This window comes from Aquarana catesbeiana, linkage group LG11, assembly GCF_042186555.1.
Source record: "Aquarana catesbeiana isolate 2022-GZ linkage group LG11, ASM4218655v1, whole genome shotgun sequence".
NCBI classification, from domain to species: Eukaryota; Metazoa; Chordata; class Amphibia; order Anura; family Ranidae; genus Aquarana; species Aquarana catesbeiana.
This window is the reverse complement of record NC_133334.1, coordinates 9,154,221-9,226,309: the sequence shown is the minus strand read 5'-3', so window position 1 is coordinate 9,226,309 and position 72,089 is coordinate 9,154,221. Positions and strand designations below refer to the sequence as shown.

General features: G+C 44.3%; 1 protein-coding gene across 1 annotated transcript; it reads right to left on the bottom strand.

Annotated features, from left to right (window-relative positions):
• Window positions 1-26,991: 26,991 nt before the first annotated feature.
• Window positions 26,992-57,338, bottom strand: LOC141112899 (vomeronasal type-2 receptor 26-like). The gene is made up of 4 exons (XM_073606002.1): window positions 56,673-57,338; window positions 44,603-44,830; window positions 38,580-38,703; window positions 26,992-27,896 (listed from the first exon to the last, which is right to left on the bottom strand). Exons 1-4 carry the CDS (start codon window positions 57,336-57,338, stop codon window positions 26,992-26,994), a joined length of 1,923 nt encoding a protein of 640 aa, XP_073462103.1.
• Window positions 57,339-72,089: the final 14,751 nt, after the last annotated feature.

Below are 72,089 nucleotides of genomic sequence, written 5' to 3'. Positions count from 1 at the left end.
ATTTAGTGCAGTGCGTCCTGCTCACAGTGTTCAGCTAGATCCGTTCCTGCTATTTACATTTAGTGCAGTGCGTCCTGCTCACAGTGTTCAGCTAGATCCGTTCCTGCTATTTACATTTAGTGCAGTGCGTCCTGCTCACAGTGTTCAGCTAGATCCGTTCCTGCTATTTACATTTAGTGCAGTGCGTCCTGCTCACAGTGTTCAGCTAGATCCGTTCCTGTTATCTTCTAGACTATTTACATTTAGTGCAGTGCGTCCTGCTCACAGTGTTCAGCTAGATCCGTTCCTGTTATTTACATTTAGTGCAGTGCGTCCTGCTCACAGTGTTTAGCTAGATCCGTTCCTGCTATTTACATTTAGTGCAGTGCGTCCTGCTCACAGTGTTCAGCTAGAGCCGTTCCTGCTATTTACATTTAGTGCAGTGCGTCCTGCTCACAGTGTTCAGCTAGATCCGTTCCTGTTATCTTCTAGACTATTTACATTTAGTGCAGTGCGTCCTGCTCACAGTGTTCAGCTAGATCCGTTCCTGCTATTTACATTTAGTGCAGTGCGTCCTGCTCACAGTGTTCAGCTAGATCCGTTCCTGTTATCTTCTAGACTATTTACATTTAGTGCAGTGCGTCCTGCTCACAGTGTTCAGCTAGATCCGTTCCTGTTATCTTCTAGACTATTTACATTTAGTGCAGTGCGTCCTGCTCACAGTGTTCAGCTAGATCCGTTCCTGTTATCTTCTAGACTATTTACATTTAGTGCAGTGCGTCCTGCTCACAGTGTTCAGCTAGATCCGTTCCTGTTATCTTCTAGACTATTTACATTTAGTGCAGTGCGTCCTGCTCACAGTGTTCAGCTAGATCCGTTCCTGTTATCTTCCTACTGACAGGCAGGCTTGTCTGGTTACAGTATATAAAGCTACCTGAAGAAAATTACAGGTGTTCTATTTGATCCTATTAGTACCACGGTCAGGCAGCTAGACTATTTACATTTAGTACAGTGCGTCCTGCTCACAGTGTTCAGCTAGATCCGTTCCTGTTATCTTCCTACTGACAGGCAGGCTTGTCTGGTTACAGTATATAAAGCTACCTGAAGAAAATTACAGGTGTTATATCCCAGCTTAGTGCAGCTACAGACCATTAGTATGTCTGGAAGGCCAAGAAGGAGAGGCAGACAGTCACAAGCCAATAAGAGAGGGCAAGCAGGCTCTGTGTCTAGTGCTGGTCGTGGAGACGGTGCATCCTCATCAGCACGTGGCCATGGGACACGCTTGGCCTTTTTTTCGGCAGCTGGCCGTGTTGAGCCGCAACATGCGGAAGACTTGGTCGAGTGGATGACCAAGCCGTCCTCATCCTCCTCATCCTCTCTCACCCATGCCCAGGGTGCTTTGTCTGGCAAAGCAGCGGCCTCTTCCCTCAGCTCAATGTCATCAGTGACTCCTCAGCTCCACCATGTCCTCATGAGGATTCCCTCGAACTGTTTGAGCACAGTGTTGGGTACATGCTCCAGGAGGATGCCCAGCGTTTGGAAGGCTCTGATGACGATACTGAGCTCGATGAAGGCAGTAACGTGAGCACGGACAGAGGGGGTGCCCAAGAAGGACAGCAATCTGGCAGTCATGCTCCCCCCGCTCCAGTGATGAGGAGGGAGGGGATGATGAGGTCACTGACTCAACGTGGGTGCCTGATAGGAGAGAGGAGGAGGAGGAGGAGGAGGAGGAGGAGGCGGCGGCACATCACCAACGAGGCAGGATGCCCTCCAGGGGCCAGCCTAAGGGCAGCACATTGACTGCATCACACCCCAAAGCTCCACATGTGCAGGGCGCTGCAGTCTCTGCGCGTTATTCAAAAAGTTCTTTGGTGTGGGCCTTTTTTGAGACGAGTGCATCAGATTGCACCGCTGCTATTTGCAACATATGTCTCAAGCGTATCTCGCGTGGCCAAAACATCTCCCGCTTGGGTACCACATGCTTGACCAGACATATGTTGACCTGCCATGCAGTTCGTTGGCAAGCGTATCTAAAAGACCCACACCAAAGAACAAAGAGGATCTCTCCTTGCTCCTCATCAGCTGAGATTTCCAACCCCACTAGACCTTCAGTCCTCTCTGAGACCTGCAGTGAGAGGAATGAAGGTGTAGAATTAGGTGTGTCACAGCCAAGTACTTGTGGGCAATCTGCTTTTGGTACACCGACGTCAGATTGTACCAGGCAAATTTCCCTGCCCCAGCTGCTGCACCGCCGAAAGAAGTTTGCTCCCAGCCATCCACATGCCCAGCGGTTGAATGCTAGCTTGGCAAAATTGCTAGCACTTCAACTGCTGCCTTTTCAGTTGGTAGACTCTGCCCCCTTCCGTGAGTTTGTGGAATGTGCGGTTCCTCAGTGGCAGGTACCCAAACGCCACTTTTTCTCACGGAAGGCGATTCCGGCTCTCTACCGGCATGTGGAAGGCAATGTCCATGCCTCGCTGGACAGGGCGGTCAGCGGTAAGGTGCATATTACCGCTGACTCATGGTCCAGCAGGCATGGACAGGGACGTTACCTAAGTTTCACGGCGCATTGGGTGACTCTGCTGGCAGCTGGGAAGGATGCAGGACAAGGTGCAGTAGTGTTGGAGGTTGTTCCGCCACCACGCCTCCAAAATGCTGATTGTGACACACCTCTCTCCTCCACCCCCTCCTCTTCTTCTTCCTCCATGGCCTCTTCCTCGGAACCAGCGGTGCTCCGTAGGCGTTCAAGGGGCTACGCAAGTACGCAGGCCAAAAGATGCCATGCGGTGCTTGAGCTGGTGTGCTTGGGGGACAGGAGCCACACTGGGGCAGAGGTTCTGTCAGCTCTGCAGGGGCAGGTTCAGAGGTGGTTGACGCCACGCCAACTTAAGGCAGGAATGGTGGTTTGCGACAATGGCACCAACCTCCTCTCTGCCCTCCGACAGGGACAAATGACCCATGTGCCCTGTTTGGCTCACGTCCTTAACTTGGTGGTGCAGCGGTTCTTGGGCAGGTACCCGGGCTTACAGGATGTCCTGAGGCAGGCCAGGAAAGTCTGTGTGCATTTCCGCCGGTCATATAATGCCAGTGCTCGGCTGACGGACCTCCAAAAGGAGTTTAACCTGCCCAAGAACCGCCTAATCTGTGACATGCCCACCAGGTGGAACTCAACGTTGGTCATGCTGCAGCGGCTGCACACGCAGCAGAGGGCCATCAACGAGTACCTGTGCGACTATGGCACCAGGACAGGGTCAGGGGAGCTTGGTTTTTTTTCCCCACGCCAGTGGGCCATGATCAGGGATGCATGCACTGTCCTGTCACCATTCGAGGAGGCCACGAGGATGGTGAGCAGTGACAGTGCATGCATCAGTGACACTGTCCCCCTTGTCCACCTGTTGGAGCACACGCTGCGTGGAATAATGGACAGGGCACTTGAGGCAGAACAGAGGCAGGAAGAGGAGGACTTCCTTAGCTCTCAAGGCCCCCTTTATCCAGACAGTGTTCCTGCGTGCCCGCCGATCACACAGGAAGAGGACGAGGAGGAAGAGGAGGAGGAGGAGGAAGATTGTGTCAGTATGGAGGTGGAGCCTGGCACTCAGCATCAGCAGCAGTCTTTAAGGGATCAGTCCCAAGAAACACATGGACTTGTACGTGGCTGGGAGGAGGTGGCTGCGGACCATGTCGTTCTTAGTGACCCAGAGGACTCCGGACCGAATGCCTCAGCAAACCTACGCTGCATGGCCTCCCTGATCCTGCAAAGCCTGCGTAAGGATCCTCGTATTCGTGGTATCAAGGAGAAGGACCAATACTGGCTGGCAACCCTCCTTGATCCACGTTACAAGGGTAAGGTTGCGGACCTTATCTTGCCATCGCAGAGGGAGCAGAGGATGAAACATCTTCGGGAGGCCTTGCAGAAAGGTCTGTGCAACGCGTTCCCAGAGACTGGGAGGTTACAAACTCCTGTTTCTGGACAACGTGTTGCTGAGGCTTCGGTCAGTCAAAGAAGGAGTGGTGGAGAAGGTGGCCGTCTGACCGATGCGTTCAGACAATTTTTTGGTCCGCAGCCCCAAGGTATGATCGGTTCCAGCAACCATCGCCAGCGTCTGTTTTACATGGTGCAGGAATACCTAGGGGCAAGATCAGACTTGGACACCTTTCCCACCGAAAATCCTCTGGGTTACTGGGTCTTGAGGATGGATCACTGGCCAGAGCTTGCACAGTATGCAATTGAGCTACTGGACTGTCCTGCATCCAGCGTTCTTTCGGAACGCACATTCAGTGCTGCTGGAGGCGTGGTAACCGATCACAGGGTGCGTCTGTCCACCGACTCGGTCGATCGGCTGACCTTCATAAAAATGAATGAGTCTTGGATCACCACCAGCTACCAAGCACCTGATGCTGATGTAACCGAATAATTTTTTTTGAAATCTCAGATCCCTTCAAAGACTGCCTATGCTGATGCTGAGTGACTATCCCTGAGTAATTATCCTCTTCCTCCTCAATCATCACGCTGATAGCTTGTAAGAACATTTTTGGTTCTGGGCGCCACCACCAGTGCCTAAGGCACAATTTTTCAGCCCCTGTTTAACAGGGGCGTGTAATTACAATTTTTGATGTAATACTTTGCAGCAGGGCTCGTTCCTGCATTCCAACTAGAGTGTCTGTGAGGGGTTGCAGTGTTGTGGCACCAGCACCAGTGCCTAAGGCCCAATTTTTCTGCCCCTGTCTAACAGGGGCGTGTAATTACAATTTTTGATGCAATACTTTGCAGCAGGGCTCGTTCCTGCGTTCCAACTAGAGTGTCTGTGAGGGGTTGCAGTGTTGTGGCACCAGCACCAGTGCCTAAGGCCCAATTTTTCTGCCCCTGTCTAACAGGGGCGTGTAATTACAATTTTTGATGCAATACTTTGCAGCAGGGCTCGTTCCTGCGTTCCAACTAGAGTGTCTGTGAGGGGTTGCAGTGTTGTGGCACCAGCACCAGTGCCTAAGGCCTAATTTTTCAGCTCCTGTTTAACAGGGGCATGTAATTACAATTCTTGATCTAATATTTCACAGCAGGGCCCTGTGAGGGCTTACAGTGTTGTGGCCACAGCAACACCTAAGGCCCAAATTTCTGCTGAGTATATAGGGCAGGACCCTACTTTCAAACATCTAACTTACAAACGACTCCTACTTGCAAACGGAAGGAGACAACAGGAAGTGAGATGAAATCTACCCCTAGGAAGGGAAATTCTCTCCTGTAAGAGTTAATATGGGAAAACAATTTCTCCTTTCCACTGATGCTTTCCAATCCTTGTTCCACAAAAAAACCCAAATTTTCAAAAAACATTTTTCATTGGGACAAAAAAGTGAGGTGAAATCTTCTGAAGAGGAGGAAAGACAGCAAAACAAATGTCACAGGGGTGATAACCCTTCCCTATGTTTTCCAAAAAGCTTAGAAAAGATTTTTTGGCTGGAGCTAAACACGTTAAAAATGTTCAAAATTACAAACAGATTCTACTTAACAACAAACCTACAGTCCCTGTCTTGTTTGCACCGCCTGTATACTGCTGTTCAGAGTATATAGGGCCTGGTGGCCCCACACCTTTCCTTATTTTAATTTGGGTGCGGGGTTCCCCTTAATATCCATACAAGACCCAAAGGGCCCGGTAATGGACTGGGGGGTACCCATGCCGTTTGTCTCACTGATTTTCATCCATATTGCCATGACCCGACATGACATTAAACCCGCAAGCAGTTTTAAATGAGATTTTTTCCTTTAAAAATGACATTTGGTGCAGGGACTGTTCTAAACATGGGAAACACGCGTCACTTTACAGGCATACTATAGACACCCCCCAGGTACGATATTTAAAGGAATATTTCACTTTTTTTTTTTACTTTAAGCATCATTAAAATCACTGCTCCCGAAAAAACGGCCGTTTTTAAAAGTTTTTTTTGCATTGATACATGTCCCCTGGGGTAGGACCCGGGTCCCCAAACCCTTTTTAGGACAATACCATGCAAATTAGCCTTTAAAATGAGCACTTTTGATTTCGAACGTTCGAGTCCCATAGACGTCAATGGGGTTCTAACGTTCGTGCGAACTTTCGGTCCGTTCGCGGGTTCTGGTGCGAACCGAACCGGGGGGTGTTCGGCTCATCCCTAGCTGACACAGCAGATAAAGATCTGATGATTGCTGCACAGTGGCAGATACTGTGTGGGGTGAGTGGTTCGGGTGATTGCAATACCTATAAGGGGATCTATAAAGGAGCACAGATTTGAAGAGCACCTGTCACTTTTTTCATTCTTATATATTTTACAACTTTTTTTATTTTTTTTTTTTTGCATGAAAATAATGTTTTGATATATATGAGTCTCACTAGGGCACGGTTTTGAAGAGCATCTGTCACTTTAGTTTTTTTGTATTACAACACACTCATTTACTCTTGCATACGTGCATTGATAGCACTTGCACACACTAGTATTTACATTAAGCATTTGACACTTTAAACTCAGATTTTTATTATTTTTAGTGGGAGTATAATATAGGGATACACAGAGTGTCACACAGGGGACATGCAATTATTGTACACAGAGTGTCACACAGGGGCATGCAATTATTGTACCCTAGAACAGCGCCACAACTACATTTTCTTATTTTTTTGTTATTAATATTTTATTGGGTTTTCACACATTACAAATCACAATACAGTGGTAAACCACGACAGCGAGGAGTAGTTTACAGTTAATATAAAGATGCATATGAAGAATAAACTAAACAGAATCGAGTAAAAGATGAGTTCAGCCAGAATTACAGAGTCCTATAATATTAATGTGTTAATGAGTTCATTCCATGTTTCAAGGTAGAAGGAAAACAACAAGAACATTTCCTCTGTTTTACACGGAATTGTCTGATCAAATACAGTGAGCGGATCCTGAGTGGGGTTGAAGTGTGATAAAGGGTATTCGTAATGTGTATGGTCGTGACCGACGGTAGTAGAATTACCCAGAACCCTGGGCACCCCAATAGGGTGCTAACTGTGCCCAGAGTGGGTATATCAATTTGCACATAAGTAGGGTATGTCGGTAATGTGCCTCATGTAAGGCGGGAGTCAATTGGCAGGGCTTTATATACGACAGGAAGGAGGGGATGGGGGAACAGGAAGACGGAGGGATAGGATAACATGTGTATTTAGTGGATCGCATGGGGATGAGCAAACCGGTCAGTGTCGGCTCCAGCGGTATGGGATTGGAGAGTGGTCTGCGTGTGTGTCATGTGCGTTTGTTTAAAATGGGTCCAGCATGTCCAGGTATCTTTATATTTGGATGGAGAATCGGAGGTTTGATGTATGAGGTTTTCTATGTCAGCTATCCTGTCTACTCTCTGGATCCACTCAGCGATCGAGGGAGGGGACGTGCTTCTCCAGTGCACTGGGATGCATAGGTTAGCTGCGTTAATGAGATGGAGGGTAAGAGACTTCTTGTATATACGTTGGGAAATCGACGTGTGGTGGAGTAAGTATTGTGCCGGATTATAGTCTGGTGTGTAGGTGGTGATCTGAGTAATTAAACTGTGGACAGCAGTCCAGTATGGTTGAATGAGAGGGCATTCCCACCAGACGTGTATAAGGGAACCTTTGGCAGCGTTACATCTCCAGCAATTAGGGGATACAGTGGGTAAGAATTTGTTAAGTTTGTCGGGAGTCTTGTACCATCGTGAGTAGATTTTGAATCTGCACTCCTGTGTTGCTACGTTGCAGGAACCTTTGTGTATGTGGGAGAGTGCATTTTTCCAATCGTCGGCGGTCAGGGTAGTGTGCAGATCGGTTTCCCATTGTTTTATCAATGTATCTGTATCAATGTGAAGATGTGAGGAGAAAAGTGCGTGGATGGTTGAAATTAGGTGTCTTTGAGGTTCAGCGCGGGAGCATAAAAGTTCAAGGGGTGTGATTTCCCTGTGTATGTTGTCTTTGTGTGGTAAATTCTGTAAATAATGGCGGATCTGCAGATACTTATAGAAGGGGATATGATAATCTGGAAATTTGCTTGTCAGAGCTGCGTGCGTAAGTACAGTTCCTTGATGGAAAAGTTGCCGGGCTAGGAGCCTTGGTCTGTAGAGATCTCTGGCCGGAAGGAGTAGGGAGATACCCGGCGCAAACTCCGGGTTGTCTTCAATAGGTGTTAGTGGTCCCGATATGGGTTGGATCTTAAGGATTTTGCACGATTTTGCAAAGTTTACTAGGGTGGCATTAATCAGAGGATTCAAAGTGGCTGTGTTCTGAATTATTTTTGGGTTGATCCAGGGGAGGAGATGTAACGGGGTTTCGGTAAAGGCATTTTCTATATTTACCCATTCTTTTTCCTTGCCATGTATGTGCCAGTCCACAATTCTGACTAACTGGCAGACCCGATAATAAGTTTGTAGGTCTGGAACCTGCAGACCTCCTTGTAGTTTGTGAGTTGCCAGTCTGTGCCAGTTCAATCTAGGCTGTTTGGATAGCCAGATGAACTTCCTGCAAATTATTTTGTATTTGGCAAAGAAGGAGTGTGGGAGCATTATAGGGATGGTTTGGAGAAGATAAAGTAGCCTAGGTAGAACATTCATTTTCAAAATAGCTATTCTTCCAAACCATGAAAATGGTCCAGTCTGCCATTTTTGAAGATCATCTTCGATGGTTCGTAGGATTGGTAAAAAGTTTAGTTTGAATAGTTCGGAGAGTTTGGTGGGTATGTTGATGCCAAGGTACTTTATGGCTTGGGTTTCCCATCCGAAAGGAAAATTATGTTTGCATTGTGCGACTGTTTCTTGGGGGAGTGAGACATTAAGTGCCCTGGATTTGGAGAAATTTATTTGTAAGTTCGATAGGAACTTAAAAAGAGCAAAGTCTTGTAGTAGGTTCGGGATGGTAATGATCGGTTCTGTGAGGAATAGTAGGACATCATCCGCGTAGGCGGCTACTTTGTATTGTGTGTGGTTAATGTGAATGCCTTTGATGTCTGAGTTTTCCCTAAGTCTGCGTAGCATGGGTTCCATTGTCAGTATGAATATCAAGGGGGATAAGGGGCAACCCTGTCTGGTACCATTGGACACGGAGAAGGCGTTCGACAGTCCACCGTTCACTCGGACTTTGGCTGTGGGGGAAGAGTAGAGAAGTAGAATCATGTTGACAAGTCTCGGCGGGAGGCCTATAGTTTGTAGGGTGGTTTCCATGAAGTCCCATGCCAACCTGTCAAACGCCTTCTCCGCGTCCAAGGATAGGAAGGAGCCTTTGGAGTTAGTGGAGGTTAACCAATGGTGTATGTTTAGGGCTTTGGTCGTATTGTCTTTGGCTTCCCTACCGGGGACAAAACCAACTTGGTCTGTGGAGATTAAAGATGGGATCAAGGGTAGGAGGCGATTGGCTATTGCTTTGGCGTACAGTTTAACATCTACATTAAGTAGAGAGATAGGACGGTAATTAGAAACCAATTTGTCATCTTTCCCTTGTTTGGGGATAAGGGTGATATGAGCTTCCAATATATCTTTGGAAGCTGTGGTGGCAGGGCATAGATTATTAAAAGCTTGAACAAGGTGGGGTAAGAGCAGGTCGGGAAAGGATTTATAGTAACCGACCGTCAACCCATCCGGTCCGGGGCTTTTGCCTGATTTCATCTGTTTAAGTGCTAAGGTGATCTCTTCTGTCGTTAAGGGAACGTCTAACGACATGGAGTCTTCGATCCGAATGGGTGCGGGTGCGTATTTAGAAAGGAAGTTGTGTATTGCCTCTTTCCTGTCGGTCAGGGTGGGAGAGGATTGTGGTGCACGTATATTGTAAAGATCTGTGAAGTATTTCACGAATTGCTCCGCTATGTCTGCAGACTTTACCAGGGTTTTACCCGAGGGGTCTACAACGGAGTGTATAGTGTGGGCCGCCTTTTTTGCCTGTATTGCTCTAGCCAACATCTTCCCGGATTTGTTGCCAAATTCATAAAAATATTTTTTTGAGAGCATGTATTTCCGTTTAACGTTTTTATGTAATTCTTCTAAGAGTTCGGTGCGTAGTTGAGTCAGTTCAGTCAACGTATCTAGGGCTAAAGAAGCCTTGTGTTTCCGTTCTAAGACAGAAATGCGTGTGGTCAGTTCCTCGATTTTTGCTTTTCGGAGTTTGTTTCTACGTGAGGCCTGTGATAAGAACGTGCCTCTAATAACACATTTGTGTGCGGCCCACACTATGTCTGGAGCAAAGTCGCCCTGACAGTTGTCCGTGAAATAGTTACGAAGGTGTTCGGAAACCTTTTGTGAGATTTCGGTGTCTGTGAGTAGGGAGTTGTCCAAGCGCCATATGTGGACACAGTTCGTTTTATGCGGAATATGTAGGGTCATGGAAATCGGGTTATGATCTGCAAGTATCATCGGGTCGATTGAGGACTTATGAAGTATTGAGAGTTCGTTTTGGGAGATAAAGAAGTAATCTATTCTGGAATATTTGGAGTGCGGTGGGGAGAAAAAGGTGAAGTCTTTACATGTGGGATGCAGTGTGCGCCAGGCATCGTGTAGTAGCAATTCCCTGAATTGAGTTTTTATTGCGCGTAAAGCCCGATAGGTAGAGGAAGATGTACCGTTGGATGTGTCCAAGGAGGGATTGAGCGGGACATTAAAGTCGCCTCCTATTATAAGGCAACCGGTGCTAAAAGTCGTGAGGAGCTGTAGTGCATTGCGGAAGAACGGTACTTGTCTTGAGTTTGGAGCGTACAGGTTGGCAATGGTGAAAGTCTTGTTATGTATAGAGCCCTTGAGGAAGAGGAATCTCCCCGCAGGGTCTCGGTGTACATCACTAACTAGAAAAGGGCAATTTCTGGAAATAAGAATGCAGACTCCTTTGGATTTGGCTTCATCATTGGTCGCGTGGTAAACAGTGGGAAAGTGTTTGTTCTGCAGCTTAGGGATGGCATCAGATCTAAAGTGTGTTTCTTGTATGAGCGCGATTTGGGTGTTGGATTTTTGTAAGTGGGTGAGAAGGAGAGACCTTTTTTCAGGTGTATTTAGGCCTCGTATATTCATAGAGCGCAATGTGAGTGGAGTGTAAGGAGGGGACCTCACTATGGTGGGATCAATGGGGTCCATGACCTCCGTCGGGGTAGAGAGGGGGGGGGGAGTAGTCGTACGGGCAGAGTGTTGGGGAGGCGCGGTATTCAAAGTATCAGCAGAAGCTTGAGTCGTGTGGAGCACAACACAGGGGAAAGACCGGTAGGGCGGTAAAATTGTCAAGACAATTCACCGTCTCTTTATTTGACTATATTTGGTCTGGTACAGAGCACCGAGGATTCCCAATCCGATGAGTCCGGATTGTTGAACCTCACTGCGACTGTGTGGGGGTTGGTAAAGGCCTGGCACGAGCAAGGTATCGGAGTAGGTAGGTACGAAGTCGGTTGTAGCCTGCTATCCTAGGACTTTAGACAGCTAAGCTTAGTGGTGTGTGAAATAGGTTAGTTGCTCGGTGTAGAGATTGTAGATCTCATAGGCTGGTGTGGTGTGAACAGGGCAGGGGTTTACAACAGACAGGTGTCTATATATATGCATTGTAACCCGCCCAGTAATTATAAGGGCCATGACCGTTAAAATGGGAGTAACATCGATATAATTATATAACTGCAACCAAAACGATAACTACGACTAGAATCATAGGAGACTGCAATTCTGTGTTCAAATTCGGCATCCTATAAAGAAAGTCATGTAATACAGGGCCGTCTCCTACAATCCCAGGAGAATGCGAGTGGTGAGTCAGAGGGTGTAACTAGAAAAGAGAACCTGCTAGGGTGCACATTGAGGAAGGGGTCTATCAGATCCGGCTCATTGTATTCGTCTTCACATATCTAGTAGTGATGAAGGCTGGATATTAAAACTTTCTAAACCGTGTAACAAATACTGAGGTATTAACTTATTCAAAAGCAAAATACAAAGCAACGAGTTTCTAAAACAGTAACATTGCAGAAAAATATAAGACACCAAGAGGATGTCGTATCGGAGGTGTAAGGATCAGTGTAATAATATTGTGCAGGGTTGTTGGTGGCGTCATATAGGGGGGGCAATGGGTCGTAGAGTAAAGTACCTGCATGGTTCGGGAAAGCAAGATCCCTAAGCGACCCCGAGGTGTATGGAGACTTGGATGTCGGGTGAAGCTGGTTGCGTAAGCAGATGGTGGTATGAGGAGGGAGTCCACTACCCACCTGGAGTGAGTGTTGGTGGTAGAGATCCAGGCGCGATGTGGTGTGACTGTGTGCCTGAGAAGAGGGAAGTCGTCTGGGTCCTGTATCAGAGGGCGTGTAGTATGCATGCGCATACCGCCACTATCAATCCGCAGGATGTTGTCGAGCCGTGAGGATGTAGAGTGCGGCTCGTCCGTTCGAGATGACAGGAGTCCGGGGTTGAGAGGTGATCATATGCTTGTCTCGGGTCGAGCCAGGGTAAGGTTCCGACGTCATCTGGTGAGTAGTAGTTCTTGTTCCATGGAGAGGACGAGCAGTCATCCATCTTCTGTGTCTGTCGCATCGGTGATGACGTGAGTGTGTGTTGTCGGAAGCTGGTGTGTTGCTAGGGAGGTCGTGCATGGTTTCCGGGTATCCAGCGCTATGCATTCTGGTAATTGTAGTATGCATGGTTCGTCTCAGACTTCTGTGGTTAGAATAGGGAGGCTGTGAGGCAACATTTCAGGAACAAGGAGGTTGGAAGTCCACGTATATTTACCGGAAATAGATCCCTTGTGAAGGCAATACAGCTGATAGGCGGTGATAATAAAATATAAAAAGGGAAAGTGTAAACCGTCTAATCTAAGTATAACCGCAATAAAACTGGTGTTGAGAAGAGCTGTGTCTGTGTCAGTAAATGCCGTGAGCCACTAATCAGAGGAGCATGTACAGGGGCCCAGGTGTCTACGACCGACCGACAAGGGTATCAACGTCCCCTCCTGGCTCTCCTGTAGGCGGGAGAGTGGGGGCTTTGGTTGCGTCGGTCAGAGCGGTGTGTGCCGTGCGGCGGGGTGGCAGAGGGGGATCTTCTTCTCCGTTGGACTGGATCGGAGGCCTCCATAGGTTCTGCAGGCGGGGGATCTCTGTGGAGTGCGGAACGCCGAAAATCTGCATACCAGTTGGGCACCTCCACTCTCGGGATGTGTAGAGTATCGCAGAAGGAGGAGAGATCTTCAGGCACTTTAAAGGTATGCTGTTCGGCCGTGTGAGGTGGCAGCCAGGCAGAAAGGGAACTTCCATTTGTATATGATGCTGTTTGCTCGAAGAGTGTCCAGAAGCGGCTTCAAATCACGGCGGTGTTGGAGGGTGATGCTTGATAGATCTTGATAGATTTGGACATTTTTTCCTTCGTGTATAATCTGCGGAACGCCTCTGGCTTGTTTAAGTATCTCTTCTTTAAGTTTGAAGTCCGTCAGACAGCAGATGATGTCCCGTGGGGGGTCGGTGTCTTTCCCCTTAGGCCTCAGTGCTCTATGGATCCTCTCTAGTTCAATAGGTGTCTGTAGTGGCCTGCGTAGAAGGCCGTTGAACAGGCTGATGGTAGAGTGGGTGATCTGTTCTCCTTCAATCGATTCGGGCACTCCTCTGACCCGCAAATTGTGGCGTCTGCCGCGGTTGTCGAGGTCCTCAAGGTGCCTCTGCATTTCTCTCATTTGCAGTGTATGTGTATCAACATGCCTGGTTGTCTTGCGGAGCTGCAGGTCCTGGCGATCCGCCATTTGTTCCGCCGCCTGTACTCTGTCTGACAGGGCTCGTATGTCTATGCGTAGTTCCGAGATTGCTGCCGAGAGAGTATCTTTAATGTCTGCGGCAATCATCCGTAGGTCCTGTATGTTCAGTTGAGGTAGGGACCGTTCGTCAGATGTGTTATCTGTCGTCTGGCTATACGGTTGGCTGCGGGGTATGTGATCCGTCTGTGAGGAGATTGTGGCCTCTGGGGTACTGTGGTGGGGAGCCGCCATATTGCCCCGTCCAGACCGGAACATTTCAGGGATAGTGTTGGGGCCTGAGGATCCCGATTGTTCTCTGGGAGAGCGTGATCGGGATGTGGAAGCGTTCCGGGAGGCTGTCCCCATGTTTTGGTCGAGCAAGGGTTGTTTGGATCACCGTGAGGCGGATTATAAGTCGTCGGATAGCAGGAGCTACTGGATTAGGCAGCCATCTTCATGCCAGGTCAGGCCACGCCCCCTCTACATTTTCTTATTTAACACTTGCATTTACATTCCACTTAGGTGGTTGTAACTGTAACACTCTGCGTATCCCTATATTATATTCCCACTAAAAATAATAAAAATCAGATTTTAAAGTGTTAATTGCCTAGTGTAAATACTAGTGTGTGCAAGTGCTATCAATTCATGTTAAAGAAAAATGTTCCTTAACAAAAGGTTTTTCTAGCAGGGGTTTCAACAACACGAGGAATGGGGAACAAAACATAGCCTACTGTCTATTAAGTTTTGGTTAGACCCTCTCTCTGTTTCAGCAAAGACACCAACTCTTTTACAAGCAATGTCCTAGTCAATACCCAGACACATACTCCTCGTATGTCTGTACACAGTGTGAGGGGGTTAGCTCGGCAGCGGGTGTGTGTGACCCCCTGGATGGGTTCACCACACAAAATCAGGCACAGCAGACAGCGTTATAGGTGAAAAAAAAACAAAGGTGCGGTTTATTTAGACTATATGCATTGAAAAATAACAGCAAACCAAAAAGAAACATGAAAAGAAATCCTGGTCAGCTTGACCGCTTACTGCACACGTAGATTCCCTAACAACCAGGTGCAGTCTTATGCTGCCTCAGTCCCTATTTCAGAAGTTTGACACACAGGCGTTGACTTACTGCACAGGACAGATTCCATACTACCCAGTCTACACAAACACAGAACTGGTTCTAGGATGGAGCATCTCCCTAAGAATGCTGGGGTGTTTTCTATAGGTCTTAATGAGCCCACTTACTTCAGCTGGGCTCATTAACGCTTCCCCTGCAGGACTCCCAGCACTCCCCCTAGTGGTATAAGTCAGCATAAAGCCTGAATCTAGGGCATACATATTTTCCCATCCTGGACACAACCAGGTGATTTTACCTGCCTGCTGTCACATACCCCCCCTCTTGTTTCAACCTTGGGGTTGGAACACATGCAGTTAGGCACGCATGTACCCAAGACAAAGCATCCACATTCCCCATTTTAACGCCAGGGCGATGCTTTACTGTAAAGTTGAATTCCTGTAGGGCCAGGAACCACCTATTTACCCTTCTTTTGGTCTCCTTGTTTTGAGCCATCCACTTTAAAGGAGCGTGATCAGTAACCAGGTCAAAGTGCCTACCTAGCAGATAGTACCAAAGGGAATCTAGAGCCCACTTCACCGCTAAACACTCCTTCTCAATCGTGGTGTAATTTACCTCATGGGACTTCAATTTCCTGCTGAGGTAAATGACCGGGTACTCTTCCCCATTCCAGACCTGGGACAACACTGCTCCTAACCCAACGTCTGATGGATCAGTTTGTACAACAAAATCCTTAGAAAAGTCTGGTGAGTATAACACTGGCTGGCTACATAAGGCTGTTTTTAAGGACTGGAATGCTGCTTCAGCCTCTGGGGACCATTTAACCATAACAGACTCTTTCCCTTTTGTCAGGTTGGTGAGGGGCACGAATCACCGATAATAGCCAGCGATTCCCAGAAAGGCTCGTACCTGATTCTTGCTGTTGGGACGTGGCCAGCTCTGTATGGCCTCGACTTTATTGACTTGGGGTTTTATCACTCCCCTCCCAATAGTGTACCCAAGATATTTGGCCTCCTCTTGTCCAATGGTACACTTTTTTGGATTGGCCGTAAACCCAGCTTCCCGGATAGAGTCTAAGACTGCTTGCACTTTTGGCAGATGTGAGACCCAATCTGTGCTATGGATAATCACATCATCCAGGTAAGCTGCAGCATACTTCTGATGGGGCCTCAGAATCTTGTCCATTTTCCGCTGAAATGTTGCCGGTGCATTCTGTAACCCAAATGGCATTCTCTTATATTGGAACGCCCCATTTGGGGTTACAAATGCAGTTTTCTCCTTGGCAGACTTGGCCAGGGGAATTTGCCAATACCCTTTGGTGAGATGAAGAGTTGTCATGTATCGGGCTGTTTCCAGCCGGTCGATCAACTCATCTATACGAGGCATGGGGTAGGTGTCAAATTTTGTAACTTTATTCAATTGTAGAAAATCGTTACAAAACCGCCAGCTCCCATCAGGTTTGGGCACTAGTACAATAGGACTGGACCAGTCATTCTGGGACTCATCTATCACACCCAATTCCAGCATCTTTTGAACCTCCCCACATATTGCTTCCCATTGGGCCTCTGGTATTCTATAAGGTTTTAGTTTTACCCTTTCTCCTGGCGGGGTGATAATATCATGCTCTACGCCAGATGTATGTTCCGGCAGCTCAGAGAAAATCTCTTTGTTGCGAAGTACAAACTCTTTAACCTCCTGTTGTTGGGGTTTCGATAAGGTGACTACAACCTCAGGAACTAAGCAATCAGACTGGACCGGTGACAATGTCTCTCCAGGCTTTCGGCAGATTGATGGGATACATCTGTTCTGGCTTTCACCTTCCTGGCTGTCTGACCCTGTAGCTTACCTCACCCACTTTTTCAATTATTTCGTATGGACCTTGCCATTTGGCCAGGAATTTGCTTTCAACCGTAGGGACTAGCACCAATACCCTATCCCCCGGGGAAAAAGTACGGGTCTTTGCCCCATGGTTGTACACTCTCTGCTGTGCTATCTGCGCTTGGGCCAAATGTTCCTTTATGATTGGCATTACCTGTGCAATTCTATCTTGCATCAGGGAGACATGCTCAATCACACTCCTGTGGGGAGAACTCTCATTTTCCCAAGTTTCCTTGGCGATATCCAACAGCCCTCTTGGGTGTCTCCCATAGAGTAACTAAAGGGTGAGAAACCTGTAGAGGATTGGGGTACCTCTCTAATGGCAAACATCAAATATGGTATTAGACAGTCCCAATTCTTTCCATCTTTATCCACCACCTTCTTTAACATTTGTTTTAGGGTTTTGTTGAATCTTTCAACCAACCCATCTGTTTGGGGATGATACACAGATGTACGTAATTCTGTCACTTTGAACAACTTGCATAGTTCTTTCATAACCCGGGACATAAAGGGTGTACCTTGGTCCATAAGCAGTTCCTTACAAATACCCACGCGGCTAAAAACTAGAGATAGCTCTTTGGCTATGGTTTTGGCCGAGGTATTTCGAAGAGGAATCTCTTCCGGATAACGGGTGGCATAGTCCAATATAACTAAAATGTACTGATGCCCCCTAGTGGACTTCATTATCGGACCTACTAAATCCATTGCGATGCTCTCAAAGGGGACCTCAATGATAGGAAGAGGTACCAGCGGCTTACGGAAATGTGGCATAGGTGCCGACTTCTGACACACAGGGCAGGAGGAACAGTAATTTTCTGTTTCCTTCATGACCCCAGGCCAATAGAATCTCTACTCTCTCTCTGGTTTTCTCTGTCCCCAGATGATCTCCAAGAATGTGCCCATGGGCCAATTCTAACACCAACTTCCTGTAAGGTTTGGGCACCACAAGTTGCTCAATGGTTTCTTCTGCCCTTTGAGCCACTCGATACAACAGATCCCTTTCCACAGTGAAGTACGGGTAAGTGCAAGTCTGGGTTCACTAACTCACCATATTTTCCTGAGCCTTTATTAGGGTGGGGTCTTTTAACTGTTCAGTGGCAAAATTTTCCCTGTAAACCTCGAGATCCAAAAACTCCACAGACGGCATGTTTTCATCTGAGGATGTTGGCTCCTCCCCAGTTTCTCCCGCCAATACTGACAAGGGAAATTCTGGAGAGTCCTCACCACTCTCAGAGGAATTCTGGTCACCATCTTCCTGGTCTATAGGGGCACCAGTGGGGAGCTCAGGACAATCCCAGAGTTCCCAGAACTTTGGAAAATCCCTTTCCACAATGGCATCATGTGGTAAGTGAGACACCAATCCCATCTGATGAGAGAGGTTACCTTTGTGGGTCTCAAAAACCACTGTAGTCACAGGATACTCTCGGGTGTCCCAATGCACACAAATAACAGCCACCTTGTTATTTCCAGAGACCTCTGTAGTAACTAATTCAGCTTTTATCAATGTCACCAGGCTACCTGATTCCAGCAACACAACCACATTTCTACCATTAATACACATTTTACATAAATGTTTCTGAGGTCCCCAAATGGCAGTGCATGCAACTGTCGCAAACAGCGACTGACGTCTGTCCCTTATAAAGTCACATTGCATAGGTTCATCACAACTGGGCAATTGGCTGCAATATGTCCCTCTTGCCGGCAGCAAATAATCCTTTTTGCTGCCTCTTGCGGCCTTGGCTTCCCCCGGCTGCTCCCGCCAGACATTAGGTAGAACTCCCACCCTCTCACTCTCTCTACCCTCACCCCTTGGAGTCATCTTACCCACCACTGGGCATGGTGTGGTCTTAGGGTGGAAAGTCTGAGTCCCTGGAAGAGGCGGTCAGGTTCTCTGTAGCCAAGTACCACTCAACCAGATCCACAAGCTTATCTGCAGTTTCTGGGTCTCCATGGTTTACCCACTTTTCAATGGCAGTAGGAAGAGCTCTCAGGAAACGATCCATGACAACACATTCCACAATGTTTGGTGCGGTCAAAGTCTCTGGCTGCACCCACTTACTGCTCAGGTGAATAAGATCATACATTTGAGACCTGGGGGGTTTTCCAAGCCAGAAAGTCCAGTTATATACACGCTGAGCCCGGACGGCCAGGGTGACACCCAGCCGTGCCAATATTTCCGTTTTTAGCACCACATAGTCTTTTGCTTGGTCAGGCTCTAGGTCATAATAGGCTTTCTGTGATTCCCCCATTAACAGAGGGGCCACCAGTCCAGCCCACTGCTCCTTAGGCCATTTTTCCCTTTCAGCAGTCCTTTCATATGTGGTCAAAAACACCTCCGGATCATCCTCTCCAGTCATTTTTGTCAGTAAACGGCTCACACCAAGGGATCCGGTATTAGTGGAACCACTTGCCTCACTGGTCTGTGGACATTGCTGCATTAATGTCTCTATTTGTTGTTGGAGTCTCTGCTCTTGCTTCTGCAACAGTTCTATGAAGCGGGTCTCAGATTGCTGCTGGGCTTGTTGCTGAGCTTCCAGACTCTTCTGGTGAGCTTGCTGCTGAGCCTCCAGACTCTGCTGGTGAGCTTGCTGCTGAGCTGTGAGGTTCTGTTGCAAAGTTGCATTTGTCTGCTGTTGAGCTGCAAGGCTCTTTTGCAAACCCGCATTTGTCTGCTGCTGATTTGCATTTGCTAGAGCCAGCTGTCTCAGTATTTCCTCCATGCTGGCCTTAAAAAAAAACTGCACCTGCTTCTCCACCAACTGCGAGGGGGGTTAGCTCTGCAGCGGGTGTGTGTGACCCCCCTGGATGGGTTCACCACACAAAATCGGGCACAGCAGACAGCGTTATAGGTGAAAAAAACAAAGGTGCGGTTTATTTAGACTATATGTATTGAAAAATAACAGCAAACCAAAAAGAAACATGAAAAGAAATCCTGGTCATCTTGACTGCTTACTACACACATAGATTCCCTATCTAACAACCAGGTGCAGCCTTATGCTGCCCCAGTCCCTATTTCAGAAGTTTGCCACACAGGTGTTGACTCACCACACAGGACAGATACCACACTCCCCAGTCTACACAAACACAGAACTGGTTCCAGGATGGAGCATCTCCCTAAGAATGCTGGGGTGTTTTCTATAGGTCTTAATGAGCCCACTTACTTCAGCTGTGCTCATTAACGCTTCCCCTGCAGGACTCTCAGCACTCCCCCCTAGTGGTATAAGTCAGCATAAAGCCTGAATCTAGGGCATACATATTTTCCATCCTGGATACAACCAGGTGATTTTACCTGCCTGCTGTCACAACAGCTTTCCTGCAAGTTATCTTGTTTCTCAGATAGCTCGCACACAAAAGAACTTGAAGACTCTATCTCACTCAAAACTCCTCTGGTTCCAGAAACCAGAGGAGAACCTACTATCTTTTGAGAAAACCAAAAAGCTTATTCTCTTTGTTAGAGGTATTGTCAGGGCCTAGGCCTGAACCTGTGACCTCTGCTTGATCTGGCAATGTCTATTCTTGCTGAGCCACCTGAGATGCTGGACAGCTCCCTGTCTGATCCATTGGACAACCCTGCCTTGTGCCTTTTTTCAGCTCAAGCCCAAATTCTTTGCTTCTCCCATGAACTTCATGATTTAAGCCATGTGACAGACCTAACCAGGAAAGGGGCTTTTGGAGAGGACTAGGGGCAAGCCTCTTACCCACTGACTATGGTCCCTGGCTTTTAAGGGAACACTACTCTTTGGGAGGTGTATGCCTGGGGACCCTTGGAATGGTATTGTTTCTGAATCAATTCATGTCTCCCCAAAACACACAGACTCTGGAAATCTAGGCCCAGGATCCATGTTTTGGGCCTAGTTGCCCCATTACCAACACTGACTGCTTCACACTGTAAGACTCATAACAGATGTTAATATCATCAGGAAGCCACCTGGTGCTAGTGGTCTCCTGCTATAGTCTGTTTATTAAGATGTTATGTGTTATTCTGCTAAGTATGTCTCTCCCATTGTTATTTGTGCTAATTAACTCATCTATTGTTTCTGTCCATCTGCTAGCAAACTATTGTGGGATGTTACGTGTTTATACTTATGAGTAGTGATGAGCTTTATATTAGAGTCAAACGTAAGTTCAACTCAAACATCAGGTGTTCGTGTATTTGCTGAACACATGAACAAACGGAATGCTCGGCGGGAAGTTCGCCCAGTGCAGAGCGCCCCACAATGCACTGTGATCTCGCAGTGCATTGATTGCTGATGATTGGCCAAAGCATGCACTTGACCTGTATGCTTTGGCCAATCACAGAACAATGTACTGTGAGAGCCATGATTGGCCAAAGGCATGGTGCCTTTGGCCAATCATGGCTCAGGGGCTAAATCCAGGGCCCACACTATATAAGGCTGCTTACACGGAAACCTTGTGTGGCATGTTAGTGGAGATTAAGCAGGTAGTTAGTGGATAATGCATTCACGCAGTTTAGTGAAGTCAGTGTAGTGTAGTGTGAATAACATAGGTGTGTGCAGCCTATTGCATTAGGATGTGCACCCCAAAGCTCAAACACACATGTGTGCATATATATACAGTATCTCACATAAGTGAGTACACCCCTCACATTTTTTTAAAATATTTTCTTCTATCTTTTCATGTGACAACACTGAAGAAATGACACTTTGCTACAATGTGAAGTAGTGAGTGTACAGCTTGTATAACAGTGTAAATTTGCTGTCCCCTCAAAATAACTCAACACACAGCCATTAATGTCTAAACCACTGGCAACAAAAGTGAGTACAACCCTAAGTGAAAATGTCCAAATTGGACCCAAAGTGTCAATATTTTGTGTGGCCACCATTATTTTAGAGCTGCCTTAACCCTCTTGGGCATGGAGTTCCCCAGAGCTTCACAGGTTGCCACTGGAGTCCTCTTCCACTCCTCCATGATGGAGCTGGTGGATGTTAGAGACCTTGCGCTCCTCCACCTTCCGTTTGAGTATGCCCCACAGATACTCAATAGAGTTTAGGTCTGGAGACATGCTTGGCCAGTCCATGCCCTTTACCCTCAGCTTCTTTAGCAAGGCAGGGGTCATCTTGGAGTGTGTTTGTGGTCGTTATCATGTTGGAATACTGCCCTGCGGCCCAGTCTCCAAAGGGAGGGTATCATGCTCTGCTTCAGTATGTCACAGTACATGTTGCTATTCATGGTTCCCTCAATGAACTGTAGCTCCCCAGTGCCGGCAGCACTCATGCAGCCCCAGACCATGACACTCCCACCACCATGCTTGACTGTAGGCAAAACACACTTGTTTTTGTACTCCTCACCTGGTTGTCGCCACACACGCTTGACACCATTGAACCAAATAAGTTTATCTTGGTCTCATCAGACCACAGGACATGGTTCCAGTAATCCATGTCCTTAGTCTGCTTGTCTTCAGCAAATTGTTTGCAGGCTTTCTTGTGCATCATCTTTAGAAGAGGCTTCCTTCTGGGATGACAGCCATGCAGACCAATTTGATGCAGTGTGTGGTCTATTGTCTGAGCACTGACAGGCTGACCCTCCACACCTTCAACCTCTGCAGCAATGCTGGCAGCACTTATATGTCTATTTCCCAAAGACAACCTCTGAATTAAGCATGGCCAGAACACCAGCCGCTTGGGCACATGCTTTACAAGACATATGATGACCTGCCATGCAGTCCATTGGCAACAGCACCTGAAAGACCCACATCATAAAAAAATGCAGACTTCTCCTTGCTCCTCATCTGGGATCTCTACCTCTACTATACCTCTGGTCTTCTCAAAAACCTCCACTGAGAGGAATGATGGTATAGCAATGGGTGCCACAGGTGCTTGCACCCAAGCATCAATGACACTATCCCTCTAGTCTTCCTGCTGGAGCACACGCTTTGTGAAATTATGGACAGGGCACTTGAGGCAAAACAGCGGGAGAAAGAGAAGGACTTCCTTTCCTCTCAAGGCCCCCTTTATGCAGATTCCATTCCTGCAGGGCCACCAAACACACAGGAGGAAGAGGAGGAGGTTTGTGTCAGCATTGATGTAGAGGATAACATACAGCAGTCTTCAAGGAATGGTTTTCAGTCCCCAGAAACCCCAGGAGTTGTACGTGGCTGAGAGGAGGTAGTTCCTGACAATGTCATCCTTAGTGACCCAGAGGACTCAGAATCTCATGCCTCCTAAAACTTACGCTGCATGGGCTCCTTGATTCTGCAAAGCCTGCGACAGGAACTGAGGATTCGTGGTATCAAGGAGAGGGATCACTGCTGGCTGGCAACCCTTCTTGATCCACGTTACAAGGTTAAGTTTCAGAGCTCATCGTGCCTTCAAAGAAGGAGCAAAGGATGAAACATCTTCAGGACGCCTTGATGAAAAATTTGTGTAACACCTTTCCAGACACTGGAAGGTTACCATTTCCTGGACAACATCTTACTGAGGCTTTGCTCAGTAAGAGGAAGAGTGGTGGAGAAGGTGGCTGGCTGACCAATGCCTTTAAACAGTACTTTAGTCCTCAGCGCCCAGGGCTGTTAGGTTTAAGCAACCATCGGCAGAGTCTGCATCATATGGTGCAGGATTATTTAGGGGCAAGAGCAGACATGGAGACCTTTCCAACTGAGCATCCACTGGGTGGCTCAATATGATTAATATGCAATTGAGCTACTGGCCTGTCCTGCATCCAGTGTGCTTTCTGAATGAACATTCAATGCTGCTGGAGGTTTTGTGATGGATAAAACAGTGCATCTGTCCACAGACTCCATTGACCGTCTGACATTTATCAAAATAAATCAGTCCTGGATCAACAGCAGCTATCAAGCCCTTGATGCTGATGTAACTGATTGAATTTGCTAGGGATCGATCTATGATCCATTAAAGACTGCCTATGCTGCCTATCCTATTCCCAGCAAGAGTAACTGTCAGGGATTACAGTTTTAAGGCACCACCAACACCCAAGGCCCAATCAAATTTTTTTGTCACATTTTTAACAGCAAGGCCCATTCCTGTGCCCAGCAAGAGTAACCGTGAGGGGTTACAGTGTTCAGGCACCACCAACACCCAAGGCCCAATTTTTCTGCACCTGTTCGATAGGTGCATGTAATTTCAAATTTATTTTTAAATTTTTAACAGCAGGGTCAGTTCCTGTGCCCAGCAAGAGTAACTGTGAGGGGTTACAGTGTTGAGGCACCACCAACACCCAAGGCCCAATTTTTCTGCACCTGTTTGACTGGTGCACGTAATTTAAAATGTTTTCTAGTTTTTAACAAAAGGCCTGTTCCTGTGCCCAGCAAGAGTAACTGTGAGGGATTACAGTGTTCAGGCACCACTTGGGATGGGCAAACAGTTTTGGCCGAGCATAAGTTTGGCCTGAACATTGCCCATTCAGGTACTCGCCTAAAACCAAAACTTTCTGGGCACTTAGCGGGATGTTCGCCCACTGAGCACACAGTACTTGGGTACTCTGGTGGGCTGCAGGAAGTGGTTAAAATTCATACCAGACTCAAAGGGTTCCCCCACACCATTTTTTCCTCATTTTTTTTAAATTTACATTTTTTTTACAATTTTTTTTTAAATTCAGCTTTCAGTGGGTACCCACAGCTGAATTAAAAAAAATTGTAAAAAAAAAATATAGATTTTTAAAAAATGTGGAAAAATTGGTGTGGGGGGTCCTCACTGCCGGATTACCTATCTGCAGCCCATCAGAGTACCCAAGTACCTGTCTCAAATCCATCAGAGTACCCGAGAACCTATCTGCAGCCCATCAGAGTACCCAAGTACCTATCTGCAGCCCATCAGAATATCCGAGTACCTATCTGTAGCCCATCAGAGTACCCAAGTAACTATCTGCAGCCCATGCCTCATATGTTGGGGTGTTGTCTTTCCAAAATGGGGTCATTTTGTGGGTAATTCCACTGATCTGGTGCTCCAGGACCTTCAAAAGTGTGATAGGTAGGAATTTAATTAGATGTGTAATTTATGCTCCTAGAAGTCCTGATGGTGTTCCCTGCCTCTGGCTCTAATCACGTGCTTCAAACCCCCCCTGGAATCCATGCGTCCGGCGTCCTGCATGTAGATAAGGGGGCCGGACGTATGTATGGGGGGGCAGAGCCCATGCGCCCCCAGGACATACGGACTTTTAGAGTATATGGACTTTCCCTTCTCCCCCTACCCTGTATCTGGATTAATCTGTCTGATTGTGGGCAAAGCGATGTGCTGACGTCACCATCTCTCTTCTCGTGTCCCAACAATCGGGTTTGTTTAGATGTGTGCTGGCCGACACACTAAACATAAGGCTTTTAAATGTCAGCTTATTGTGTATTGCTGTGAGTGAGATCCCTAATAAACCTAAAGGATAATTTACACTATGTGGAGCCATTTTGGTTTCTTTTTCGTTAGCAACCCTCTATACATTTCCATTTGATACCATCCAGAGTGTGGAGTGATCCTAAAGTGTGGAGAGAGGTCCTGGCTGGGTTTAGGCTGCAGGTGTTCACTGACCCCCTGTGACAAGGGGTTCCCATGCAGCTGGTAAGCCTTTCCATAGTTGGTGGTGGATTCACTGGGCTATTTGGTGATGGAAACGGATATGGAACTATTCACTTTTGTCACGTTAATCTGGACTATTTTTAACATGTATCATTTGTTTGGTACACATATGAACATTAATTTCATTTAATTTGTATAGCGCAATTTTTTACCTATTTCTATTGTGATATACATGCCATACCCCCCCAATAGAGGTGTCCTCTCATCAGCCATAGCGCTCCAACTACCATTGCTTTTTTTGACTGAATCTATCTACTACTTCTTTACTCTTCTTTGTATTTCTTGCCTCCCTCCCATCTCCTGGTTTTTCATGGTTCTACTGCTAACTCTGGGCCTTTCCAGGGAAGGCATCTTGTTTCACCCGCATGATTCTGCTGATGCATTGCATAGAACATGGGAATAATGTTTTGATTCAAATTATTTCTAAAATGTTTTCTCTATTTTAATAGTCAATGTACCAATATCTGTTATAAGCTGTAATTCTTGCCTACTGGTCATCCGTGCATGGTGGCAAGAATTATTTTTCCTCCATGTTACATATTTACCAACTTTGTATGCAAATACTTCAATACAAATACTGAACAAGAAAATCAGTGAAGATATCTGTTTTACATCTTTTAACTGTGAACAAGTTTATTAACTTAAAAAGTTAAAACAAGCACTACAAATGGTATGCATGCTTGTGGTGCAACATTGCAAAAGCAAATTATTCTACTTGGCGCATCATTCATTGTGTTCAAGCCTTAAAGTCAAACTTCATGAAAAAAAAAAGGTCACCTTTACTGACAGACCCCAAACTTATTTGCTAGAAAAATGTAATTTGTTTTTGACAAGTGATCAGTCGCGGCCTGCACATTAGGGGTGCACGGGTGCCACCCCCCATCCATGCGCCCGGCCCCTAATCTACATGCAGGGTGCCGGACACATGGATTCCAATGGGAAGGGGGGTTTTGAAGCACGTGATTAGAGCCAGGGCCTCTAATAGGCTCCAAAAAAAGGGTGGGCTTGGGGCGTAGAGCACTGTGCCCGAGCCCACCTAGTTGTGTGATGATAGCAAATAATTATTCACTATTGTCACACTGATCCTCCTCTCGGCCAATCGGGAAGCGAGACCTGAGAGCCGTCACTTTATTGGCTGAAAGGACAGGTGATCCTATTGGACGCCTAGAAGGAGGAGGGAGGAGATGCACGGCTGAAGCCGCCATGATGCAGAGGAGGAGGGGACACGATAGAAGCCGCCACCTACCGCCCGCTGCCCAATGCCCATAGGAGCGCAGCCCGTCCGCAACCTAGGTGGGGTAAGTGTGGGGCTGGATGACCGCCTGACCGCAACCTAGGTGGGGTAAGTGTGGGGCTGGATGACCGCCTGACCGCAAGATCCCCCCGGGGGTGCAGGTGATCTGACCGACAGTGGTTGTCTGCCGCCTCCCCGAAAAAGAAAACCCAGCTGCCAAGGCAAGTGATTTTAGCTAAAATGTGATTAGGGTTTGGAGGACCATCAGTAAAGCAGACATTCGATTCTTCTGGAAGCCCCACATTAAGTTTAATATGAAGGTACAACTCTTTAATATCACTGTAAAGCTGGGCTCAAACTGCCGCACAGGGTGGCTCACAGCAGGGGTTTGATGCGTCCCTGTTCACCACTTCAGATGCGATTTTTGGTTGAATTCGGACCTGAAACGGACCAGAAGACACACAGAACTCCTGAGCAATTCACACCCGAGCAGCTCCCTAGAGAGCCGGTCACAATCTCTTGACATGCGAATTGGATGCAGGGAAGCCTGAAACCAATTCGTAATAGTGTGAACCCAGCCTAAAAAAGTTATTTGCATCTGTTATCAAGCAAATGCTTCCTTGAATTTAAGTTGGGCTGACAAAGAATTTTGTAACATTTTGGAAAAAAGATACAAACTAGAAGTCCAGCATTTGAGGTCAGGATGGCAAAAATCTCCACAGCCACCATATATTTCCCTTTGGTGCTCAGATAGGCCGGGATCATAGCAATCCAGACACTGCAGAACACCAGCATGCTGAAGGTGATGTATTTGGCTTCATTAAAACTGTCCGGTAATGTCCTTGCTATAAACGCTGTAATAAAACTGAAAGCAGACAGGATCCCCATATAACCCAGGACAGAGTAGAACCCGATAACTGACCCTTCATTACACTGAACGATGATCTTTGTTTGATATGATCTTTTGTCCAACTCCTGGAACGGGGGAGAGATCGACAACCATGCAATGCAGATTAAAACTTGCAATGATGAGCAGATGAAGACAACAGAATTGGGCAGCTTTACTCCAACCCATTTTTTCCACACACTGCCCGGTTTGGTGGCTTTGAAAGCAAGCCAAACCATCACAGTCTTGCCCAACACAGAGGAGACCGCTATGGTAAAAAGAAATCCAAAAGATGTTTGGCGTAGCCAGCAGGTTGTATCCATGGGATGACCCAGGAACAAGAACACACAGAGGAAACCCAACATGATGGAGACCAGGAGGACAAAGCTGAGGCTCTTGTTATTGGCTCTGACAATGGGGGTATCTCCATATGAAATAAATACAGTCATTGTCAAAAAAGTTAAAATGCAAAGGAATAAAGAGATAACCATGAAAAATAAAGATAGATTATCAGTATAAGACAAAAACTCTATCAGCTTGGGATCACATTCAGTTTTGTTCTCATTTGGCCATTCGTGGTCCAGACACCTCATGCAGTTGTCACTTCCTTAAAAATAAAATAATTGTGGAATTTTAGAACATGTTTGATTTTAGTTTTTAATTTACACAGAATAAAAAGTATTTTGGACATAAACTATAGAAGTCCACATAATGTTTTCATATGGAAAAAGCCAACGTAATATATATTAACCAATTGGCCTCTGTAAGATTTACCACCCTTCATGACCAGGCCATTTTTTGCAATACAGCACTGTTTTATTTTAACTGACAGTTGCGCGGTCATGCAACGCTGTATCCAAATGAAATTTATGTCCTTTGTTTCCCACAAATAGATCTTTCTTTTGGTGGTATTTGATCACCTCTGCATTTTTATTTTTTTCGCTATAAACAAAAAATACTGACAATTTTGACTAAAAAAAGAAAACAATATTTTTTACTTTCTGCTTTAAAACATATCCAGTTAAAAAAAATGTAAAAATATAATTTCTTCGTAAATTTAGGCCAATACGTATTCTGCTACATGTTTTTGGTAAAAAAAAAAAACAATTCCCAATAAGCGTATATTGATTGGTTTACGAAAACTTTGTATCATCTACAAACTACGGTATATATTTAGGGAATTTTTATTTATTTATTCTTTTTTATACTAGTAATGATCAGCGACATATATCTGGACTGTGATATTGTGGTGAGCAATCGGACACTAACTGATACTTTTGACACTTTGCGGGAACCAGTAACACCAATACAGTGATCAGTGCTAAAAAAATATGCATGGTCAGTGTACTAATGACACTGGCTGGGAAGAGGTTAAATATCTAGGACAATCATGGGGCTAGCTGTGTACCTAGCCACTGTTTTTGTTTACTGTACTGGATCTCACAAAAGTGAGTACACCTCTCACACTTTTGTAAATATTTTATTCTATCTTTTCATGTGACAACACTGAAGAAATGACATTTTGCTACAATGTAAATTAGTGAGTGTACAGCTTGTATAACAGTGTAAATTTGCTGTCCCCTCAAAATACTGCAACATAGCCATTAATGTCTAAACCACTGGCAACAAAAGTGAGTACACCCCTAAGTGAAAATGTCCAAACTGGGCCCAAAGTGTCACTATTTTGTGTGGCCACCATTATTTTCCAGCACTGCCCTAACCCTCTTGGGCATGGAGGTCACCAGAGCTTCACAGGTTGCCACTGGAGTCCTCTTCCACTCCTCCATGATGACATCACGGAGCTGGTGGATGTTATGCCCCGTACACACGGTCGGATTTTCCAATGGAAAATGTCCGATCGGAGCGTGTTGTCGGAAATTCCGACCGTGTGTGGGCTCCATCGGACATTTTCCATCAGATTTTCTGACACACAAAGTTGGAGAGCAGGAGATAAAATTTTCCGACAACAAAATCCGTTGTCGGAAATTCCGATCAGGTGTACACAAATCCGACGGACAAAGTGCCAGGCATGCTCAGAATAAATAAAGAGATGAAAGCTATTGGCCACTGCCCCGTTTATAGTCCCGACGTACGTGTTTTACATCACCGCGTTCAGAACGATCGGATTTTCTGACAACTTTGTGTGACCGTGTGTATGCAAGACAAGTTTGGGCCAACATCCGTCGGAAAAAAATCCTAGGATTTTGTTGTCGGAATGTCTGAACAAAGTCCGACCGTGTGTATGGGGCATTAGAGACCTTGCGCTCCTCCACCTTGCATTTGAGGATGTCCCACAGATGATCAATAGGGTTTAGGTCTGGAGACATGCTTGACCAGTCCATCACCTTTACCCTCAGCTTCTTTAGGAAGGTAGTGGTCATCTTGGAGGTGTGTTTTGGGTCGTTATGTTGGAATACTGCCCTGCGGCCCAGTCTCTGAACGGAGGAGATCATGCTCTGCTTCAGTAGGTCACAGTACATCTTGGCATTCATGGTTCCCTCAATGAACTGTAGCTCCTCAGTGCCGGCAGCACTCATGCAGCCCCAGACCATGACACTCCCACCACCATGCTTAACTGTAGTCAAGACACACTTTCTTTGTACTCCTCACCTGGTTACCGCTAGGGATGAGCCGAACACCCCCCGGTTCGGTTCGCACCAGAACCCGCGAACGGACCGAAAGTTCGCACGAACGTTAGAACCCCATTGACGTCTATGGGACTCGAACGTTCGAAATCAAAAGTGCTCATTTTAAAGGCTAATTTGCATGGTATTGTCCTAAAAAGGGTTTGGGGACCCGGGTCCTACCCCAGGGGACATGTATCAATGCAAAAAAAACTTTTAAAAACGGCCGTTTTTTCGGGAGCAGTGATTTTAATGATGCTTAAAGTAAAAAAAAAAAAGTGAAATATTCCTTTAAATATCGTACCTGGGGGGTGTCTATAGTATGCCTGTAAAGTGACGCGTGTTTCCCATGTTTAGAACAGTCCCTGCACCAAATGTCATTTTTAAAGGAAAAAATCTCATTTAAAACTGCTTGCGGGTTTAATGTCATGTCGGGTCATGGCAATATGGATGAAAATCAGTGAGACAAACGGCATGGGTACCCCCCAGTCCATTACCAGGCCCTTTGGGTCTTGTATGGATATTAAGGGGAACCCCGCACCCAAATTAAAATAAGGAAAGGTGTGGGGCCACCAGGCCCTATATACTCTGAACAGCAGTATACAGGCGGTGCAAACAAGACAGGGACTGTAGGTTTGTTGTTAAGTAGAATCTGTTTGTAATTTTGAACATTTTTAACGTGTTTAGCTCCAGCCAAAAAATCTTTTCTAAGCTTTTTGGAAAACATAGGGAAGGGTTATCACCCCTGTGACATTTGTTTTGCTGTCTTTCCTCCTCTTCAGAAGATTTCACCTCACTTTTTTGTCCCAATGAAAAATGTTTTTTGAAAATTTGGTTTTTTTTGTGGAACAAGGATTGGAAAGCATCAGTGGAAAGGAGAAATTGTTTTCCCATATTAACGCTTACAGGAGAGAATTTCCCTTCCTAGGGGTAGATTTCATCTCACTTCCTGTTGTCTCCTTCCGTTTGCAAGTAGGAGTCGTTTGTAAGTTAGATGTTTGAAAGTAGGGTCCTGCCCTATATACTCAGCAGAAATTTGGGCCTTAGGTGTTGCTGTGGCCACAACACTGTAAGCCCTCACAGGGCCCTGCTGTGAAATATTAGATCAAGAATTGTAATTACATGCCCCTGTTGAACAGGAGCTGAAAAATTAGGCCTTAGGCACTGGTGCTGGTGCCACAACACTGCAACCCCTCACAGACACTCTAGTTGGAACGCAGGAACGAGCCCTGCTGCAAATTATTGCTTCAAAAATTGTAATTACACGCCCCTGTTAGACAGGGGCAGAAAAATTGGGCCTTAGGCACTGGTGCTGGTGCCACAACACTGCAACCCCTCACAGACACTCTAGTTGGAACGCAGGAACGAGCCCTGCTGCAAAGTATTGCATCAAAAATTGTAATTACACGCCCCTGTTAGACAGGGGCAGAAAAATTGGGCCTTAGGCACTGGTGCTGGTGCCACAACACTGCAACCCCTCACAGACACTCTAGTTGGAACGCAGGAACGAGCCCTGCTGCAAAGTATTGCATCAAAAATTGTAATTACACGCCCCTGTTAGACAGGGGCAGAAAAATTGGGCCCTAGGCACTGGTGCTGGTGCCACAACACTGCAACCCCTCACAGACACTCTAGTTGGAATGCAGGAACGAGCCCTGCTGCAAAGTATTACATCAAAAATTGTAATTACACGCCCCTGTTAAACAGGGGCTGAAAAATTGTGCCTTAGGCACTGGTGGTGGCGCCCAGAACCAAAAATGTTCTTACAAGCTATCAGCGTGATGATTGAGGAGGAAGAGGATAATTACTCAGGGATAGTCACTCAGCATCAGCATAGGCAGTCTTTGAAGGGATCTGAGATTTCAAAAAAAATTATTCGGTTACATCAGCATCAGGTGCTTGGTAGCTGGTGGTGATCCAAGACTCATTCATTTTTATGAAGGTCAGCCGATCGACCGAGTCGGTGGACAGACGCACCCTGTGATCGGTTACCACGCCTCCAGCAGCACTGAATGTGCGTTCCGAAAGAACGCTGGATGCAGGACAGGCCAGTAGCTCAATTGCATACTGTGCAAGCTCTGGCCAGTGATCCATCCTCAAGACCCAGTAACCCAGAGGATTTTCGGTGGGAAAGGTGTCCAAGTCTGATCTTGCCCCTAGGTATTCCTGCACCATGTAAAACAGACGCTGGCGATGGTTGCTGGAACCGATCATACCTTGGGGCTGCGGACTAAAAAATTGTCTGAACGCATCGGTCAGACGGCCACCTTCTCCACCGCTCCTTCTTTGACTGACCGAAGCCTCAGCAACACGTTGTCCAGAAACAGGAGTTTGTAACCTCCCAGTCTCTGGGAACGCGTTGCACAGACCTTTCTGCAAGGCCTCCCGAAGATGTTTCATCCTCTGCTCCCTCTGCGATGGCAAGATAAGGTCCGCAACCTTACCCTTGTAACGTGGATCAAGGAGGGTTGCCAGCCAGTATTGGTCCTTCTCCTTGATACCACGAATACGAGGATCCTTACGCAGGCTTTGCAGGATCAGGGAGGCCATGCAGCGTAGGTTTGCTGAGGCATTCGGTCCGGAGTCCTCTGGGTCACTAAGAACGACATGGTCCGCAGCCACCTCCTCCCAGCCACGTACAAGTCCATGTGTTTCTTGGGACTGATCCCTTAAAGACTGCTGCTGATGCTGAGTGCCAGGCTCCACCTCCATACTGACACAATCTTCCTCCTCCTCCTCTTCCTCCTCGTCCTCTTCCTGTGTGATCGGCGGGCACGCAGGAACACTGTCTGGATAAAGGGGGCCTTGAGAGCTAAGGAAGTCCTCCTCTTCCTGCCTCTGTTCTGCCTCAAGTGCCCTGTCCATTATTCCACGCAGCGTGTGCTCCAACAGGTGGACAAGGGGGACAGTGTCACTGATGCATGCACTGTCACTGCTCACCATCCTCGTGGCCTCCTCGAATGGTGACAGGACAGTGCATGCATCCCTGATCATGGCCCACTGGCGTGGGGAAAAAAAACCAAGCTCCCCTGACCCTGTCCTGGTGCCATAGTCGCACAGGTACTCATTGATGGCCCTCTGCTGCATGTGCAGCCGCTGCAGCATGGCCAACGTTGAGTTCCACCTGGTGGGCATGTCACAGATTAGGCGGTTCTTGGGCAGGTTAAACTCCTTTTGGAGGTCCGTCAGCCGAGCACTGGCATTATATGACCGGCGGAAATGCACACAGACTTTCCTGGCCTGCCTCAGGACATCCTGTAAGCCCGGGTACCTGCCCAAGAACCGCTGCACCACCAAGTTAAGGACGTGAGCCAAACAGGGCACATGGGTCATTTGTCCCTGTCGGAGGGCAGAGAGGAGGTTGGTGCCATTGTCGCAAACCACCATTCCTGCCTTAAGTTGGCGTGGCGTCAACCACCTCTGAACCTGCCCCTGCAGAGCTGACAGAACCTCTGCCCCAGTGTGGCTCCTGTCCCCCAAGCACACCAGCTCAAGCACCGCATGGCATCTTTTGGCCTGCGTACTTGCGTAGCCCCTTGAACGCCTACGGAGCACCGCTGGTTCCGAGGAAGAGGCCATGGAGGAAGAAGAAGAGGAGGGGGTGGAGGAGAGAGGTGTGTCACAATCAGCATTTTGGAGGCGTGGTGGCGGAACAACCTCCAACACTACTGCACCTTGTCCTGCATCCTTCCCAGCTGCCAGCAGAGTCACCCAATGCGCCGTGAAACTTAGGTAACGTCCCTGTCCATGCCTGCTGGACCATGAGTCAGCGGTAATATGCACCTTACCGCTGACCGCCCTGTCCAGCGAGGCATGGACATTGCCTTCCACATGCCGGTAGAGAGCCGGAATCGCCTTCCGTGAGAAAAAGTGGCGTTTGGGTACCTGCCACTGAGGAACCGCACATTCCACAAACTCACGGAAGGGGGCAGAGTCTACCAACTGAAAAGGCAGCAGTTGAAGTGCTAGCAATTTTGCCAAGCTAGCATTCAACCGCTGGGCATGTGGATGGCTGGGAGCAAACTTCTTTCGGCGGTGCAGCAGCTGGGGCAAGGAAATTTGCCTGGTACAATCTGACGTCGGTGTACCAAAAGCAGATTGCCCACAAGTACTTGGCTGTGACACACCTAATTCTACACCTTCATTCCTCTCACTGCAGGTCTCAGAGAGGACTGAAGGTCTAGTGGGGTTGGAAATCTCAGCTGATGAGGAGCAAGGAGAGATCCTCTTTGTTCTTTGGTGTGGGTCTTTTAGATACGCTTGCCAACGAACTGCATGGCAGGTCAACATATGTCTGGTCAAGCATGTGGTACCCAAGCGGGAGATATTTTGGCCACGCGAGATACGCTTGAGACATATGTTGCAAATAGCAGCGGTGCGATCTGATGCACTCGTCTCAAAAAAGGCCCACACCAAAGAACTTTTTGAATAACGCGCAGAGACTGCAGCGCCCTGCACATGTGGAGCTTTGGGGTGTGATGCAGTCAATGTGCTGCCCTTAGGCTGGCCCCTGGAGGGCATCCTGCCTCGTTGGTGATGTGCTGCCGCCTCCTCTTCCTCCTCCTCCTCCTCCTCCTCTCTCCTATCAGGCACCCACGTTGAGTCAGTGACCTCATCATCCCCTCCCTTCTCATCACTGGAGCAAACCTGGCAGTATGCTGCAGCAGGGGGAGCATGACTGCCAGATTGCTGTCCTTCTTGGGCACCCCCTCTGTCCGCGCTCATGTTACTGCCTTCATCGAGCTCAGTATCGTCATCAGAGCCTTCCAAACGCCGGGCATCCTCCTGGAGCATGTACCCAACACTGTGGTCAAACAGTTCGAGGGAATCCTCATGAGGACATGGTGGAGCTAGGGAAGGAGTCACTGATGACATTGAGCTGAGGGAAGAGGCCGCTGCTTTGCCAGACAAAGCACCCTGGGCATGGGTGAGAGAGGATGAGGAGGATGAGGACGGCTTGGTCATCCACTCGACCAAGTCTTCCGCATGTTGCGGCTCAACATGGCCAGCTGCCGAAAAAAAGGCCAAGCGTGTCCCATGGCCACGTGCTGATGAGGATGCACCGTCTCCACGACCAGCACTAGACACAGAGCCTGCTTGCCCTCTCTTATTGGCTTGTGACTGTCTGCCTCTCCTTCTTGGCCTTCCAGACATACTAATGGCCTGTAGCTGCACTAAGCTGGGATAGAACACCTGTAATTTTCTTCAAGTAGCTTTATATACTGTAACCAGACAAGCCTGCCTGTCAGTAGGAAGATAACAGGAACGGATCTAGCTGAACACTGTGAGCAGGACGCACTGTACTAAATGTAAATAGTCTAGCTGCCTGACCGTGGTACTAATAGGATCAAATAGAACACCTGTAATTTTCTTCAGGTAGCTTTATATACTGTAACCAGACAAGCCTGCCGGTCAGTAGGAATTTAACAGGAACGGATCTAGCTGAACACTGTGAGCAGGACGCACTGCACTAAATGTAAATAGCAGGAACGGATCTAGCTGAACACTGTGAGCAGGACGCACTGCACTATATGTAAATAGTCTAGAAGATAACAGGAACGGATCTAGCTGAACACTGTGAGCAGGACGCACTGCACTAAATGTAAATAGTCTAGAAGATAACAGGAACGGATCTAGCTGAACACTGTGAGCAGGACGCACTGCACTAAATGTAAATAGCAGGAACGGATCTAGCTGAACACTGTGAGCAGGACGCACTGCACTAAATGTAAATAGTCTAGAAGATAACAGGAACGGATCTAGCTGAACACTGTGAGCAGGACGCACTGCACTAAATGTAAATAGTCTAGAAGATAACAGGAACGGATCTAGCTGAACACTGTGAGCAGGACGCACTGCACTAAATGTAAATAGCAGGAACGGATCTAGCTGAACACTGTGAGCAGGACGCACTGCACTAAATGTAAATAGTCTAGAAGATAACAGGAACGGATCTAGCTGAACACTGTGAGCAGGACGCACTGCACTAAATGTAAATAGCAGGAACGGCTCTAGCTGAACACTGTGCGCAGGACGCACTGCACTAAATGTAAATAGCAGGAACGGATCTAGCTGAACACTGTGAGCAGGACGCACTGCACTAAATGTAAATAGCAGGAACGGATCTAGCTGAACACTGTGAGCAGGACGCACTGCACTAAATGTAAATAGCAGGAACGGATCTAGCTGAACACTGTGAGCAGGACGCACTGCACTAAATGTAAATAGCAGGAACGGATCTAGCTGAACACTGTGAGCAGGACGCACTGCACTAAATGTAAATTGCAGGAACGGATCTAGCTGAACACTGTGAGCAGGACGCACTGCACTAAATGTAAATAGTCTAGAAGATAACAGGAACGGATCTAGCTGAACACTGTGAGCAGGACGCACTGCACTAAATGTAAATAGCAGGAACGGATCTAGCTGAACACTGTGAGCAGGACGCACTGCTCTAAATGTAAATAGCAGGAACGGATCTAGCTGAACACTGTGAGCAGGACGCACTGCACTAAATGTAAATAGCAGGAACGGATCTAGCTGAACACTGTGAGCAGGACGCACTGCACTAAATGTAAATTGCAGGAACGGATCTAGCTGAACACTGTGAGCAGGACGCACTGCACTAAATGTAAATAGTCTAGAAGATAACAGGAACGGATCTAGCTGAACACTGTGAGCAGGACGCACTGCACTAAATGTAAATAGCAGGAACGGATCTGGCTGAACACTGTGAGCAGGACGCACTGCATTAAATGTAAATAGTCTAGATAGAAGATAACAGGAACGGATCTAGCTAAACTGAATACAGTGTATATATATATATGCAACACCTGGGATGCATATATATACACAATACACTGTAAGTGCAGCTAACTGACTGACTGTTCTGCCTAATCTATCTAACTCAAATCAAATGACACTCTCTCTCTCTCTCTCTATCTCTCAGCACACCGGAACACACACTACACAGGGCCGCCGTGCAGGCGGCCTTATATAGTGTGGGGTGTGTACTAAATCCCCTGAGCCATAATTGGCCAAAGCCACCCTGGCTTTGGCCAATTACAGCTCTCTCTACTGACGGCGCTGTGATTGGCCAAGCATGCGGGTCATAGTGCATGCTTGGCCAATCATCAGCCAGCAATGCACTGCGATGCCGCAGTGAATTATGGGCCGTGACGCGCCACACGAATTTAGCGCGAACGGCCCATAACGTTCGCAATTCGGCGAACGATCGAACAGCCGATGTTCGAGTCGAACATGGGTTCGACTCGAACACGAAGCTCATCCCTAGTTACCGCCACACACACATTTGACACCTTCTGAACCAAATAATTTTATCTTGGTCTCATCAGACCATAGGACATGGTTCCAGTAATCCATGTACTTAGTCTGCTTGTCTTCAGCAAACTGTTTGCGGGCTTTCTAGTGCAGCATCTTTAGAAGAGGCTTCCTTCTGGGACGACAGCCATGCAGACCAATTTGATGCAGTGTGCGGCGTATGGTCTGAGCACTGACTGGCTGATCCCCCACCCCTTCAACCACTGCAGCAATGCTGGCAGCACTCATACATCTATTTCCCAAAGACAACCTCTGAAAAAGACGCAGAGCAGGTGCACTCAACTACTTAGGTCGACCACGGTGAGACCTGTTCTGAGAGGAACCTGTCCTGTTAAACCGCTGTAAGGTCTTGGCCACCATGCTACAGCTCAGTTTGAGGGTCTTGGCAATCTTCTTATAGTCTAGGCCATCTTTATGTAGAGCAACAAGTCTTTTTTTCAGATCCGCAGAGAGTTCTTGAGGTGCCATTTTGAACTTACAGTGACCAGTATGAGAGAGTGAGAGCAATAACACCAAATTTAAAGTGGAGGGCCACCCTAAAATAAAAAATAGCATGAAAAATCTTTAAAAAAATTAAAAAAAACATTTGAAAAATAAAACTTTTTTAAACTTACCTGAACCCTTGTTGCTATGCAGTCTTCCTAATCTGCCTCTTCCTATTCCGCATCGTCTCCTGCTCCTCGGTGAGCAGCCCTGTTGCCTTCTGGGAACTGTGTGTGTTCCCAGAAAACCACATGGCCATTCACAGAGCGACGCAACGCTAGTGCGCGTGCAGTAGGAAACTGGCAGTGAAGCCGCAAGGCTCCACTGCCTGTTTCCCTTAGTTAGGATAGCGGTGCCAGGACCCGAGAGCTGAGGGACAGGTCTGCCTCGGGCGACCAACATCGCAGGCACCCAGGAAAGGTTAGTGTACCTGTTGAAAGTCAGCAGCTACAGTGTTTGTAGCTGCTGATTTTTAAAAAAAAAAATTCCTGACTGGAATCCAGCTTTAACACACCTGCTCCTCATTCACACCTGGTGGGACCTTGTAACACTAACGAGTCACAGGACAATGGGGAGGGAAAATGGCTAATTGGGCCCAATTTGGACATTTTCACATAGGGGTGTACTCACTTTTGTTGCCATTAATGGCTGTGTGTTGAGTTGAGTTATTTTGAGGGGACAGCAAATTTACACTGTTATACAAGCTGTACACTCACTACTTTACATTGTACCAAAGTGTCATTTCTTCAGTGTTGTCACATGAAAAGATAGAATAAAATATTTACAAAAATGTGAGGGTGCTATGGGTTTCCTTGCATTGCTTAGAAAGTAGTAAAATCCACCTGTTTTATTGGACATCTCTCCTTCTGAGCATGGGACACAACCATGACAACATTCATGTACATCTGAGCTCGGCACTTCTCTGTTTCCAGCTAAACAGTCCTCAGAACACTGCGATCTCGGGATCTAGACAAAGAGAATTTTTTGTTAAACAACTTTCAGGAAATACTTTTAGCCACTTAAGGACCAAGGCTATTTTTCACACTTGTTGTTGACAAGTTAAAATCTTTTTTTTTGCTAGAACCCCCAAACATTATATATTTTTTTCAGACACGCTAGAGAACAAAATGGAGATTGTTGCAATACTTTATGTCACACCGTATTTGCGCAGCGGTCTTACAAACGTAATTGTTTTGGAAAAAATACAAATTTTTGAATAAAAAAGAAAGACAACAGTAAAGTTAGCCCAATTTTTTTCTATATTGTGAAAGATAATGTTATGCCGAGTAGATTGATACCCAACATGTCAAGCTTCAAAATTGCGTCCAGAATGGCGACAAACTTTGGCACATAAAAATCTCCATAGGCGACGTTTAAAAATTTCTACAGGTTACCAGTTTTGACTTACAGAGTAGGTCTAGGGCTAGAATTATTGCACTCGCTGTAATGATCGTGGCGATTTTTCAGATGTGTAGTGTGACGAACCCCTGACCTCAACAGGACTATGTCCATTGTAAATGCTTCCTTTGCCCAAAACCAGCACTATCCAAGACCCTTTAGCCCACCCAGTCACCAGCTGCAACACAGTGTAGGGTGAAAAACATCAGACTCTTTATTCAAACACATTTAACAACAGTTATACAACTCAGGGACACTCCCCCCTCCCTTGGATTGAGGGCGGGGTAAACTGTCCAATAACAATAGACACACAGGTCACATATAGTCATACTTCTCAGGAATTCCCCCCACATAGACATCCATGCCTTAATATACTTTTCTCCCAAGGCAGACAGACAACAGAACCATGGGATACAACCACACCCAAAGTGACTCCCGTCACATGTGGTTTGAACACCGTTTACATATGTGAATACGACTTACGCATGCGTTTGCTTCTGCGTGTGAGCACGGAGAGACAGCGGCATTTTTTCTAATTTATTTTACACTTTCCTTTTAAAAAAAAAATTTGATCACTTCTATTCCTATTACAAGGAATGTAAACATCCCTTGTAATAGAACCTCAGATCTCACACTTAAAAGCAATAAAAAAAAAAAAGAATTTTTTTTCAATTTAAAAAAATTGTCCCTTCAAAGCCGTTGGGTGGAAGTGTGTTAGGGCTGGGCTCAGCCCTTCCTTCTCTGAGCTGGCCGCTCAGCTGTCGGCTAATTGCCAACTCCCATCTCTCGCCACAGTTACCCAGCTGTTGTTGATTCTGCTCGTCAGTCCTGCCTACTTAAAGTCGTCCAGCTCACTTGATCTCTGCCTTCGCCTTTGTCAACATCAGCTCACTTGATCACTGCCTTCACCTTTGTCAACATCACAGAGATTTTCTCCTGCGTTCCTGTTGAAGACTTGCTCGGCTGACGTCCCTTCTGGCTACTGATCCTGCTGGCTGTACTACTAAGTTTATCTCTGGCTCTCTGGCATTTGCTTGGCTGACTACCTGATCCAGTTACTGAACTCTGGCTTTTTTTGACCACGCTTACTCTGTTTACCTTTTTATTATTATTATTAAAAAAGTGTGATTTAACTATACTTCTGTCTCAGTCTGATTCATGGTTCCTGATAAAGTGATGTTTGATGTCGCTCCGGTCCTCCAAGTATATAGAGTTGAGTGGTGGCCATCATGCCCTCACTCGACTTCCTGCCCATCAGGCAAAAGCATCGGATCATCTCTGCCTCTTCCAATGGCTCTGGAAAGCTGCGGGGATGCCCAGGACGCAGCAGGAGTGGGGGGCACCTTTCCCGCCGCCCATAAAAGTAATCTCCTGGTGAATCCGCTGGAGAGACCACTTTTATCTTATAGCAGACCGCCTACCGTGAATAACAAGGTATATAATGTCAAAGTAGCGACGTATAGTGACTGTGGGTGGTCCAGAAGTGGTTTAACCACTTGCCGACTGCCCGCCATCGTAATACATCGGCTGTTTGAAGAGGGATATCATTGTTATGGCAGCAGATAGCTACCATAACCCCGGTATCCTCTTCTTAGGTGAGCGGTCATCTTTAAGATAAAAGTGGTCTCTGTGGTGGATTTGATGCAAAATCACTTTTATCGGTGGCGGGAGAGGCCCCCCTCACGCCACGCTTTGGTGCCCTCTGCCATTTACTGTGCCCTCCGCCGCTTACCGGAGCCGTCAGTAGCGGTGGTGGCGATTGGATCCTTCTCGGTCTGTGGTATGTAGCTGACTGAGGGGAAGATGAACCCTGTTCGGCTTCATACCATTGCAGGGCGGAAGCGACGTCCAAACATCGCTTCCGCCCATAGCTCCTAAAGAACATTTTTTTTTCAAACAACATTTTTATTTATTTATTTTTTTAAATTGTATTTTAGTGTAAATAGATCTGATAACTTTTTGACCCCAGAGCTCACATTTAAGAGGTCCTGTCATGCTTTTTTCTTTTAAAAGGAATGTTTACATTCCTTGCAATAGGAATAAAAGTGATACAATTTTTTTTAAGTTTAAAAATAAAAAGTAAAATAAATAAGGAAAAAAAATATATTTTTAACGCGCCCCATCCCGCCGAGCTCACGCTCAGAAGCGAACGCATACGTGAGCAGCGCCCGCATATGAAAACGGTGTTCAAACCACATATGTGAGGTATCATCGCGATTGTTAGAGCAAGAGCAATAATTATCACCCTAAACCTCCTCTGTAACTCAAAACATGCAACCTGTACAATTATTTAAACATCGCCTATGGAGATTTTTAAGGGTAAAAGTTTGTCTCCATTCCACGAGCGGGCACAATTTTGAAGCATGACATGTTGGATATCAATTTACTTGGCATGATATTATCTTTCACAGTATAAAAAAATGGGCTAACTTTACTCTTGTCTTATTTTTTAATTAAAAAAAGTGTATTTTTTCTAAAAAAAGTGCGCTTGTAAGACCGCTGCGCAAATACAGTGTGACAGAAAGTTTTGCAAGAACCGCCACTTTATTCTCTAGGGTGTTAGAAAAAATATATATACTGTTTGGGGTTCGAAGTAATTTTCTAGCAAAAAAAAATATTTTAACTTGTAAACACCAAATCTCAAAACGAGGCTCGGTCCTTAAGTGGTTAAATAACAATATAATCCATTTATTTAACAACTTTAGTACAAGCCTGTATATACCCCTTTATTACCAGGTCATCTTTTCGGGATAGCTTAACTAAAAATTTCCATAGCCATGCCACATTGTGCCCAAATTAATTGTATATCATTTTTTTTTTAGGCAGAGAGAGCTTTCTTTTGGTTGTATTTATTAAATCCTTTACATAAAAATGAATCTTTATTACATTGAAATACAAATCCCTTAAATGGGACACAGAGGGCAAAAAATACTTGCGAAAAGCTTTAGTCATTCCATGCTTTTTGTAAATAATAAAAAAAATTGATTTTAGATATTTAAGGCTGCGTAGTAAAGGCCCAATCAACTTCTGTTCAGCATAACTGTAAAAACACATTTTCACCCTGTTGAGATACACTTTAATCTTTTTAATGTTAACGTCTGCAGCACATTGCTCCTTAATTTATGTGCACTGCCGAATAATTATGGTAATTCATTCTCCATTTTACTTCATTTGTTTGTTTTTTTTTTGACGGGGGGTTTAGGTCATTTGTTATGATCGAAATTCAAAAATTAGAAATTCAAAAATTCAAAAATGAATAACTAACTAATAACAACTGACTATTAAATTATAGGTATTGGAATTTCCTTTAAAATTTGGCTGTTAGGGAACGTAACAAATAAAAATGTATCCAAAGTTACGAATTATCCGAAATAACTAATGCCGCATCTAAACGAATGGAACATAATGAATTAATAATAATAAATAATAATGATAATAATAAAAAAAAAATCTTATCCTTATTTTATATTATTAATTTGTTGTGTTCCATTTGTTTAGATGCGGTATTCCTTATTTCGGATAATTCGTAACTTTGAATAAATTTGTATTTGTTACGTTCACTAACAGCCAAATTATTAATAAAATTGCAATACCTATAATTTAATAGTTAGTAATAGTTATTATTATTAGTTAGTTACTATTTTGAATTTTAGAGTTTTTGATTTTTTAAATTTTTGTAGAAAAATGTCTTCATTTTCCAAACAATTGTGGAAAAAAATTGAAGCTTCAAAAAACTTGACATGCCTCCTACTAAATACCTTAGACTGCCTTCTTTCCAAACGGGGTAATTTGAGGGGTATATATACTATCCTGACATTTTCGTGCCTCAAGAAATGTTTTTTTTTTGTTTTGTTTTTTTGCTTAAATCAAATAAAAAATATAGTGGTGAATAAATACCACCAAAAGAAGTGTCTGTTTGAGTGAAAAAAAAAATTATATCAGTTTCATTTGGGTACAATGTAACATAACTGAGTAATTGTCATTCAAAGTGTGAGAGCACGGAAAGCTGAAAATTGGTCTGGGTGGGAAGGGGTAAAAGTGTCCAGCATTAAGGTGGTTAAAGTGGACCTGAACTCAGAAAGTGAAGATTTTGTATCTTTAACCACTTGCCGACCGCCCGCCCGCCGTCATTTGATAGTGGCAGATTGACTCCCCTGCGTGAATCGCCGTAGCTGTACGGCAGGCACTTTAAAGGGGAATAGGGGGCGTGCCCACCGAGGTACTGAGGAGCTGATGTGCGTGCCCAGCGGCTGCGTTGTCCGCCAGGCAAACGTGATCGCTCCTGGCAGAACCAGAATGAGGATCTGTGTGTGTAAACACACAAATCCACGTTCTGACAGGGGAGAGAAGACAGATCGTGTGTTACTAGTATATAGGAACACCGATCAGTCTCCTCCCCCAGGCAGTCCCACCCCCCCACAGTTAGAACACACTGAGGGAACACAACCCCTTGATCGCCCCCCTTCCCTACAGTAATCAGTGGCTATTTATAGCTCTGTGGTCCCAAAAAAGTGTCAAAAGTGTCCGATGTGTCCGCCACAATGTTGCAGTCCCTATAAAAATTGCAGATCGCCGCCATTACTAGTAAAAAAAAAAAAATAATAAAAATGCCACAAATCTATTCCCTATTTTGTAGATGCTATAACTTTTGAGAAAACCAATCAATATACGCTTATTGTGATTTTTTTTTTATCAAAAATACGTATAAGATTACATATCAGCCTAAACTGAGGAAAAAATTTGTATTTAAAAAAAAATTGGGGGATATTTATTATAGCAAAAAGTAAAAAATATTCTTTTTTTCAAAATTGTCGCTCTTTTTTCTTTAAAGAGCAAAAAATAAAAACCGCAGAGGTGATCAAATACCTCCAAAAGAAAGCTCTATTTGTGGGGAAAAAAGGACATAAATTTTATTTGGGTACAGCGTTGCATGACCGCGCAATTGTCAAATAAAATGACGCAGTGCCGTATCGCAAAAATGGCCCCGTCAGGAAGGGGGTAAATCCTTCTGGGGCTGAAGTGGTTAAAAAGCATCTAGAAACTTTAATTGCACCTTCATAACACCCGCAAAAGGAGCCTTGTGTTTCCTGTTTTTTCTTTCTGCCTCTGACTGATGGTCTCACTAGATGATTCGTAGTGAGATTTGGTGATGTCACTACTGTGGTGATCACTGTTCTCCTTGCTAGAAAGAAAGCAGTACCTGAGGGCCTGCAGTGCAGGGATCCCCCTGCTTCTTCTTTGTCTATTCTGTGGATCTTTTCTTCCTCCACATCTACTACTTCTTTCTATATATTTCCCAACATTCATCGAGGAGGTAACTCTGACATTATGAAGTAAAATGATGCTCCTCTACCAATATGGGCATCTTTACAGAGACCTGACAAAGCCGGGATAGGCCTATGATAGGGAAAACATCTTCAAGGAGACCACAGGCATCTTACACAATACAGGTCCTTCTCAATCTTACCTCTTTTGGGTCATTCTTCCATTTTATTAAACTTGCATTGATAAAAATGCTCTGCTCTCTGGAAATAGATTGCTCAAATAATCCAACATCATTAGCGAGAATAGTTTTGTTGACTAATAAATGGTTTTGGATAACGTATTGTGTAACAACTTCACCATCTTCATTAAAGTATTGATGTGAAGTGTTTTCGGAAAAGTAGTATGAAGCTTGTATATATCGGTGCAACTTCTGCAGGAGGACAAAATTTGATTGAAACTATAATGCAGTTTAATGGACCCTTGTTGAGCCATGGACCTCGTGTTTCTGGAGGGCTGGACTTCTTCCATGAGGTCACTAACTATGCTGTTCATACCTCTAGTGCCCCCTTACAGTATGTATGAAGGTTGCCAAGCTACTCTAAAATCCACCCAACCTAACATTCCAATTTTTTGTGAACAGCAATAGATTTGGTAGAGTTCCTCATGATATTCTTCCACTGGACAATGTATACTATTTTAAGCAACCGATGATAGTCGCAGCTTCTGCCATTCAAATTGGCATAAGCTGCATATGCAATTGTTTGTGTTCCTTGTAAATGCAATATGACTCGCTGTCTCCTCTCAATTCTGTAGGCATTCATCATCAGTGTGTGCATCTGAAGCCCGGTCGGACTTTCTCCCGGGATGCAGTGCAGCTGGCTACCCAGCATTCACTTCCTGATCACTTCACCTGCACAGTGTGAAGAAAGCGAGGTGCACTCGACAAGGTGCAGAAGATGCCAACTGACCGATGGCTACTGGGATATATGTGTCATCAATACCAAACGGGTGGGAGGATATGACTTACCTCGCTGCAGCAAGGTAATACGGAAGTGAAGTGCTTCAGGGTGTCTAAGGTATGTAAACATTACAAAAAAAAATTCCCAAACATTGATGGCATAGCGGTAAGCCATGTCTGGGGCCAATAGGGTTCAATATTGAGTTGGATGACCTTTAGCGACTATAACAGCAGCTTTAACTCTTCTGGGAAGTTTGTCCACAAGGTTTAGAAGTGTGTCTATGGGAATGTTTGATCATTCTTCAGAAGCGCATTTGTGAGGTCAGGCACTGATCTGGCTCGCAGTCTCCACTCCAATTCATCCCAAATGTATGCTATCGGGTTGAGGTCAGTACTCTGTGCAGGCCAGTCACATTCCTCCACCCCAAACTTGCTCATCCATGTCTTTATGGACCTTGCTTTGTGCACTGGTGCGCAGTCATGTTGGAACAGGTAGGGACCATCCCGAAACTGTAACCACAAAGTTGGGAACATGAAATTGTCCAAAATGTCTTGGTATGCTGACACCTTGAGAGTTCACTTCCCTGGAACTAAGGGGCCAAGACCAACACCTGAAAAACAACCCCACACCATAATCCCCCTCCACCAAATGATTTGGACCAGTGCACAAAGCAAGATCCATAAAGACATGGATGAGCGAGTTTGGAGTGGAGGAACTTGACTGGCCTGCACAGAGTCCTGACCTCAACCTGATAGAACACCTTTGGGATGAATTAAACTAGAGACTGCGATCCAGGCCTTCTCGTCCAACATCCGTGCCTGACCTCACAAATGCACTTTTGGAAGAATGGTCAAATATTCCCATAGACACACTCCTAAACCTTGTGGACAGCCTTCCCAGAAGAGCTGAAGCTGCTTTAGCTCCAAAGGGTGGGTCAACTCAATATTGAAGCCTATGGACAAAGACTGGGATGCCATTAAAGTTTATGTGTGTGTAAAAGCAGGTGTCCCAATACTTTTGGCGATATAGTGTATATATACAGCTTTTCAAAAAATCAGCAGTACAGTACCTTCAATCATACAGCCGGGTACTGTGCTGTAGGGGAAGGCAGAGAACACAGCACACGGGAAGACACTTCTTCCTCCTTTGCTTCCACTTTGCAGTGTCTTCACTGTCTGACGGAGCTCCCAATGCCGATACATGATGGGGAGTTTTGTCTGACAGCCTCTCTCTGCCAGTTGCACGGGCCCCCCAGAGCAGAGTCACGGTCGACATTGTGACCCCTGCAACCCCTGTAGCTACACCACTGTGTAGCTGTGATTAGGTATACTGACTGGTGACAGTATGTTAAAAAAAAGTAAATAATTTTGTATTCAGTTATTTTAAAACCTTTTATTTAACATTATTTCTTGTTTTTTTCCTTTTTTTTTTACATACTCTCATCAGAGTAGTTCAGTGTCACCATAGTAACAATGTACTACTCTGGGGAGGTGATGAAGCATTTTTTTTTTTTACACTTTCATTACTGTTACAATGGTGATCATAGTAACAGTAATATTTTCAACTGTCATGAATGGGTTACATTCATGACAGCTGTGATTACTAGGGATCTGTGATTGGCTACAGCTAATCACATGGTACATGGTGCTGTGATTGGCCCAGGTACCATATGATAGCTGTGGGCCAATCACAGAATCACTTTGCAGGAAACACAGCTGTTAAGAATGAAAGTTATGCACAATAGCTTTGTTGGCATTGTGATCAGGTGATCGCATAGTGATTCCGGGACTGGGATCCACAACCTGCTGTGTCCAGGGAAGTAGCATGCTGCATGCCCCTAACCCAGAAAAGGGCTGGTTGATGTACATGTACGTGATCCAGGCTGTCCATGTCAGCCGCCCGCCGTAAATGTACTGTGGGCTGCTGGCAAGTGGTTAATTAATAAATGAATCACAAAAAAATACAATTGCCCCTGATGTAAATCCAACATTAAACACATTGCCCAACAATGTAGGTACATCATCCCTGATGACCTGACAGACAATAAATGATCCTCTGCTGTTGATACTCCAATCACAAATGACAGCTCCCTGGCCAGCTGCTGAATGTCAACCAACTGGCCAAGTGTCCAAGCATGGTCATGACCCTATTTGGTCAATGACATCACTCGGGATACCCTTCCAATTGATTGACATTCAGCGGCTGGCCTAGGAGCTGTCATATGCAACAAGAGAAGCGGAAGGATTATTGGTGGGTCATCAGGGTATCATTTGTGATCAATGTTGGGTCTACATAGCTGGATGTTATAAATGGCATTGAATTTACATTGAGGGATGATGCTTTTTGTTTTTGTTTTTTTAATTCGGGATTTTTCACATTTTCTCTGTGTTTATTTACCATTTTACTTTTTTTGTGAAGGATAAACAAGGGGTACTATGCACTCCTCACTCACATAGCGGTCCAAAAATTTTAAAATTCCCTCTATCTTAAAGGGGCTTCCAGATTTTGATAAGTCTCCTCCGCAGAACCTCACATCTTTCTTGCCTTTTCTCCCAATAACATGGGGGCTGGGTACACTTCCAGGGGAGCTTAGCAAGGTACCCATGCAATGTTGATAGCATGCAATTCGGTATGGCTCAAGAGGGAGTGGAGGCTGCAAGCTCACTGCCCCTCCCTTCCCTGGACACTCAGGTAGCGTGCTAAAGTTGGTCTGGTATGACATTGTCAGGGGGGATATTGTGATCAATACCTGGAAGTGTTATACTTAGGCATGCGCAATTCATTTAGTTCCGAATCGAAATTATGAAAAAGTTTTCGTTATTTGAAAATTCAGATGTATCTGAATTTCCGAATTACAATAGTAACGAATTTAAATTAATCCAAAATAATTAAATGAAATTCAACCAAAATTCAAATTCAGATTGAATCCAATCTAAAAATTAATTTGAAACTGAATTTGAAAACAAGAATAGAATAAAATAGAAAATAAAGGAATAACATAGAAAAGAATAGAATACAGTAAAAAAGAACATAATAGAAAAGAAAATATAACAAAATAATACAATATACTAAAAAATACAGGAATAGAATGTAAAAAGAATAGGATAGAAAAAGAACAAAATAGAAAGAATATAACGGACTTCCGAAATTTGAATTTTTAATTGAATAAATTTGAATAGAAAAGACTAGATGTTCTGCACACATCTAGTTACACTTGCACATTACTTAACCACTTGCTGACCAGCCGCCGTCACTATACGGTGGCAGGTCGGCTCTCCTGCGCGAATCGCCGTAGCTGTGCGGCAGATTGCGCAGGTGCAGTTGCGGGCGGCACATGCTCGTGCTCGCTGCATGCTGCGGGAGTGTGCCCACCGGTCGGGCGGACTTGATGTCCGCTGGGGTCAGGGGACATGTCAGAGATCTACTGTTCCCAATCATCGGGAACAGTGATCTCTGTCATGTCCCTGCCAGTCGATCCTCCCCTACAGTTAGAACACACCCAGGGAACACATTTAACCCCTTGATTGCCCCCTAGTGTTAACTCCTTCCCTGCTAGTGTCATTTTTACATTGATAAGTAAATTTTTTTGGCACTGATACTGTAATAATGGTCTCCAAAAAGTGTAATTTGGGGTCAGATTTGTCGCAGTCCCACTAAAACTCTCCGACCGCCACCATTACCAGTAAACCAATAAAAAATAAATAAAAGTCCCTAAATCTATCCCATAGTTTGTAGACGCTAAAACTTGTGCAAACCAATCAATATACGCCTATTGCGATTTTTTTTACCAAAAATATGTAGAAGAATTATTGGCCTAAACTGATGAATGCATTTGTTTTGTTTTTTTAAATTGTCTGTCTTTATTTGTTTATAGCTCAAAAAATAAAAACCACAGAGGTGATCAAATACCACCAAAAGAAAGCTCTATTTGAAGGAAAAAAAGGACATAAGTTTTGTTTGGGTACAACGTCGCACGACCGCGCAATTGTCAGTTAAAACAATGCAGTGCCGTATTGCGAAAAAATGGCCTGGTCATTAAGGGGGCAAATTCTTCCGGGCCTAGTTAACATGCATGGTTAAGGACATTACAATATATCAATAAATGAAATGTATTGCAGTTTACCAGTCCTTGGATGTGGTGGCTGCATTAGTTTTCATTTTCAACAATAACAAAAAAAACCTTTTGATCTTGCCAGAAATGTGATGTCGTTGTCATTTCCCATGAAATGAGCTAGAAGCAAAACAATATCTCTTATGTAAATGGCACTGACTTTCAAAATTGTAATTTTGAATTGAATAAATTTGAATAGATTAGAATAGAATGGAAAAGAACAGACTAGAATGGAATAGAAAAGAATAGAATAAGAAAATTGAATAGACTTCATTAGAATAGAATAGAATAATAGAAAGAATATAACCATCTTTTGAAATACGAATTTTGAATAGAATAGTTTAGAATAGAAAAGAATAAAATAGAAAATACTAGACTAGAAAAAGAGAATAGAAAAAACAATAAACTAGAACAGAATTGAATAAAAATAGAAAGAATATAACCACCTGCCAAACTTCAAATTTTGAATAGAATAAATTTGAATTTAAATAGACTAGATAAGAATAGAATATTAACCACTTGCCGCCCTCCATATAGCAAAATGACGGCGGCAAAGTGGTTTCAATATCCTGACTGGGCGTCTTATGACGTCCTGCAGGATAACAGTCGTTGCGCGCCCATGGGGGTGAGCATAGTGGCGATCGGTGGTGCGGTGTGTCAGTCTGACACACCACCACACCGATCTCGGTAAAGAGCCTCTGTCGGACACAAATACAAATCTGTGCCAAGGCAGCTGCCAACCAATGCCCAGGCAGCTGCCAATCAGTGCCCACTCACAATGCCTACCACTTCTAGTGCCACCAGGGATGCCTATCAGCACCGCATATCAATGCTGCGTATCAGTGCCACGTATCAATGCCCATCAGTGCCCAGCAGTGCTACCTATCAGTGCTGCCTATCAGTGTTACCCATAAGTACCCATCTTTGCAGCCTTTCAGTGTCCATCAGTGTCACCTATCAGTACCCATGAGTGCCCATCAGTGCTGCCTATCAATGCCCATCAGTGCCACCCATCAGTGCCACCCACCAGTGCCCATCGTCAGTGCCCGTCAGTGCCCGCTCATTGGTGCCCCCTCATTGGTGCCACCTTATCAGTGCCCATCAGTGAAGGAGAAAACTTAGGCCCCTTTCACACTGGGGAGGTGGGGGCGTCGGAGGTACAACAGCGCTATTTTTAGCGCTGCTGTACCGTCGTTCTTGCAGCGGTATTCGGCCGCTAGCGGTGCGGTTTTAACCCCCGCTGGCGGCCGAAAAAGGGTTAAAATCCCTCGTACAGCGCGGCTATAGCCGCGGTATTACCGTGGTATAGCCGCGCTGTCCCATTGATTTCAATGGGCAGGAGCGGTGAATACACCGCTCCTTCACCGCTCCAAAAAAGCGGTTTGCAGGACTTTTTTCACCGCCCTGCCTGCGCACCGCTTCAGTGTGAAAGCCCTCGGGCTTTCACACTGAACAAACAGCGGAGGCTGTTTAGGGGCGGTTTTCAGGCGGTATTTTTAGCGCAATACCGCCTGAAAACCGCTCCAGTGTGGAAGGGGTCTTACTTATTTACAGAAATTTATAACAGAAACAAAAGCAAAACTTTTATTTTTTTCAAAATTTTTGGTCTTTTTTTATTTGTTTAGCACAAAAATAAAAATAGCAGAGGTGATCAAATACCATCAAAAGAAAGCTCTATTTGTGGGAAAAAAAATAATAAAAATTCTGTTTGGGTACAGTGTAGCATCACCCCGCAATTGTCATTTAAACAGCGACAGCGCAGAAAGATGAAAATTGGCCTGGGCAGGAAGGGGGGTAAGTGCCCGGTATTGAAGTGGTTAAAGAAAAGAATAGAATAAATTAGAAAAAAAAACCAAGAGAATAGAATAGAATAAAATAGAAAAAATATAATCTTCTTCCAAACTATACATTTCGAATAATACAAATATAGTGTAGCGCTATGTGCACATATAAATAATGTGTCAACTTTAACTTAACACTAGGGATGAGCCGAACACCCCCCTGTTCGGTTCGCACCAGAACATGCGAACAGGAAAAAAGTTCGTTCGAACATGCGAACGCCATTAAAGTCTATGGGACACGAACATGAATAATCAAAAGTGCTAATTTTAAAGGCTTATATGAAAGTTATTGTCATAAAAAGTGTTTGGGGACCTGGGTCCTGCCCCAGGGGACATGGATCAATGCAAAAAAAAGTTTTAAAAACGGCCGTTTTTTCAGGAGCAGTGATTTTAATAATGCTTAAAGTCAAACAATAAAAGTGTAATATCCCTTTAAATTTCGTACCTGGGGGGTGTCTATAGTATGCCTGTAAAGGGGCGCATGTTTCCTGTGTTTAGAACAGTCTGACAGCAAAATGACATTTTGAAGGAAAAAACTCATTTAAAACTACTCGCGGCTATTGCATTGCCGACAATACACATAGAAGTTCATTGATAAAAACGGCATGGGAATTCCCCAAAGGGGAACCCCGAACCAAAATTAAAAAAAAAAAATGACGTGGGAGTCCTCCTAAATTCCATACCAGGCCCTTCAGGTCTGGTATGGATATTAAGGGGAACCCCGGCCAAAATTTAAAAAAAAAATGACGTGGGGTTCCCCCTAAATTCCATACCAGACCCTTCAGGTCTGGTATGGATTTTAAGGGGAACCCCGCGCCAAAAAAAAAAAAAAAAAAACGGCGTGGGGTCTCCCCAAAAATACATACCAGACCCTTATCCGAGCACGCAACCTGGCAGGCCGCAGGAAAAGAGGGGGGGACGAGAGTGCGGCCCCCCCTCCCTCCTGAACCGTACCAGGCCACATGCCCTCAACATTGGGAGGGTGCTTTGGGGTAGCCCCCCAAAACACCTTGTCCCCATGTTGATGAGGACAAGGGCCTCATCCCCACAACCCTGGCCAGTGGTTGTGGGGGTCTGCGGGCGGGGGGCTTATTGGAATCTGGAAGCCCCCTTTAACAAGGTGACCCCCAGATCCCGGCCCCCCCTGTGTGAAATGGTAAGGGGGTACATAAGTACCCCTACCATTTCACGAAGAAAGTGTCAAAAATGTTAAAAATGACAAGAGACAGTTTTTGACAATTCCTTTATTTAAATGCTTCTTCTTTCTTCTATCTTCCTTCATCTTCTGGTTCTTCTGGTTCTTCTGGCTCTTCTGGTTCTTCCTCCGGCGTTCTCGTCCAGCATCTCCTCCGCGGCGTCTTCTGTCTTCTTCTCCTCGGGCCGCTCCGCACCCATGGCATGGGGGGGAGGCTCCCGCTCTTCTCTTCTTCTTTTCTTCTCTTCTTCTCTTCTTCTTTTCTTCTTTTCTTCTCCGGGCCGCTCCGCAATCCATGCTGGCATGGAGGGAGGCTCCCGCTGTGTGACGGCGCTCCTCGTCTGACAGTTCTTAAATAACGGGGGGGGGGCGGGGCCACCCGGTGACCCCGCCCCCCTCTGACGCACGGTGACTTGACGGGACTTCCCTGTGGCATTCCCCGTGACGTCACAGGGAAGTCCCGTCAAGTCACCGTGCGTCAGAGGGGGGCGGGGTCACCGGGTGGCCCCGCCCCCCCCCCGTTATTTAAGAACTGTCAGACGAGGAGCGCCGTCACACAGCGGGAGCCTCCCTCCATGCCAGCATGGATTGCGGAGCGGCCCGGAGAAGAAAAGAAGAAAAGAAGAAGAGAAGAAAAGAAGAAGAGAAGAGCGGGAGCCTCCCCCCCATGCCATGGGTGCGGAGCGGCCCGAGGAGAAGAAGATAGAAGACGCCGCGGAGGAGATGCTGGACGAGAACGCCGGAGGAAGAACCAGAAGAGCCAGAAGAACCAGAAGAACCAGAAGATGAAGGAAGATAGAAGAAAGTAAGAAGCATTTAAATAAAGGAATTGTCAAAAACTGTCTCTTGTCATTTTTAACATTTTTGACACTTTCTTCGTGAAATGGTAGGGGTACTTATGTACCCCCTTACCATTTCACACAGGGGGGGCCGGGATCTGGGGGTCACCTTGTTAAAGGGGGCTTCCAGATTCCGATAAGCCCTCTGCCCGCAGACCCCCACAACCACCGGCCAGGGTTGTGGGGATGAGGCCCTTGTCCTCATCAACATGGGGACAAGGTGTTTTGGGGGGCTACCCCAAAGCACCCTCCCAATGTTGAGGGCATGTGGCCTGGTACGGTTCAGGAGGGAGGGGGGGCCGCACTCTCGTCCCCCCCTCTTTTCCTGCGGCCTGCTAGGTTGCGTGCTCGGATAAGGGTCTGGTATGGATTTTTGGGGGGACCCCACGCCGTTTTTTTTTTTTTTTTTGGCGCGGGGTTCCCCTTAAAATCCATACCAGATCTGAAGGGTCTGGTATGGAATTTAGGGGGAACCCCACGTCATTTTTTTTTTTAAATTTTGGCCGGGGTTCCCCTTAATATCCATACCAGACCTGAAGGGCCTGGTATGGAATTTAGGGGGACTCCCACGTCATTTTTTTTTTTTAATCTTGGTTCGGGGTTCCCCTTTGGGGAATTCCCATGCCGTTTTTATCAATGAACTTCTATGTGTATTGTCGGCAATGCAATAGCCGCGAGTAGTTTTAAATGAGTTTTTTCCTTCAAAATGTAATTTTGCTGTCAGACTGTTCTAAACACAGGAAACATGCGCCCCTTTACAGGCACACTATAGACACCCCCCAGGTACGAAATTTAAAGGGATATTACACTTTTATTGATTGACTTTAAGCATTATTAAAATCACTGCTCCTGAAAAAACGGCCGTTTTTAAAACTTTTTTTTGCATTGATCCATGTCCCCTGGGGCAGGACCCAGGTCCCCAAACACTTTTTATGACAATAACTTGCATATTAGCCTTTAAAATTAGCACTTTTGATTTCTCCCATAGACTTTTAAAGGGTGTTCCGCGGCATTCGAATTTGCCGCGAACACCCCAAATTGTTCGCTGTTCGGTGAACTTGCGAACAGCCAATGTTCGAGTCGAACATGAGTTCAACTCGAACTCGAAGCTCATCCCTACTTAACACACAAACATTATTGTAACGATAAGTGATACAGATACCATAAAAAGTGAATGCGGTAAATAAATAACGTGAATCAAAAAAATATGACAAATAGAGCTCAAAAACAGGTTAATGTTTTAAAAAACATAATGTGCGATGAATCAAATAATATAGTTCATAAGAAATGGACAACGATAATGATGATGAAATAGTGGGATAGAAAACCACCACCAAACAGTTTATAAATATAAAAAGTGCAAAAAAAGTGTAAAAAAAACTCCTGGGATTTCTACGTAAACGGAATAGTTCACTTCTGGTAAATGGATATGAAGAAAATCGCAAGTGGATGGAAGATCAAAATAAGTGGCAGGACCATCACCGGAGCAACAAAAGAGGCTTACCAGAGTCTGATGACCTGAAAAGACATACGTCTTACAAGTCTCAGAAAGCGTGATGACCAACAGGTCTGGCGAGAAGAATCGTCATATAATCCTCAGCTTCCTAAAGGAGGGGGGGAGGAAGGGTCTCACCAAGATATTGATCGTCCCCAAGATGGTCCAAACAGGCCCAGTAGATGTTTTTAAAAATCATGCGAGAAGAGAAACTCACATGGCATAATATTGTTTAAAAACAACAATTTATTAAAATAGTAAAAATAAAACACTCACATGATAGAAGGTCAGACACAGCTTATATACAATCAGTTGCGGTAATCATAAGGGGTCCACCCGACATGTTTCGGCATACAAAGCCTTCATCTGGGGCTTTGTATGCCGAAACATGTCGGGTGGACCCCTTATGATTACCGCAACTGATTGTATATAAGCTGTGTCTGACCTTCTATCATGTGAGTGTTTTATTTTTACTATTTTAATAAATTGTTGTTTTTAAACAATATTATGCCATGTGAGTTTCTCTTCTCGCATGATTTTTAAAAACATCTACTGGGCCTGTTTGGACCATCTTGGGGACGATCAATATCTTGGTGAGACCCTTCCTCCCCCCTCCTTTTGGAAGCTGAGGATTATATGACGATTCTTCTCGCCAGACCTGTTGGTCATCACGCTTTCTGAGACTTGTAAGACGTATGTCTTTTCAGGTCATCAGACTCTGGTAAGCCTCTTTTGTTGCTCCGGTGATGGTCCTGCCACTTATTTTGATCTTCCATCCACTTGCGATTTTCTTTATATCCATTTACCAGAAGTGAACTATTCCGTTTACGTAGAAATCCCAGGAGTTTTTTTTACACTTTTTTTGCACTTTTTATATTTATAAACTGTTTGGTGGTGGTTTTCTATCCCACTATTTCATCATCATTATCGTTGTCCATTTCTTATGAACTATATTATTTGATTCATCGCACATTATGTTTTTTAAAACATTAACCTGTTTTTGAGCTCTATTTGTCATATTTTTTTGATTCACGTTATTTATTTACCGCATTCACTTTTTATGGTATCTGTATCACTTATCGTTACAATAATGTTTGTGTGTTAAGTTAAAGTTGACACATTATTTATATGTGCACATAGCGCTACACTATATTTGTATTATTTGTTGCCTTTGCCTGTGTCTAGAGGTGTGTTAGCTGCTTATTGTACACTATATAAGTCTATATACTATTTGGTGAAGCGCTGCACTTATTTCCATATTTTATACATTTCGAATAGAATAAATTTGAATTCCTATTAGAATTTTTCGCATTAGGACAAATTGAATTCAATCAAATGGAATTTGGAAAGTTTGAATCGAAATAGAAAACAAATAAATGAACCGAAAACAATTAAATAAATTTACCAAATTGCACATTACGTAGCATGCATGGTTAAAGACATTATAATATATCAATAAATGAAATGTATTGCAGTTTACCAGTCCGTGGATGTGGTGGCTGCATTTGTTTTCATTTTCAGCAATAACAAAAAAAAAAACCTGTTGATCTTGCCAGAAATGTGATGTTGTTGTCATTTCCCATGAACTGAGCTGGGAGCGAAACAATGTTATCTTTCTTATGTAAACTGCTAATCCCATTACTCCCAAAAAATGGGCAGACATGTTTCAAGTCCAGCCTGGCTGGCAAGCATGAATTGCTCCATAGATACAGTGGAGAACTTAGTGAAGCCACCCAGGGACAAGTAGTGTGGGTTATTTGCTGGATTACAAAGATAAAATAAAAGGGAAAAAGTGATTCAGATATACTTTATTCTATGTAGGCTGCACTCACCTGGTGATTAAAGTCAGATAAATGGCTTCCAGATGTCTTTATGAATCCAAGCATATCATGTAGGGCGGTGGCCATAGAGTAAACCGCGAGATACACTTGGTGGGCATTACCGCCATGGAAGAAGTGTTGGATATCAGTAATATGTTCTGTGCCATTGCACTCATGAAGTGACCTTTTATAAATATTTTCAAAGAGAAGAGTTTTGTGTTTATCTGCAGAAGAACAACCAAATTCAATCATCGACAGATCTTCAAGTAATTTGTCGTCTGGCTTTTTATGAGGTTGGAATTCATCAACAAAATTCTGAAATTCTGCAATACTTGTGGACTTGGCCCCAAAGGACAAACTACAATTAAATATTTCTGGGTGTTTACCAATGAGGACAATGTTTGCCACCCAGACAGGACTAAGGATGATTGTTTCGTCTTCTACATAACCTCTTATAAAATGTACAAAGTCAGTGTCAAAATCAAACAACGCCCCACAGATTACAATGACATTGACAGATCCTTTTTTAATAGAATGTGTTTGTTCATCTAAATTTCTATGCATGGATGTCCGGCCAGTAACTTGTAATGTAAAAGAAATGCAAATTTTATAGAGATTCATGACTTCCCTCAAAACCATAAACTCTTCGCTCCCGCTGTCATCATCAGATCTAATCATTCCTATCCAGGTCCACCCAAAGTACTTCAGCATTTGAGCCAAGTTAGAATAAATTACAAAATCATTTCGAAGCATCCGGAACAAGGTTGGGAAAACCCTCCTGTCTTTCAGTGATGGACTGGTTGCACCATAACTGATCTATAAAACATGAATTGACAATGCTACAAAGCTGCATGATATATAAAAACATGGTGGACCTGGCTGGCCAAAAATTACATTCTGGTTTTCATCAGAAGCGTTTTTGTAATCAGTGATGAGTTCTAATTAGGGATGAGCTTAGTGTTTGGTCTGAGCGCTATTTAAATGTTCACGCAAAAGCCAAACATTTAGGGTGTTCAGCGTGGATGGACGTTCAGTGGTTGCTAAGGAACCAGCAGCTGTTTGCACCCACTGTTTCCTTACAACCACTGACATAACCCATTCATTTACAGTCCACGGCCATGTAGTCAAATGGGCGGGTAATGGAGCGGGTGATATCATTACCTTTATATGGCCACATGGTTAAATTTGGGAAATTACTTTAACCTGGACAGTGAATGTGGGGATGGGGCCCTTGTCCTTATCAATAGAAAGACAAAGTGCTTTGCTGAGGGGTCTTCCCTGGCAAAGCTCAATACACATGTTGAGGGCATGTGACTCTTGTCCCCACCATTCTTGGCCAGTCAGGCTGAATGCTCAGGTTAAGGGTCTGGAGTGGATTTTTAGAGGGACCTCATGCATTTTTTTTTTTGCATGGACTTCACTTCAAAACCAAGGAATGCCTGAGGGACCTCACGCCCTTTTTAAAATTGTATTTTGCACTTTTACCCCCTTCCTGCCCAGGACAATCTTTAGCTTTCAGCGCTATCGCGCTTTGAATGACCATTGCGCGGTCATGCAACACTGTACCCAAACTGAATAAATGGTGGTGTTTGTGCTGTGTGAAAGATAGTGTGTGGGAGAGGCAAAAGGAATGAGGGTGGTACTGCTTATATGTAAAGAGAAAGTGTTGTGAAAATTAAATCAAACAAAAATCATATAAATAAACGTGATATAATCCTGATATAAACGTGACAAATCAATTAGCATAATCAAGTGGATAAAATGTCAAGTAAAACAAATAAACGTGATCCAGTGAAATAAAAGTCCATATATAAATAAAACAGTGATGGGTGACGGCTCAACAAAAAGTCTGCGTGACTGTAATTAATGAATCCCACCACCAATATAGCACAAAATGCTGAAAAAACGCCAATCTTCAGTGATGACACCTGTGTGTCTGCAAGCAACTCACCTTACTGCTGTAAGGTTTACAGCATGGGTTAATCACAGATGCAAAGTATGATGATTCCCTCCTGGCTGTGTTTTATTGCTTGGATGATCTCAGTAGCAGGTTTCCAGCATATGGAGAAAGAAATTAATAACATAATTCCGTAAGATAAATGAAGGGGGATGGGATAAAAGCAGATCCTAAAGTGATGCACTCACTTTTAAAATAAGGAGCATAGACAATAATCCACGAACGCCGAGTTCCTAAGCCCCTGTGTATGATCCTGGGTCTCCTGTTGCTCCAACACGTTTCTGATAGAGACTCAATGGATGGTTTTAAAATATGGAAAGAGAAATGCCCATAGCATAATCCCATATTTAAAACAATTTATTGTGATAACAAAGCAAAAAAACAAACTCACATTTGTAATGACACGAAATACAGCCAACCATGAGTGCGAGCTCGTCTCCTTCAGTCAGATGTGAATGTACCTAGTGCTCCACTTCCGACGCGTATCGACACGTCCCCTGATGAAGTCACATGACGTGATGATACGCGTCAGGATTAGAGCACTAGGTACATTATGATGTGTTAAGGTGTTAAGATTCTAATCAGACTCAAAAGATCTGTTATGCATTGGGGGGTAATCTCTACACATATGTTTTGGGTTTTTTTTTTATTCTTGCTGTAGGATGTCCTAATTCAAAAAGTACATTTACAAAGAAAAAAAAACAGCTTGGCTCATTATTATTTTTAAAATACTATTACATGATATATATACGGCATTTGACATAAATAATTGTGCCCACTTACAGGGCACTCAGCAGGAGGGAGGGCCAGAAGCTGGGACCAGAGAAGAAGAGGATCTGGGCCAGTGGCGGCCCATCCATTAGGGGTGCAGGGGCGCCGCCCCCCTATCCATGCGTCTGGTGCCCTAATCTATGTATGTGATATAATAAGTCTAATTTACCCCGTGGTGGGGAGTATTGTTTGGCAACAAGGACCGGCACCCATGGAACCACAGGCACTGTCAGGTAGGGCATCTACACTACTTTGATCATTTGAAATACCTAAATTGGACTTACTATACCACATACCCTATCCGGCTTGCTAAAGGGATGGAAGCCTTTTGGCTCACCATCTGTAACCTATCTCATATCACTACTCAAAAGTGCATTTAAAAGCTGCTATTCATGAAAGAGGCCCTTCATTTGGCTGTTTAGTGCCTCTCTATACTCCCCTTGGAGCCGGTCAAGTAAGATTTTCTCTCTCCCTTCCCCTCTTTTCCTACACAGTGGCTTGGATGCCTCGTACTTCCCATATTTTGGTCATGTACCAATAGGATCCCCTGAGGATGCTTTGGGCAAAACACGTAGTGATCTATTGGTTCTGGCATTGTGATCCCGTCGGTTGGCCTTCAGATAGAAGACTATTGTAAAGGAATACACTCAATACTTTTGAGGCCACTCGTACACGTTTCCTTGTTTAGCAATATCTGTTAAAGATCGGAGAATGTATATGTACAGTGACATATCTATGCACTTGTCTTTGTGACATGTTTTTATGAAGATATTGAATAAATGTTGATACTTTATTTATACTTTTGAGTACCCCCTTTTTTCCCCATTGGGATTATAGTGGCAGACCTTAAAGTCTGTTTTCCAATTTCACTTTTTCTACTGATCATGATTACAGATGATGTGATAAAACCATAAAAAATAAATAACCCAAAAGTAAGCTAATATATATATTTTGTATTTTTTTTTGTTTAACAATAAATAAAAAAGGTAAAAATAAAATTCATTATTTTTTGTAAGTAGTACACAGTTACATAGTTAATCTGGTTGAAAAAAGACACAAGTCCAGGTTAACCAACCGAAAAAAAAAAAAAAAAAACACACACACACACAAATAGAAAACCTCCATATATACACTATTCTGTACCCACAGTTGAGGAAGGTAAAAAAACTAAATAAAGCATGATACAATTTGCTCCAGCAGGGTAAAAAATCCTTCCTGATCCCCCAAGAGGCAATTAGATACTCCCTGGATCAACTATAAATTAGTATTCAGTTAAATTATGTACATTTAGGAAATAATCACTGCTTTTTTTTTTTTTTTTAAAGCAATCTACTGAGTTGGCCAGAACCGGCTCTTGGTGGAGTCTATTCCACATTTTCACAGCTCTTACTATGAATAAGTCTTTCCATATTTGGAGATGAAATCTCTTTTTCTCAAAACATAAAGAATGCCCCCTTGTGCTCTGTGATGACCCTAAAATTTAATAACTCATCTCCAAGTTCCCTTTATGGACCACTTATGTAGCACCCTGGTGTTTAGGCAGGGTTGCTCCTAAATTTACCTGCCAGGTATAGCTGCCTTGTCTGCCATGGCTAATTGTTAAGGAGCAATTCATTTCACTTTAAGTCTGTAATTGCTGCACTTCTCTCTTTTGCCGCTAGGTAGCCAGGTACTTGGTGGTATTAGATATGAGAAGGGCAATGCAAGGTCAGATTATGGGTGTATGGGGTATCCCAGCCATTGGGCAGGGGTTTTCTTGAATCCCTTGGCCTGCTGGGAGAACCTATATATTTGGGTGGAGTCCGGTGTTCTGTGCCACCTGGGCGGCTGTCTGGGTAGAGTGGTTTTTAACCCTGTACTACTGCCCGGGAGTTTCTTTTCTTAGGTGTTTATCTATGTTAAGTTTTAACCTTGATATATGCGTTTATATATTTTTAAAGCGTAATGTCTTATGTAGTCTCTCATTAATATGTTTATATGACTTATAGCTAAATTTTACATTTATTATAAATGTGTTGGTATAAAGTTTGCTTTGTACGTACATGGACGGTTATATTGCTAGTTTTTATTTTCTGTGAACAATCAGTAATGGTTATATCCACATGTTGGATTCACTTATACACACATATTAATTTATCCCATCACTACCTAAATTGCATCTTCACGTCCACACCGTGCGATTCATTCATTGGTCTTTTTATTGTAATATTACGCCACTTTTTGTTATTTTTACATTTTATCACTTTCTTATTTTACCTTATCATACTCAATAATTTTCAATAAGTGTTTAATAATTTAATATTTACTCACAGCACTTAATATATATATATATATATATATATATATATATATATATATATATATATATATATATATATATATACATTTATTAGATATTAATAGTTTTTTTCTTTTATATTACACATTTATACTCATTTTTATACACATGCGCTCTTTATCATACATTCGATATGTATATTATTTATGCTTTTCATTTTATATTTTTTTATTTTTCACATTCTTTTTCAGCACCAATACAAGTCTTATTTATTTCACATTTCTTGTTTCATTATCCTTTTTCACTATTCTCTCAATATTTATATATATATATATATATATATATATATACACACACATATATCTATTTTATCCATACATGTTTCATATATTTACACATTTTTACAACACCTCATTGGTGTTTTCTTTTATGTATATTTTTTTTCACACATCCATGTCCTCCACTTTACAATCACAATCGATCATGTGAAATTGGATTGTTAATTTTCACTCAGTGTTGCTGCCCATGATAGCTAATTAATGATTTTTTTTTTCTCTTTTACACCTGTGCTCACTAAAGAGCTTGAGTTCCAATCTAATCATTTAGCCACGTGTGTTTAACTCCCAGCAACAGCATATATTCGATTTCCTGTGATGTGTTTGTCAGCTATGAGTAAGCACTAACGTAGTGCGAAACGTCAGCTCTGTTCCTGTCTGCTGTTATCCTGTAATTGATGTGCATCTTCTTAAAGCGGAGTTCCACACAAAAATGGAACTTCCGCTTTTCGGAACACTCCCCCCCTCCGGTGTCACATTTGGCACCTTTCAGGGGGGAGGGGGGTGCAGATACCTGTCTAAGACAGGTATTTGCACCCACTTCCGGCATAGACTCCCATGGGAGTCTATGCCTCTTCCCGTCCCCACCGCGCTGTCTGCTGGGACACACACGGGTCCCAGAGACAGCGGGGACCAGTTAGGAAGCGCAGCGCGACTCGCGCATGCGCAGTAGGGAACCAGGAAGTGAAGCCGCAATGCTTCACTTCCTGATTCCCTCACCTAGGATGGCGGCGGCAGCTGCCGAGAACCGAGCGGGTTCTCGGCGTCCCCTGCTGACATCGCTGGACCCTGGGACAGGTAAGTGGCCATGTATTAAAAGTCAGCAGCTGCAGTATTTGTAGCTGCTGGCTTTTAATATTTTTTTTTGGGGCGGTTTAGGTGGACCCCCGCTTTAATAAACAAGGCTAATTTATGAGTGCGGCTGTCTAGAATTCATTCCTGTTTACGGCTGTCTGGGTGGACGTGTGTTGTATTTCCCGGGCTGCTAGATCAGAGTTTGGGCCTATCCCGGGCACATCTAGCTGCTAGGCTGTCTGAGGGCCTATCCAGAAGCAAGAGAACAGTGCAGGGTTGGGATTGTGGCTTGCAGTCCAATCAGAAGTGACGGTTGTGCTGGCCGGAGAACCTGTCATGGTCGGAGGTAGAAGGGAAAGCAGTTGCCACTAAGGGACCAACCACCTTGTTACCAGGGACCACAGTGAGTAGCTGAAGCAAGCTTTGTGTGTCAAGCTAGAGGTGCGAGCAGGCCAGTGGGGTGAAGCTTGAGAAATATCTTGAGTGCCAAGCTAGGGACCCAGCAGCGAGGCGGGGGTGATGCTTGAGGAAGATACCACCCTGAAGATTGGACGGCTCACCTTTTATTCTCCTCTACATCATTGAGTGTGGTTTACCATATCTATCTATCTATCTATCTATCTATCTATCTATCTATCTATCTATCTATCTATCTATCTATCTATCTATATATATATATTCTACAGGCAATTGTCGCATCTTCTCCTGACGAGTGAAGGTATTCACGAAACGCGTCAAGCTATGAGTTACATCCGATGCCACATTCATATCAGTTATCTCCTAATATACCTGCATATCATGTGATCACAGACATAGTTATCGGGCATGCCACCTTTGGCACTTGTAGGCTATACCATTGCTTTATATGCAACTACCCCACTATCATGTACCCATTATGATATGTGTTTCTTGATTGTACTCTGTATCTACCATGCCTATTTTTTGTGCTATCTATATGTGTGCATATTATATGAAACCTTTTTCAATGACTACTATGTTACGAATTAAATAGTTTTTAACCCTTACCTCCACATTCCCACTGCTTCATTTAAAGTCCCAAATTTCCTTTGCTATGTATCTGAAATAGGGATGGAGGCACTTAACCATGCCTCATTTAAAGTCCCAAATCCCCCACATTATAAATTATATACAGGGATGGAAGCAGTCGGAAATTGGATTGACAGTGTTCCCCTGCCATCCACGTGTGAGGATTGCTCTTAAGATGTCTGTATACCGCACCGGGATCTGTACATCTAGGATAATCTAAATACTGTGTTTAATCATATATGCATTCACTATTTTTACAAATATCATTATTAGATGGCATTCCGGGCACTGGTCTTGTGTTCTCACATGATTACCAACAACTTTGTTTATTGCACACTTATCGTTCGCCAGTGTGATATGCCTCTGTGGTTTATTGGGCTTCATGGTGGTGCTGGGGAGTTTCCCCTCTCCATGGGGGCTGCGATGCGCTCTGTGGGTCCCCCCTTCCTCCCCTTACACCTCTGAGTGTTCGGGAAGATGGGGGGACGCCCCTCAGCACATCGGCGCCACTCTCCTTGCGTTGTGCATGTGACATCAGTCACGATGCCACCGCACTGATGTACTGAGTATCCATCTACATGCTCCCTGTCAGGGAGGTCTGGCGCCAATCGCTGAGCAATTAATGAGCTCAGGTGCGGATGCCGTCCCCCCTGATGTGCACGCACGTGGCGCTGGTGACGTGTACTCTATATTCCCCACTTGGAGCAGGCTGTCTACACGGCTGGTATCCTTTTGGGGTTTTTCCGCGTACCATTTTTTGATCCGCTGGTATGACATGGATGCAGCAATTGGGTAAGGGCCCCTTGGTTTATTGGTATCATTCTTTTATTTAATTATATCTCTTCATTTTGGTTGTTATGTCTCCTGCTACTTCCCACATCTCTCTTTTATCACTTACAGCCTTTTTTTCACCAACACTATTAATATCCTTTTTTAGCAACATGCACATTTGTCATCCAGTTAACCTTTCCCCACACCATCACTTCATGTATCCATACTGGGCTTATTGTCTATTAATTACTTCAAAATAATCTACTGCTGTTCGTATTGCATACTATATTTAATATTCATTCCCAGATACTCCTGTTTGATGAGCCACCTACCACCACTGTGTATACATGGATATCATCCTTACACTTATGTATTCTCCCACACCATCCTATGCTGCAATCCTGTATACATGCGACCTCAGCCCCCGTGGAGAGGTCTGTATTCTCTGGCTCACCTTGTGACGTTTATTGCACGCTTTATCAGCTGCCCGACTTGGTAAGTGTGCTTGGCCAATCACTTTGAGTAAAAGCCTACTTATTTTATTCTCCTCTACATTGAGTGTGGTTTACCATATCTATATATATATATATTCTACAGGCAATTGTCGCATCTGCTCCTGACGAGTGAAGGTATTCACAAAACGCGTCGAGCTATGAGTTACATCCGATGCCACATTCATATCAGTTATCTTCTGATATACCTGCATATCATGTGATCACAGACATAGTTATCCGGCATGCCACCTTTGGCACTTGTAGGCTATACCATTGCTTTATATGCAACTACCCCACTATCATGTACCCATTATGATATGTGTTTCTTGATTGTACTCTGTATCTACCATGCCTATTTTTTGTGCTATCTATATGTGTGCATATTATATGAAACCTTTTTCATTGACTACTATGTTACGAATTAAATACTTTTTTACCCTTACCCTTCCCACTGCTTCATTTAAAGTCCCAAACTTCCTTTGCTATGTACCCTGAAGATTGGAGGAGCTCAAGGGATTTAGTGACAGTGAATCACCTGGTCTAGCGAGAGACTGGGAGTTCAGTGGGCTGAAGAACTACAAGAAGTGATTGTAGTGGAAGCGAAGAAACTGTTACACTTTGTGTTAGGAACTGTTAAAGACTGTTGCCATGGGAGACAGCATTCCTATACATGCAGATGTGGTGTCTTGCTGGATACCTTTCCCTGAATGGCTGTTCTCCTGTTAAAGTCTCAGAGTCTGCCAATTATTCTCTCCCAAAGTTCTGTTAAGAGAAATAAAATCTCTTTTGAATTCAAGAAGTGTCTGATGCCCAATCAATCTACCTTGCATTACACCCACTATGCCATGCAACCCACCATATACAGAAGGATGCCAGCTATCCCTGGCCCTGGAGGTTCTCATTAGACTGAAGGAGGCCTGGTACCTTGCTACACTTACATAGTATTAATTGATCACATTGAGCTGGACTTGTTCTATAACACTAAAGATGTTTTGACATTTATCCAAGTAGCTTCCTCTGTTATAATGAATGACAGAATGAAGCCCCATCATTTATTTCCACATGGGTCACTTAATCACCCAGAATCAAACACCATGGAGGGTGTCAATGCAGATGCTGATTGTCCCAGAACATGATGGGACGTGTTTGTGTTCTAATTACATAATCCAAACCCTATGGTGCCATGGCATCTGGAACAGGTAATAATTACTCCGGTCATATAGCTATAAGTGTTAATCGTTATCAAATTGCCAGTGTAGAATTGTTAAAATATTATATGTAGATGATATTGAAGACCATTTACAATGGTCCTGGCTGGTAAGGCCATTGCTATATGATCAGATCTGAACATTTGAAAATGAAATTTAGACCTTCTCACAATAAACTGTTTTAATGGAGTCAACCTAAATTCTAAAAGAAAAAATGCTTTACTGACCTGTACATAATGATATAAAGCCAATATCTGTGCTATAGATGTGGTGGTTTCAGAGCTCTGGTCTCCAATGAAGCCCAGTATTTTTTTACGTTCTCTGCAAGAGTAATTTGGGACCATCTTTCCTGGTCCAGATAAAATCTGCAATGTGTTTTTTATCGCCTTTCTGCTCTCCCGACAGGAGTCATATACGTGATATCCAAGAGTAATATTTGGTAACATTGTAGGGTTATTGTTAATTTCTTCAATGGCAAAAAAAAAAGTCAACAGATCCTTATAAAAGTGTGGCTGAGGACTGCAAAACAAAAAAAAGTATGATTTGGGGTTTTCAGTTATTTTGGGGGTATATTGGTTTTTATTTTATGTTGAGAAAGGACCTTCATTTTAGAGTACAGTTTAGTTTAGTTTTATATTGATGGGGCCTATATTTAAGTTTGGGTAGTCAAAGCAAAGCATTCACATGTTGCTTACCATCTTTTCTTGAAGATGTCTTTTGTTTGCAGCACACCGCTACATCATTTGAAAGAACAACTGTGTAAAAGTAGTGTACACTTTTACCATCTCACACTATATCACTCACATTCATTGCACCCCCTGTTCCAATAGACAAAATTAAAGTTAGACATATGCCAGTTAGGCCTACTATCCCTAACTCAAACTGTTCTTCTACTGCCCAATTTTACTCTGCGGTATCCTCTACAGTATATTAATCCTTGTAGTAAAACTCCAACCTGTGCTTCTTGACTTCTAGTACATTTCATCCTTGCTTTGCACATTAAAAGTGAAAGTAGTAGGCTGAGGAAGAGGTGAGCATGCCTCAAAACGCATTTCTATTGCGCATGCCCAGAATGTGACGTCAGATGAGGGAGTTCCTTGTGTCCGTGGTGGCTCTTTCAGGTCCCGTGCCCAGGGGATTCCACAATGGGATCGGTGCCCACCATCCAGGCTGTCCCATGCCTGTGGCCAAAGTTGGAGAGACTTTCCTTGTGAGACTTTGATGTTCCACCATTGCTCACAATACCCACCTGTACTTTGTCATCTTTGTGAGTGCAGTTTTATTGTTTCATAAATGTATATGCTTTTATTACTTACTACACTATGGTGTATTTGCACTGTGATTTTTTCTCCTTGTTTCCATGCACCCACTCCTGTATACCCAACATCATTACCTACACAGATAGAGTAGTAGGCTGCCATTTAGTTTTGAGCTGCCCACCTTTATCTTTGTATAATTTGTTATTGTGGTTAAAGTGGTTGTAAACCCTGTTAAACCACTTGTACCTACAGGTAAGCCTATAAGAAGGCTTACCCGTAGGTACTGTAAAAATCTCCTAAACCTGCACAGTTTAGGAGATATTTACCATATATGCTTGCACCACGAGTTTAAATCCTATGGGTAATAGGTCTGTGAAGGTTCTCATTTATTCAGGTCACGGTATAGCTAGTCATAGTCACATTCATTCATGTAATGGTAAAGACAATTCATAGCTTATCAAAGCCACTTCTTTACTGAAATCTGTAACAGGGAAGACAATGCAGGAGAAGAATTAGGGACGGGGACAAAGCTTACCACCCCATAACACCCTGAGCAAGGACCTCCATGCTTTATTTTAACCACTTCAGCTCAGGAAGGTTTACCCCCCTTCCTGTCCAGGCCATTTTTTGTGATACGGCACTGCTTTGCTTTAACTGGCTATTGCGTGGTCGTGCTGTACCCAAATAAAATTGATGTCCTTTTTTTCCCCCACAAATAGAGCTTTCTTTTGGTGGTGTTTGGTCACCTCTGCAGTTTTTATTTTTTGAGCTATAATCAAAAAAAAAGACAATTTTGAAAAAAATATATATATTTTTTACTTTCTGCTATAAAACATTTTCAATAAATAAAAAAAAAATCAAATTTCTTCATCAATTTAGGCCAATACGTATTCTGCTACATATTTTTGGCAAAAAAGATTGCAAAAATATTGATTGGTTTGTGCAAAAGTTATAGCGTCTACAAACTTTGAGATAGATTTATGGACTTTAGATTTTTTTTGTTTTTACTAGTAATGGTGGTGACTAGCCATTTTTAGTGGAACTGCGACATTGCGGCGGACAAATCTGACACTAGAAGTAGAGCTGCACGATTCTGGCTAAAATGAGCTCATCTACACACAGAAGTTCATCCCTTTGATCCAACAACGAAAAGCTACAATGTTTATAGTTAATCTACTAAAGTGGACAATGTTGTGAAATACTTGGCAGGCTGCCCGGGTTTTATCTTTTGACAGCTGAGTGAGCAGAGAACTCTCTACACTTGTTACATGAAAGAATTGGGAATTTCTCCATAGAGATCGTGAGCGGGGTTGAATCGAGATCACGATTTTTTAATGAGTAATCGTGCAGCTCTAACACTAATTTACACTTTTTGTGGACCATTGACACTAATATAGTGATCAGTGCTAAAATAAAGACTGCATTGTTACTGTATAAATGACACTGGCAGGGAAGGGGTTAACATCAGAGGTGATCAACGGGTTAAGTGTGCTCCTAGGGGGTGCTTTATAACTGTGTGGGGGATGGACTGACTGGAGGAAGAAAGAAATCTGTGTTCCTGATCAGCAGAGACGCAAGATCTCTCTCTTCCTGTCTGAGAGAACGATGGTCTGCCTTGTTTACATAGGCAGACCACTGTTCTGCCTCTCCTACGAATGATCGCGGGTGGACAGCGGGCATTGTGGCCACCGGACCCGCTGATTGGCTCCCGCTGTGTCCAATCACAATAGGGGTTTGGTCACACTATATGGTCATATAGTGCTAAGCCCACTTACTGCGACAAAGTACCCCGAATTAGTGGGTCCTACACTAGTAATAGAATGGAAGATCCTTTGCCTCAACCATGGGAGCTGAACTCCTCTATGTGGGAGAACTGAAGGGGATACATCCTAAACACTGGTGGCCACTAATAAGAGGTAATGAGGAGGGGGAGGGGTGCTCCAGCCCAAAAAACCTGGTCAGGGCCTATTACAATATACAAGAACATATTTGGGGGGCACACCATACAATGCGTTTAAATTCAAGATGGTGCTTCTATAAGACCTACAAACAGTACAAAATATTTTACAGCGCACACATACAAGAATTACATTTCCTGCAGGGCTAGTTAAAAACACCTGAACATATTCAAAAATTACGGGGGTTTGGTCACACTATATGGTCATATAGTGCTAAGCTCACTTACTGCGACAAAGCCTAGCCCTGCAGGAAATGTCATTCTTGTATGTGTGCGCTGTAAAATATTTTGTACTGTTTGTAGGTCTTATAGCAGCACCATCTTGAATTTAAACGCATTGTATGGTGTGCCCCCCAAATATGTTCTTGTATATTGTAATAGGCCCTGACCAGGTTTTTTGGGCTGGAGCACCCCTCCCCCTCCTCATTACCTCTTATTAGTGGCCACCAGTGTTTAGGATGTATCCCCTTCAGTTCTCCCACATAGAGGAGTTCAGCTCCCATGGTTGAGGCAAAGGATCTTCCATTCTATTACTAGTGTAGGACCCACTAATTTGGGGTACTTTGTCGCAGTAAGTGGGCTTAGCACTATATGACCATATAGTGTGACCAAACCCCCGTATTTTTTAAATATGTTCAGGTGTTTTTAACTAGCCCTGCAGGAAATGTCATTCTTGTATGTGTGCGCTGTAAAATATTTTGTACAATCACAACAGGGATCACGTTGTTACCCTGATGAAGTCACGTGGGCGTGACGCTACGCTTTGGGACAGACAGGCTTACCGGAAGTGACGTTTTTTGTGCACAAGCTCGCGGCTCGTAGTTTACATGCTTTTAACTTGCTTTGGTCATGTGAGTACCCCAGCTCGAAGCTGAATAAAGTACATTTTGTTTTTACCTTATCACACTATTTGGAACCCCCTTTTTCTTCCACATATCTTCATGGGTGAACCCGGGAGGGGTACCCAAAACACACACTCAATTTAAGAAGTACATCTTTACACTCTATCTCTGCAGGAATTTTCAATTAAAGGCCACCTAGAGGAAACCATTGGTATCTATCCATAAAAGCTTGTAACAAGATCGTCCAGGACATCTATTGTTTTCTACACGCTGTTACTTTACAGCTGTAAAGTAAGAGGCCATCTTGCACCTAGGTGTCACTGCACAAGAAAGAAAAGACACCCACCTTTATGTCACCTCAATATTTGTATTTTGTGCAAGAGCCTTTTCACCTTTATAAGATATCACTTCTATTACTGAAGATTTTAAGTTTTTTTTATTTCACTGATCATCACTAAGGATGAGCTTCGAGTTCGAGTCGAACTCATGTTCGACTCGAACATCGGCTGTTCGCCAGTTCGCCGAACAATTTGGAGTGTTCGCGGCAAATTCGAAAGCCGCGGAACACCCTTTAAAAAGTGTTTGGAGACTTGGGTCCTGCCCCAGGGGACATGGATCAATGCAAATTTTTTTTTAAAAACGGACGTTTTTTCGGGAGCACTGATTTTAATAATGCTTAAAGTGAAACAATAAAAGTGTAATATTCCTTTAAATTTCGTACCTGGGGGGTGTCTATAGTATGCCTGTAAAGGGGCGCATGTTTCCTGTGTTTAGAACAGTCTGACAGCAAAATGACATTTCAAAGGAAAAAAAAAGTCATTTAAAACTACTCGCAGGCTGCAGCTATTAATGAATTGCTGGTCCAACAATACACATAAAAGTTCATTGATAAAAACGGCATGGGAATTCCCCACAGGGGAACCCTGAACCAAAATAAAATTTAAAAAAATGACGTGGGGGTCCCCCTAAATTCCATACCAGGCCCTTCAGGTCTGGTATGGATATTAAGGGGAACCCCGGCCAAACTTTAATAAAAAAAATGGCGTGGGGTCTCCCCAAAAATCCATACCAGACCCTTATCTGAGCACGCAACCTGGCAGGCCACAGGAAAAGAGGGGGGACGAGAGAGTGCCCCCCCTCCTGAACCGTACCAGGCCACATGCCCTTCAGTCCTGAAGGGTCTGGTATAGATTTTGAGGGGGACTCCACGCCATTTTTAAAAAAATTTTTGGCAGGGGTTCCCCTTAATATCCATACCAGACCTGAAGGGCCTGGTATGGAATTTAGGGGGACCCCCACGTCATTTTTTTTTTTAATTTTGGTTCGAGGTTCCCTTTGGGGAATTCCCATGCCGTTTTTTATCAATGAACTTTTATTTGGATTGTCGGACCGGCAATTCATTAATAGCCGCGAGTAGTTTTTTGCTGTCAGACTGTTCTAAACAAGGGAAACATGTGCCCCTTTACAGGCATACTATAGACACCCCCCAGGTACGAAATTTAAAGGAATATTACACTTTTATTGTTTCACTTTGAGCATTATTAAAATCACTGCTCCTGAAAAAATGGCCGTTTTTAAAACTTTTTTTTGCATTGATCCATGTCCCCTGGGGCAGGACCCAGGTCCCCAAACACTTTTTATGACAATAACTTGCATATAAGCCTTTAAAATTAGCACTTTTGATTATTCATGTTCGTGTCCCATAGACTTTAACG

Bases quoted from the DNA above. Each gene is read 5' to 3' on its own strand.
- LOC141112899 (XM_073606002.1), bottom strand. From the start codon at position 57,338: ATGATTAGATCTGATGATGACAGCGGGAGCGAAGAGTTTATGGTTTTG. The intron at 38,704-44,602 runs GTAAGATTGAGA...CTCTTTGTCTAG, and splicing joins GGAAGAATGACCCAAAAGAG to ATCCCGAGATCGCAGTGTTC. The intron at 27,897-38,579 runs GTGGATTTTACT...TTTATTTTTAAG, and splicing joins AGAGATGTCCAATAAAACAG to GAAGTGACAACTGCATGAGG.